General features: G+C 40.1%; 3 protein-coding genes across 3 annotated transcripts; all 3 read right to left on the bottom strand.

Annotated features, from left to right (window-relative positions):
- Nucleotides 1-18,359: 18,359 nt before the first annotated feature.
- On the bottom strand, nucleotides 18,360-34,388 carry LOC139743510 (uncharacterized). Its single transcript, XM_071653990.1, has 16 exons — nucleotides 34,191-34,388; nucleotides 33,422-33,649; nucleotides 32,799-32,942; nucleotides 31,749-32,013; nucleotides 31,082-31,281; nucleotides 30,138-30,515; nucleotides 28,336-28,828; nucleotides 27,419-27,633; nucleotides 26,410-26,635; nucleotides 25,909-26,114; nucleotides 25,172-25,322; nucleotides 24,567-24,746; nucleotides 23,699-23,967; nucleotides 22,004-22,130; nucleotides 19,668-19,978; nucleotides 18,360-19,213 (listed from the first exon to the last, which is right to left on the bottom strand). Exons 1-16 carry the CDS (start codon nucleotides 34,368-34,370, stop codon nucleotides 19,127-19,129), a joined length of 3,660 nt encoding a protein of 1,219 aa, XP_071510091.1. The 5' UTR covers nucleotides 34,371-34,388; the 3' UTR covers nucleotides 18,360-19,126.
- Nucleotides 34,389-34,821: 433 nt separating this feature from the next.
- LOC139743495 (uncharacterized) lies at nucleotides 34,822-44,009 on the bottom strand. Its single transcript, XM_071653977.1, has 10 exons — nucleotides 44,003-44,009; nucleotides 43,322-43,524; nucleotides 42,877-43,041; nucleotides 41,187-42,261; nucleotides 39,950-40,452; nucleotides 38,959-39,294; nucleotides 38,260-38,379; nucleotides 37,222-37,415; nucleotides 36,165-36,285; nucleotides 34,822-35,118 (listed from the first exon to the last, which is right to left on the bottom strand). The coding sequence occupies exons 1-10, from the start codon at nucleotides 44,007-44,009 to the stop codon at nucleotides 34,822-34,824; spliced, it is 3,021 nt and encodes a 1,006-aa protein (XP_071510078.1).
- Nucleotides 44,010-44,564: 555 nt separating this feature from the next.
- Nucleotides 44,565-70,012, bottom strand: LOC139743494 (apolipophorins-like). Its single transcript, XM_071653976.1, has 24 exons — nucleotides 69,730-70,012; nucleotides 67,787-67,831; nucleotides 65,015-65,175; nucleotides 63,678-63,932; nucleotides 62,956-63,093; nucleotides 62,247-62,436; nucleotides 60,468-60,720; nucleotides 59,708-59,882; nucleotides 58,807-58,995; nucleotides 58,046-58,192; nucleotides 57,205-57,349; nucleotides 55,954-56,118; nucleotides 55,221-55,345; nucleotides 53,743-53,916; nucleotides 53,235-53,375; nucleotides 52,218-52,435; nucleotides 51,159-51,338; nucleotides 49,943-50,087; nucleotides 49,109-49,210; nucleotides 48,004-48,169; nucleotides 47,114-47,368; nucleotides 46,177-46,464; nucleotides 45,398-45,637; nucleotides 44,565-44,845 (listed from the first exon to the last, which is right to left on the bottom strand). Exons 1-24 carry the CDS (start codon nucleotides 70,010-70,012, stop codon nucleotides 44,580-44,582), a joined length of 4,446 nt encoding a protein of 1,481 aa, XP_071510077.1. The 3' UTR covers nucleotides 44,565-44,579.
- Nucleotides 70,013-72,089: the final 2,077 nt, after the last annotated feature.

Genomic DNA, 72,089 nt, shown 5'->3' with positions numbered 1-72,089 from the left:
GATTGATTGATTAAATGAATGATTAATTGATTGAATGAATGAATGATTGATTACTTGCTTTCTTGCTTGCTTTATTAATGGATTGATTGATTGATTGATTGATTGATTGATTGATTGATTGATTGAATGATCTGAGGATGCATTAATTTTGTACTTTTCTTCTTGACTGAGTGACTGGCATGTGGGTTCGATATGTCTCTGCATGATTTTGTGATAACTGTACTTAAAAGATCTTGATGTTGTAAATCAACTTTCCGTAACACAATGGAATAATGTAAAACGAGACAGAAAATCGCCAGGAAAATACCTAAACTATCATAACAATCAAAACTGTGAGCAAAAGACCAATTTGTTTGAATGAGAACACTTACTTGGACTGCTGGCTGAATTTTCCATCTTCTTTCAATTTGGAGCAATTCATTTTTCACACTCCGGACAAAGAGCGTCAGTGTTCAGCCAAGCGTGAACAAAAATTTGTTTTGTTGATTGCACTTGATAGATGAGACTATTGAGCATCCATAGATATGAAAATATCTTCGATGTATTTTGAAATGTAATTTAGACAATTTTTTCAAAAGTGTAACGGTTTTTTTTATACGCCCTGTAGGTTCTTAACCATGTGCAGCCATACGCGTGTGTGCATGTGCGTGTTTATCTGAGTGTTATGGGAATGTTTGTTTGGCTTGTTTACATCTTCCCAGAATTACCCTATAGTGCAATTTAATTGATTCAAAGTCGTTCATTTAATTCTTTTTCTTTTCAATTCAATTTTAAGTCGATACAATTTGTAATCTCCATAACAATACACTCAAATTTTGTAGAAATTAAAACAAATCTTGTTAAATTCATTGCTTCCTTCAGTGAGAAACCTGTCATCTGCCTGTTGAGGCTATAAGGTTAGACGTTTACACTCACATCTTTCATCTCTGTACCTACAGGTATTTAGAAAGTAATGCCTTTTGATAGGTTCCACATGTCAATTAAATACAAAATTTATATGCTCCTCAAATTTTCAAGAAGAGAAAAGTTTAGCAGGTTTAACACCATAATTGGCTGCAAAATATATGCCTTCTGGGAACAGAAATTGGCCCCACGTTGCATTAGAATATGTGATGACATAAGAAATACTTTCTTTTTCCAAACTTCATTCAATTTCATTAAAAAAATGAATATAAGTTTACAAAATATATTACCAAAAAATGCACATTCCACAAGTACATGACCAAGACAAGTATAAGCAAGGAGGTATGAGAGAACACTCTCATACCTCCTTGGTATAAGTCACTCTTCAACATGCGATGTGGTGTATGTGTAGCACAAGGCAAACAGCGACCGATTTCATTCAAAATAACCCATCAAAGCAGGTTTGCTAGTTTATTGAGTATTTTTTCGACTACAGTTCGTTATTCCGAAGGTTCTTTAGTCCGAAGGTTCGTTATTCCGAGGGTTCGTTATTCCGAAGATTCGTTATTCCGAAGGTTGGTTAATCCGAAAATGTGATAAGGTTTGTTATTCCAAAGGTTCATTAATCCCACAATGAAAAAAAAAGTTACGAGCCTTCGGAATAGTGAACCTTATTTCATTTTCGGATTAACGAACCTCTAGGTCTAGGGAATTTGTGCCATTCGGATTAACGAACCTTCGGAATAACGAACCTCCGAAATAACGAACAGCACCCATGTTTTCACTCATTCTGTCAGACTAAAATCACCAATATGATATAAGAATATCCGATGACCCATTGTAGTAGCCAATAGGGACTTACGGTCAGCCTGCTGAAACGCTCTGCGGGACCAATTAGATTGCAGGCTTTTTATAGGACGAAATAGCTTGATTTCACCCCACGAATGGATCCTTCCTCGCTACTGCAAAAACGCAGTATCCCACAGTATATTTACAATGTGTTCACATAGCCGGCTGTGTGACAAGGACAGTACGTGTGAATATGATTTCACACTGTGGCGTGGTTTTCACAGAATGTTCACATAGTAATATTATGTTTTGTTTCACACTGTGAATTGATGATTCACAATGAGTTCACAATTTTGCTAAAACGCTCGAATTTAACAAAATGTAAAGAGATTTCTACTTGTGTTTCATGCTGTGGACACTGAGTGTATTTTCCAGCGGGGTTGGCTCTTTAATTCCGAGCTCTCGAGAACTTTTATCTAGAGTTCAAAAAAATAAATTGCGGCAATAACACATCAAATTTCGCAACGGCATTTCAAGATGTAAACAACCTTTATCACGAATCAACATCTTCTCGTGGACACCTCGTAAGTAATTCAAAGAAAAGGATACGAGGAGATTCAAGGAAGTAATGCCAAAGATACGGTTTCTCACTTGCCTAATATTCACTTGTCATCTGCATGAACGTGATGAGGAAAATGGAAACATATCAGCAGTGGTGTTGGGAAAAATATGTATATACTGATTTTATGGGAGTGAAAAAGAAGCAAAGGGCCTACTTATTGGAAATCCAGTTACATTACATGGTCCCGGTACACTGTATATCAAATTCATGCCATATGTCTATTTGTCGATTGTATATTACACCTTCTTTTTTATCACAGATGAAACAACAGAGTGACATAATTTCGGGTAAAAGCAATATTTGGTAGGGGTCTAAGTCATGAAGTCACGAGATGTGTTATTAACGACTCCCTGCATATTCTACTTGCTATATTAATTTTCTGTGTGCTTAAGAGCGTCACCCTATTTGTACACTCAGCCAAAAAAAAATAATAATAATGATAAAGTAAACACTCTTTTAACTATATATTTCTTACAGGTATTTGGCTAAAAGTTAATGTATAATATACCATATGAAATGTTGTAAATGGCTATCAACCTGATATGTCAATAAAAAGGGAAACTTTACGGATGAGTGAACGCCTCTAAATATTTCTCTTCCAAGGCGCATAAGTAAAAATTGCAAAAAAAAAAAATGAACAAGTTGTCATTAATGTGTAAGTGCTCTTCCATGTTACAATAAGAACAAACGACAAATAAAAAACAATAAGAAACATGAATTAAGTGGCAAACACAAACCTGTGATCTGAGTGATATTCACTGAAGCCCAAAAGATCAATAAAGGCTAACAATAAGGGAGAAAAATGAAGAATCTTCTGTCAAATCCAAATATAAATGAAATGAGAGAAGAAGCAATATTAACCAAAAAAAAGTTAGTAATTTGAATTGATTTGTCGAATTGGGACAATTGAAAATAATGATTAGTTTCTTATTTGTCTCATGAATTCTTAAATTACTAAATTGAAAAAAAAATGAAATAAAGATATTATGTTCATCTCTGTTCCCTTACTCCCTATTACATCTAAGGTTTGAGTTGACAGATAATTCGTTTTCCCCCTCTAGTTTCCACTTCTTGTCCTATACTATAATACTCGAAGTTGTTGTTGTTGTCGCGGCCTTATGTATTTCCTGTTTTATTTCGGCGTTGCTGGTTTCTCTATCTCCTCCCGAGCCGTCGGCTCCGGGCAGTTGCGACCGGTGCCGTCGGCCGCAGGAGAGTATCCTACATCGAATGGCGTGGGTTTCGTCCCCTCTCCGCCTCCGTGTCGACGTCGAGGACGAAAAAGAAAAATTAATTAGCTACATGCATAATGCATTTTTGTGCGTGACGAAAGAGCCGAGCGTTTCAATATTCACGGAACCTGCGCTGGCATCCTGCTTTCTCGATCTTCCATCTTTTAGCTTGCAGAGACACTGGGGGATACTAAAGATGATGGTGCAGCGAAATCTCTGACATCTTCCGGCGGACGCGCACGCACACACACAATGCGATACATCTCTATGACACAATGTACCTCGCAGAACTCTATACACACTCTATACTGTGTGTATATAGTTCTGTGATGTACCTTTGCTTCCGCCTGTTACGTGTACTGAATGTATTGACGATGGTTACACGAATCTGTGTGTGCGTGATATGGACTACAAGGGCATTTACGTACAGTTCGCCATTATTGGCGTCCCCAAATGAAAACAACGAACGTTGGTTATGTACAGTAATTGTATTTTGCACAACTGCAGAATACTATATGCAGCTCAGGTACGTCATTTAGTTTGCTCGCCGTTTGCTCTCAAGTCCGGTGTCATTGTACGCAGACTGTTTAGGACGCGGCTAAGTATTTGCCGATCGTACCCTTACATATCAGATTACACGCGCAGCTGTGTCCATGCGTTTACTGCAGAGCTGCTGTAATCATATATATTCATAAGATGAGCGGACGTAGAGGAAAACCTCGCTTTGCCGACCGCCTATTTTTAAAATTGCAAGTGGAAATAGAATGTGTGGTTCTATGGTCTATCAAACCAAGTTTTGGTGACAAAAAAAGAGGGAGCAAATGAAGACGAATGCAGTGATGTATATATTCTTCTTTCTTCCATAACATGGGAAAATATTAAAGAAAAAAAATACGAGGTCGTGAGAACCTACTCCCACGGGTGCCTATTAAACCTGATGACTATGATCTCCCCCTCCCCAAATAATAACAATGATGATGATGATAATAATAATAATAATAATGATAAGGATAATGATAATAATGATATAATAATAACAATAACAGGAGCAATAATTGTAGGCCTAATATTAATTATGATAATGTACAATCTGAAGCAGATGTAGTTCTATATTAATATGATATATCAAGCCAAGTTTTGGTGATTAAAAACAACAAGGAGGGAGCAAAATTATGAAGACGAAAATATCTTATTTTTCTCTCATAACGTGGGGAAAAGAAACATGAAAAAAAAAACACAAAACAAACCGAGGCCTTGAGACCAGCCGTGGATTCCCGCGGGTGCCCGCGTGGATGCAAGAGCAGGGGGTAATCAAAGTCATAGTGTTAATATCTTCCCGTTTCGACGGGAACAACCTGTGGGCAGAACTTTCGGGGAATCTCATTTGCGTTTTTGGTAATTTTTCCCTGAATGTTTTTGTTTTTTACCCTGCGGAGGTGGAAATGTGTGTGTGCGTGAGGGGGGGGGGGAGGGGTGAGGGGCAACAAGACAACTGTTGGACTTCAACGGGTGCAAATAACCCCTCAAAACTCAAGTTCAAGCAAGTAGTGGCGGGAATGATCCCTACCAATGGACCGGATCGCCTGGCATATACTACAAAAATGTATTATAAAATTTCTGGGAAGGGTGGTCATTTAGAAGACAGCACAATTAACGAAAGAATGAGAAGACTTTTCTTTTTATTTCTTCAATAAAAATGTGCAAAATCGTATTATGAGAAAAAAAAATTAAACCCCTCAGACCCGTGGATTTCCACGGGTGCTGCTAGTCCTATACTATAATACTCGAAGTTGTTGTTGTTGTCGCGGCCTTATGTATTTCCTGTTTTATTCCGGCGTTGCTGGTTTGTCTATCTCCTCCCGAGCCGTCGGCTCCGGGCAGCTGCGACCGGTGCCGTCGGCTGCAGGAGAGTATCCTACATCGAATGGCGCGGGTTTCGTCCCCGCTCCGCCTCCGTGTCGACGTCGAGGACGAAAAAGAAAAATTAATTAGCTAGATGCATAATGCATTTTTGTGCGTGACGAAAGAGCCGAGCGTTTCAATATTCACCGATTCTGCGCTGGCCTCCTGCTTTCTCGATCGTCCATCTTTTAGCTTGCAGAGACACTGGGGGGGGGGGGGGGGGATACTAAAGATGATGGTGCAGCGAAATCTCTGACATTTTCCGGCGGACGCGCACGCACACACACAATGTACCTCCCACAAAGACCTCCCATAACTCTACACACTCTACACTGTGTGTATTAGTTCTGTGATGTACCTTTGCCTCCGCCTGTTGTACGTACATGTACGTGTATATATGTAATGTATTGACGATGGTTACACGAAGTACTGTATCTGCGTGCGTGTGATGGACTACAAGGGCATTTACGTACAGTTCGCCATTGGCGTCCCCAAATGAAAACAACGAACGTTGTTATTTAATTGTATTTTGCACAACTGCAGAATACTATGCAGCTCAGGTACGTCATTTAGTTTGCTCGCCGTTTGCTCTCAAGTCCGATGTCATTGTACGCAGACTGTTTAGGACGGCTAAATATATTTGCCCATCGTACCCTTCCATATCAGATTACACGCGCAGAGCTGTGTCCATTCGTTTACTGCAAAGCTGCTGTAATCATACATATTCATAAGATGAGCGGACGTAAAGGAAAACCTCGCTTTGCCGACCGCCTATTTTTAAAATTACAAGTGGAAATAGAATGTGTGGTTCTATGGTCTATCAAACTAAGTCTTGGTGACAATAAAAAAAAAGAGGGAGCAAATGAAGACGAATATATATTCTTCTTTCTTCCATAACATGGGAAAAATATTAAAGAAAAAAAAAACGAGGTCGTGAGACCCTACTCCCACGGGTGCCTATTAAACCTGATGACTATGATCTCCCCCTCCCCAAATAACAATGACAATAATAATAATAATAATAATAATAATAACAATAATAGGAGCAATAACTGTAGGCCTAATATTAATTATGATAATGTATACAGTCTGAAGCAGATGATGGTTCTATGAGTTTTGGTGATTAAAAACAAAAAGGAGGGAGCAAATGAAGACGAAAATATTTTATTTTTCCGCTCTCATGATAACGTGGGGAAAAGAAATATGAAAAAAAAAAACAAACAAACAAACAAACCGAGGCCTTGAGACCAGCCGTGGATTCCCGCGGATGCCTGCGTGGATGCAAGAGCAGGGGGTAATTGTTGTGTTATATGAGCGCACTACATTTATCACAAGTGTACGCATATTCTATGTATTCTATATTTGAGTGATACGGTCAGAGCAGCAGTCATTACATGACGCTAGTTTGTGATAGTGGATTAAAGTTGTTCATTTTATCGTTAAACAACTATGTCCTCTGTTCATCATTGAATCTGGTCCACTATTACAACATGGTGGCAGCGGTGCCGACACGGATTTATGCCAAATCAGCACGGAACTAAAGTTTTCTTAGGGAAATTCATCATGAGTGACTTGTGCTGAAACCGCCCGAGAGGACACTGCGCACAACACGTCTACGTCTACTGCAGATACGTGCATGGACTAGCTTAACGACTCGTCTTGTGAGTAACACTGTGCGTGAGTAAACCGATTATTTTATCATCCATGCTGCTCATCAACAATTAACGATACGAATACATATCATCGGATTGATGAACGCTTTGCAGAGCATCCTATATTCGTTTCTACATCGTTAGACATAGCTGTGTAGCTCATACAAAATGTTGTCAGAACATTTTCATCGCACGAATCACTGACATTCGCCACATTGGACAGTTGCAGTTCTGTAAACAAGCATTGTCGACGCGCACCGTATCCAAGTACGCGCAATACCCGAGCGTTTCATCCAAGGACTTCCATTGTTGACGTAACAATAGACTAAGTTCGCATTACCTGAGCGCACCGTATCCATTGACATCCATTGTTGACATAACAATAGAAGACGCAGATAGACGCGTATTATCCTGGACTGGCCAGAAATGTGTTTATCTTATCGGCATAGCAACGTGTATTGCGACATCATTGCTTCTACCGAGACCATCACTCAGCGGAAGGATATTTCTGACAGAGCATACGCAGTTTCCCGTTAATCGCAGTTCATCTACCCTGCAAGCTACAACGTAGCGAGGACGGACAATCAAGACACGGCACCATCCAGACTGATATCAACATTGAATCCATGCAACCAGATAAAAGAAATGAGAATGAGTACAATTCATTATACTATCTCAGACATTTGAACACTTGCGTGTGGACAATTACATACATTCGTTATTTGTGTACATGAATGTTTTGACATATTCATATGCATCTGTGTATTACTGTGGTAATCTTGACATCTAGACATGTTTCGATGTATTTTGGAGAGTGTATATTATTGATACATGTATATCAGTAGTGACTTTGTGTCATATATTTCTATGTTTGCAAACTATTCTTGATTTGTTTACTTTGTAAACTATATCTGTAACCTTTCAGCCGGAAGTTTGCAAAGTGTGACATTAATATCAAGCATTGTATCATTTGTATCTCCAACTCAATCTAAATCAAAACGCACGATGGCAAAGTATCCAGAAATGAATTGGAATAGTGCTGATGTGCCGGAAGAATTCAAGTTATTCAAACAACGCATGGAGTTATGCTTCCAAGACAACGATGTCCAAGACCCAAAGAAGCAAGCAATCAAAATCAAAATTGCAGTAGGAAATGAAGGTTTGCGTAGAATTAACGCATCCGGTTTATCCAGTGAGGATCAAGAAAAACCTGCAATGTTGTGGTCTACTCTTGAAGGTCAGCTGAAAGTCAAGCTGAATTTTCGCATCCACAGACTGGAGCTGATGCGATATCGTCAACACGCAAATGAAACTATCGACGAATTTGTAAATAGATGCCGGAGTAAAGCCAAAGAATGTGACTTTACCGAAAATGAGCTCTCAGAACGCGTGACAGAGCTAGTCATTGCGTCTACACCTATTGAGGCGTTCCAGAAAGATCTTCTAGACCAACCCAAAGGCTACAAGATAGCAAACCTCCTTGATGAAGGCAGAAAATACGAAGCCATAGCCGTAGGCAAACAGTGTCTTCGTTCGATCGACTCCTCTGCAAGCAACGTAAATGCTCTATCACATAACCAAGATAGACGCAAGAAGTGTGGTAACTGTGATTTGAATCATCCACCACGAAAGTGTCCAGCCTACAGAGACATTTGCAAAGCATGTGGTTCCAAAGGACACTGGGCTAAATGCTGCAGAAAGACAAAACACAGAAAAGTGCTTCGAGGACGAAGTCCAAGCAGAGGACGCCAAGGTGGTAACTGCAGTTTTTCACCACGAAGACAGAAGACACCCACCAGGCAGCCAACCAAACAAAATGTAGCCGAATTCTCCAAAGAGCCAAAAGGAGAAACCCAGGAAGATTTTGAGGAATTTAACACTATCGTACTGGGAAACGACCTAGATGCATCTATCGATTCTGTGCATCAGAAAGAAGCATTCGTGAAGATTGGAATTATCTGTCCCAGCAAACGTGGACAACACATCTTACATGCAAAGGTCGATACCGGAGCGAGTGGAAATACACTCCCTCTACGGACAATCAAGGCCATGTATGGAAGCAGGTGGCAAGCAGTTGTACACCCGACTTCAGCACGTCTTACCGCATACAACGGTTCCCCGATACATTGTTTGGGCACCCTTCAGATCACGTGCAAGTACAAAGACTCCGAGTGGAGAGATCAACTTTTCTACGTGGTCGATGTCTCAGGACCAGTGATAATTGGACTACCTATGTGCAGTGAGTTACACGTGGTAACAATCCATGAGATGCACCCTCAGAGTCGTAGTCCAACTAACAGACCGTCTCCGTTGAAATCTGTCAAGGACCTGCAAGTGCTCTATCCGGACCAGTTTGATCGTATTGGTAACTTTCGTGGAGAAGCAACACTACATGTCAAAGAAGGAGCTGTCCCCACCATTGATGCTCCAAGAAAGTGCAGCGTCCACATCAAAGACAAACTGAAGTCTGAGCTTGACTCAATGGAGAAGCAAGGCATCATCAGACAAATCGACCATCACACCGACTGGTGTAGTTCGATTACTACAGTTCTCAAGAAAGATGGATCCTTGAGAGTATGCCTAGATCCCAGGAGATTAAACCAGAATCTCAAACGATGTCCCCACAAGATTCCAACTCTTGAAGAGGTCAACCCAGCTTTCTCCGGAGCAAAGTATTTCTCTAAGCTCGACGCGAAATCCGGATATTGGTCTGTTCACCTATCCAAAGAATCCCAGGAGCTGACAACTTTTCGTACTCCATTTGGCAGATACTGCTACACACGCCTACCTTTCGGACTTTCTGTCAGCCAAGACTTGTTCCAGCAACACATGGACCGTATCGTTGGTCAGTGTATGGATGGATGCATCTGTATCGCTCATGATATTACAGTTGTTGGACGTACCGAGGCAGAGCATGACAAAAACCTCCACAGACTGATGGAAGTTGCCCAAAGAGAAGGACTTGTCTTCAACAGTACGAAGTGTATCATCAAAACTGACAGCATCAACTTTTTCGGCTCTGCATATACCAGAGATGGCATCCGCCCTGATCCACAGAAGATTGAAGACATTCATGCCATGCCAACACCTCAAGACAAAGAAGATCTACAGAAGTGCCTTGGTCTTCTTAACTATCTCGCTCCACACATTGCCAACTTCTCTGAAAAGGCATCACCATTACGTGAACTACTGAAGCGAGATGTGCCATTCACATGGCAAGACGATCATCAACATGCCTTCAACGAACTCAAGAAAGCGATCTCTGCAGAATCTTGTTTGCAGTACTATGATCCAAGGAAGACAACGATCCTAGAAGTCGACGCATCATCAAAAGGCCTAGGAGCTTGCTTGATGCAAGAAGACAAACCTGTCGCATTTGCTTCAAAGTCTCTCTCATCGTCACAAGCTAACTACTCCAACATAGAGAGAGAAACGCTAGCCCTCGTGTTTGGAACACAACGTTTCCACACATACCTGTTCGGAAACCAGTTCACTGTCCAAACTGATCACAAACCCTTAGAGATGATCACCAGAAAGCCACTGAGATGTGCGCCACCACGTTTGCAGAGACTTCTCATCAAAATTCAAGGCTATGACTATGATGTCAAGTACAAGCCAGGCAAATCGATGATCATATCAGATGCTTTGAGCAGAATGCCTAATCCAAGCAAGAATCAAGACGTTCCCCTTGATGTCAATGTGGAAGAGATCTGTGAGGAAATCGACATATCACAGATTGACCTTATCTTCTTTGGACAAAAGAAGAGAAATGAGCTGCAACAAGAGACGTCGAGAGATCCTACCTTGCGAGCTCTGTGGCAAATCGTCACGAATGGTTGGCCAGACACAATCAAGGAAGTACCTAGAGAGGTCAGAACATTTTGGCCATACCGCGATGAAATCGGAGTATCAGATGGTGTACTTTTCAAAGGCAATCAAGTCATCATTCCCACAGACCTCAGACAAGACATCCTGAATCAACTTCATCAGGGTCATCAAGGTATTGAACGTACCCGCAGACTAGCAAGGGAAACCGTGTATTGGCCGAACATCAATAAAGACATTGAGCAAATCTCAAAGAATTGCTACGCCTGCCAAGAAAATCAAGTCAAGCAACAAAGAGAACCCTTGCAACCTCACGACATACCAACTTCGCCGTGGACGAAGCTTGGAACTGACTTGTTTACTTTCAACAAGGAAGAATACCTGTTGGTGACCGACTACCATTCAAAGTATCCAATCGTTCACAAGTTGAAGGATACATCCAGTGCGGCAGTCGCAAACATACTGAGTGGTATCTTCAGTCTTTTCGGACCACCAGCAACTCTGATATCAGACAATGGTCCACAATTCGTTGGAAGACCATTCCAAGAGATGTGTGAGAAATGGTCAATTGATCACATTACATCGTCTCCGCGATATCCAAGATCCAACGGACTCGCTGAACGCATGGTACAAACTGTGAAAGGAATCATGACCAAGTGTACCAGAACTGGACAAGACATCCAGACAGCACTACTACATTTTCGTGCCACACCAATCGACTCCAACCTACCATCACCTGCTGAATTACTCTTTGGAAGACCAATCAGGACAACACTTCCAAGTCACCACTTGACCAAAAATCGTCTACGCCTGATTTGTTGTTTCAGAGACAGGAGAACATGAAACACAATCACGACTTGCATGGAGGTAGGGATTTACCACCTCTGCACGTTGGACAGAAAGTGAGAGTTCTGAATCCCAAAGACAACACTTGGCTTCCTGCCGAAGTGAGCAAAGTACGTCAGGAACCAAGATCCTACGAAGTAGCAACTCCCAACGGTAGCATCTTGAGGAGAAATAGATCTCACCTGAGAGAGATGCCAACCGGAACGAAGCCAACAGTTCCAAAACGGGTTCACTTCGAAGACGACGACAGGAGTGAGGAAAGGAGACAACATCCAGACAGAAGACAAAGACAATCTGATAGGAAATCAGTCTCTACCCGGTACATAACGCGATATGGACGTGAAGTCAGACCCCCATCGCGGTACCAAGAGTAATGCAATGCTGGAAGATGAACTAGCAGCATTGTCAGTGTAAATAATATGTTCATTCATTATGTTTAGTGTTGATTTATTTACAGCACATTTGTGTAACCAAGTGAAACACATCATTTTATTTCACAAGACAATATTTGAAATTTAAGTCAGGAACCATAACAACTACGACATATGCTACATTTATCAAAATGTTTGTTGCATGCTATATCTGTGTATAACTGTTAATCACATTTGTGTATTGAAACTATGATGTAGCTGTTCACTAATTTCACATACAAAAGTTCATCTCAACTGAATGTTAAAAAAACAACAAACATACAAGCATATATAAATCATTTCCTGTGTTGATGATAATCTGAGTACACACTCAAATGCTAAATCATTATGTTTCTATTACATACATATGTACATTCCGCATGAATATAATTATTTCTGTTTCATATTATTAAAGATATCACGAAGATATACGTGAAATTATTTGTAAATATGCTGGTGTTAAACTGCATGCATTTTTGTGACAATAAGTTTGAATAACGTTATCGTTTTATTCGTTCTATCTTTCGATACCAGATATGTCGAGATTTGTTCAGTATGAAAAATGTAAAACTTATACTGATAAAAAAGAGTTTCTGATACTGAGTATATTGCATTTGTGAGACCGGCTGTTTCAAGAAGAATAGATTTTATTTGCCTGCCTGATTGTAATTCAACGTATCTATGCAAATCTCAAACAAGCTTCCTCCATTTTTCAGCATTTTGTGTCAGAGATTCACATTTATAATACTTGGAAGATCAATGTGAATGTTTCCATATGTACAAGTGCAGTTTAAAAATATTCGTCATTGTATCTTTTCAGAAGGAGGGGGATGTTGTGTTATATGAGCGCACTACATTTATCACAAGTGTACGCATATTCTATGTATTCTATATTTGAGTGATACGGTCAGAGCAGCAGTCATTACATGACGCTAGTTTGTGATAGTGGATTAAAGTTGTTCATTTTATCGTTAAACAACTATGTCCTCTGTTCATCATTGAATCTGGTCCACTATTACAACACTATTACAATTACTATTATCCCACCGCTGCCACCATGTTGTAATAGTGGACCAGATTCAATGATGAACAGAGGACATAGTTGTTTAACGATAAAATGAACAACTTTAATCCACTATCACAAACTAGCGTCATGTAATGACTGCTGCTCTGACCGTATCACTCAAATATAGAATACATAGAATATGCGTACACTTGTGATAAATGTAGTGCGCTCATATAACACAACAGTAATCAAAGTCATAGTGTTAATATCTTCCCGTTTCGACGGGAACAATCTGTGGGCAGAACTTACGGGGAATCTCATTAGCGTTTTTGGTAATTTTCCCTGAATGTTTTTGTTTTTTGCCCTGCGGAGGTGGAAATGTGTGTGTGCGTGACGGGGGGGGGGGGAGGAGGGGTGAGGGGCAACAAGACAATTGTTGGACTTCAACGGGTGCAAATAACCCCTCGAAACTCAAGTTCTATAATTAAAACAAGTAGTGGCAGGAATTATCCCTACCAATGGACCGGATCGCCGGGCACATACTACAAAAATGTATTACATGGATTAAATTTCTGGGAAGGGTGGTCATTTAGAAGACAGCACAATTAACGAAAGAATGAGAAAACTTTTCGTTTTATTTCTTCAATAAAAATGTGCAAAATCGTATTATGAGAAAAAAATAAAACCCCTCAGACCCGTGGATTTCCACGGGTGCTGCTAGTTTGAGGTTATAAAGAGCTAAAGAAAATGAAAACTTATTTATTTCTTCTTCTTTTTTGCTATTTCATTCATGTCTCTCTTTGTGTTAAACTGGTCTTTTTTATAATTGTTATCTTGATGGGCATTTGCAAATGAAAGACAACATGTAAATTTTCGCAATTGTTACTTTTGTGCCTTGGAGAATAAAAACGATTGTGTTCACTCATGCGTAAACTTTCCATTTGTATTGACCTACTAGAGCGATAGCCAATTAAATTACCTTTGATATGATACATTATACATTGATTTTCATCAAATTCTTCTATGAAAAATGTGAACACGAAAAACAAAATGTTTACTGTCTTTTTTTCTGAGTGATTATATATCTATCTGTCTATATACTTTGGATTACAAGTTGTATATCAAAAATAAAACTGAAACCATGAGTTCGTGCTGTAATCACCAACAGTTTACTTCGGCACACAAATTTTCGAGTGTTCTTGAAAACTTGATCTTAAACTTGGTTTCAGCTTAATTTTTGTTTTTGATGTTATTATCACACCAACTCGTGGACAACTTACTCGTGTAACATTGCGGTTTTTATTAAAACAAAAGGAAAGAAAGATTTCTGAGAATCACAATTAAAACAAAAAGTAATAAACAAATAAGTTTTCTGGAAAATGAGTCATCCCGCATCATTCAGGAAGTCCAGTCCTTCCGGAATCAAGTCATTTTTCTTAGAATTTGAAGTGACTGGGTAAACTACCCTGATTCCAGGGACGGATGAGTTGTTTTGGTGAGGGCAAGTATCCCTATTTCTGTCAATGCATATTATCCAAAACTTTCAAAAAAAGTTTTTGGGGTCTCTTTTCTAGGGGCCTTTAACACCTGTTATATACATTATATATATATATATATATATATATATATATATATATACATATATATATATATATATATATATATACATATATATATATATATATATATACATATATATATATATATATATATATATATATATATATATATATATATTAGAATGCAAGGTACTCAAAAGATACAGCTTTCACATTGGGCACGGGCCAGGAAAAAACAGTGTGTGTGTGTTTGTGTGTGTGTGTGTCTGTGAGTGTGTCTGTGTGTGCGCTCCTAATATGAAAGCGTTATCTTTTGTTGACATGGATGAACGAGCTTACACAGTTCACGGTATGGAACGCGTGTCGGAACCAAATTATTATCTCATAAGTCCCAAAAAATTGAAAATGACTGCATTTACAGAAATTGGCGTAGAATAAAAAGTACTGAACCAAATTTAATGATTTTGGTATCATGGTCTTCTGCGGAGGATGCTCTTTCTAATGATGTCAAAAATATATCACTTTTAGAATGCAAGGTACTGAAAATCCACCGTTCCACTTTTTTTGGGACACCCGATATATATATATATATATATATATATATATATATATATAGATTCACAACAGTAGGTCAATATAAACTCCGTTGGAGACGTAAATTTGACGTCTCCAACGGAGTTTATATTGACCTACTGTTGTGAATCTATACTTTCTTAGGACTCCGAGCAGAAACTATTTATTGCTGTTATTTACATATATATATATATATATATATATATATATATATATATATATATTTATTTATATACATGTATATACATATATATACCTTATATACATTATATACATATATACATTATATGCATATATATATATATATACATATATATATAATATATATAATGCACTTGGTCAGTCTATTTATCTCAAGAGCTGGCTTCTCCCTCATACTTTCACACTACATAAGGGGACTGAAACCTTGTAGAATTTTGTTCCTCAACAATCAATCCGTTCTTCCTACATGTATCTCTTGATTCTATTCAACAGGCAACCAGAATAGGTACATTGTATTAAGGTTTTGAATTAAAGTTATATATCAGAAGTGCATTCTCTGGCTGTATCAAGAGCAATATCCAGTGGTATCCCATGAAAATGAGATATCCCAGGTATGACTGTGACCAATAAGGTACATGTATTTGTCTATATCTCTTTGAAATAAAATCTATTTGGTCACTTAACATTACACAACCTTGGTTGTTAGAGGCCACTATATGATGGCACATTATAATCAAGAGTGTGTGCAAGCGTGTGGCTGCTGACGTCATGCAGAGACCCTTCACACTTGATATATAACAATCGCAGAATTTCTGACGTAATCATGCAGTTTTAGCATGTCATCCGAGTAGGGGCCACTTGATTACTTCTGCGCTTGCCAACCAGCACCAAGATGAAGTATAGTTCATCATTAGAAAACAATTTCATGATGAACCCTAGGTAATTCAACGGTAAAGTCATATTTGTGGCTTTAGATCGTTTCATCACACTTTTTGAATTATCCATTGCTGGTACATACACAAGACTGCATTAGATAAGGTGGAATAAACACTTCTCTTTCATATCACCTCTGTTATGGTGTTGCAACATTATTTCAGTTAAGAAGTCATCAAAAGCCCCTTAAATGCTTAATCTGTAACTACTCCTTTAAATGGAGACAAATAATAAGATTAAGTTTCTGAATAAAATACAGCTGTATTTGCAATTTTGTTCTGGTCTTGTGTAGATAAGATAAATTCAACCAGCCCCACATAATTTTTCTCAAGTATTGAAAATAAGCAAATTCTGTGTTGCCAAGTAAAGTGAGGCCAAGACGACAAAATTTGATGTTGATGGGTGATAGGAGATTAGAACCTCTACCAAAGTGAAAATGAACAAGGGAAGTGGGACACAGACAAGCCATGGGCATCAACGCATTTTGTTGTAGTACTGTACAGCACGAAGTGCCCGATATGAAAAAAACACGAGATGTAAAGAGTGACTGCAATATGAAAGTAAAACCCTCGTAACCACATCTATTCTACAAGAGAAAAGAAAAATGCTAGACTATACCATATACATGTAGTCTCAGTCTGGGCTGCTTTCAAACCAAATTTCCCGGAGCAAGAGCCTAATTTTAAAGGCAAACCATTGGTGTTTTTCTTTTCCATTTGTTTTCTGTGAACCTTGATCATCAATGTTTTACTCTTTCTATCCCAAACCGAATCCCAAGTTCTCAGATATGTGGAGAATGTGAAATAAAAAACAGTGTAGATGAAATGTCAGTGAGAGATCTTATTGCATTGAGAAATTATAGCAAAAAAAAAAAAAAAAATGTCGAGAGGAGTGGGGGAAGCTCTCTGATCTCTGGCTATTGAGGGTAATACATGTACCCCATTCTACAGAGACTTTTTTTTCTCATCAGTCACTCATCGGAAGCAAATTTTGTTGCTCCGGGTCACCCGGATCGCAGTCTGATGACTCCCACTTCGTTCGTTGACTATCAGGTGAGTGTCAGACATGTTGTGCGTGATCGTCATTTGACGATCTTGTCTCATTTGATCTTCACCCGTCATGTCTGACACTGACCTGATAGTCGACTAACATAAGTCGAATTCATCGAACTGCGATTCAATACACTTCTGTGGGTGGCCAGAAGCAATGAACTTTGCTTCCAATGAGTGACCAATGAGAGAAAATCTCTGCAGAATTGGGGTACAGATGTATTAGGTTTTGACACCATGTAAAGTTGGTTTGAACTGTTATTCATGTATGTACACAATGGGAGGAATCAAGGCATCGTTTCATGAAACTTGTCAGTTACAGATAAATGTTTTAAGCTTCTGAAATGCTTGCATTTGCTTGGACAATAGAGTAAATTTGTTAATGAAAATCTCTGACCAAAACGGGTGATGAAATGCCACCTAACCCTAATCTCTCTCAAAGTGTCTACACCAACAACATTTCTTGTTTATCTTTGTCCTTAATATTTTAGTTTCCACACACAGCAACAGAAAATATGCGCAAGAGATTTGGATGATCATGATGACGCAAATTAATCTCTGAATAAAGTCACTTTTAATGCTTTAAGAACAACTATACATTTTTCAAAATCGTCATTCACATAATTACACATACAAACACACAGCATATCATAAAAAGAAACATTCTGGTAAGAAAATATAATTCCTACACACTTGGTAGTTTTCCGAAGGATCAACAAATGATTTAGCAGTTGGGATTCTGAAAAATTACATGGACATTGAATCACAATTCTTATCAGCATTTATGTTTTGAAATGACGGTGTCTGTGGACAATGATGTTAAACTAACCCTTGACATCCACTGCTCAAGTTGTTAAGTAATGAAGTTTTGTTTTCACTCTCAGTAATAGAAATGTGTTACGTGGAAATCCAATGCAGCATAATCTTCATAGACTGTTTGTATCAACAAGCTTTACATAACTGTGCTATATTGCATAGTTTATCTTAAATCTATGTATGAGGTAAAGCTCTTCATAACATTACTGACATAACACAGAAATTGGTGGGTTTGTGGCGGAAAAAAAACAAGCCCATCATTCATGGTCCAGTTTTAACTATTAATCTCACAAAGAGCACGTAGAATCCTGCCTACATCATCGTGAAGTTACTGCGTAAAAACTGGGCCCCAACCATACGTCAAAAGCTGAGCTTGGCATATACAAGCATATGAACACACAAAGTCTTTGACATTGGCACTGTCTTTATCACTGTGCGCAAAGGGGTGCATGCATAGATCTGACACACATCAAAGCTAATATATAGTCTAGTACCCTCATCCTCTGTGCTATATCCCCTTGCCCTGTATTGTACAGACATTTACAACACAAACAATACATACAACAATTGCTCAGTTTCAAAGAAGATAGCCAAGAGCCTCTTCGTACTGGTCTTTCTTGCATTGAGCATCGCATTCTAGCATTTAACTTTCTACCCACCAACATGGCACAACTATGAAACTTAAAAGACATAATTGGCATGACAAATTCCAATTTGCTTGACTATTGCTTTCCTTCCCATGTACATTCAAAAGAACGAAAAAAGAAAAAGAAGAAGAAGAAGCAAAGAATAAATTTCTTTGCTGAATTACTGCAGAAAACTCAACAGCAGACTATCATATCTAGCTACAATGCCAAACATATCCTTGTACTTTGATTTGGTTGAGAACATTAGTACTTCATCCTGTGGTCATTCTATACAATATGTTTGGAAACTCCATCCTAGATGCTGCCAACAAAGAGATCAAGGGATTAGTTATCCTACCTACTATCTGTCACGGTCATTAAATACATGGTGGACTTTTTATCTACTCCTCATCTTCGATTTGGTCACTGAATCTCATGTGTGGAAGGTCGTACCTCAGTTCAAAGTCGCGGATGCTGCCCCGTATAGCCTGTCGACACAACAGAGAATGATAGGATGCATGGTTGAAAAGTCATTTGTGGTGTGGGCAAAATGAGCATCTATAGGACCACGAGATCATGGTAAATGCAGGAAAGCACTTGTTTGTTGTATTCCTTTTAGAAAGTCTATGGTGGATGCATAATGAGATGCATTAAACAAGAACAGTCGATCAAAAAGCATATCCTTCTATGTCCTATTGAAAAACAACAACAACAACAAACAAAAATAAACATAACACATATATGTGTACAACTTACCACATTACCAAGTGACTTTAGATTTATTATTTCTTAATTTTGATTTCTTGACTCCAGAAAGGCTAAGGGTTTAGATTTCTTAGTCAATGACAATTCTATGAAAGGCATTTGGACAATGTGTACAAAGCTATCATGGAGTTTTGGGGGCAAATCGGCACGGAAAACACATAAGCGGTTGAAACTCACGTGCTGAAAGGGGTTGGCGGGATCGGTGCACACTTCACACACAGACCGCCCCACTCCGACCATCTTGTCCTCGACGCAGCGGCAGACCTGGCAGGGCTTGGGCTCGCTCTCCTTGACGATGCGCTTGACGAAGATGTCGACGAAGCCCTTGTTGTCCATCATGCTGCTGTCGAAGATGGCGCCGTTGGTCTCCTGGGCCAGAAGAGAGCAGAGGTTGGTTGGCTCTCGGATGAACTCACGGAGGGTGCGGTCACCCTTCAAGACGTCTTGGCTGGTCATCTTGCTGGTGTAGACAGCAGTATCATCCATACCTGTAAGATCAAGACACAGGATTCTAGTACTGTTGTGTCTTTTACTGAAAAAAACACACACACACACACACACACACACACACAAACACACACACAAAGCAAAACAAAGCGCTCAATGTTTGTTCCTTTTCATATAAATTATTGACAGCATGTTTAAAAAAAACTAAATCAAGGTTTCATACAGTCATGGCCCCTATAAAGTTTAGTAGACGTTTGATTTACAAAATCTTGTCGTCACAGTCATACACTTGCAACATCGGTGACAGTTTCAACAAGATAAATGTATGTAAAATTGCATGAGGACTGAAATATTCTACAATGATAATAATAAAAGTATTTACTCTCATTCTCTCTCTCCCTCTCTCTCTCTCTCTCTCTCTCTCCCTCTCCTCTCCATCATAGCCATCTATCTATTTGTCCATCAATGTACATGTATTAACATCTTTTTTTTTTAATGAAAGTGCTTATGATTATATTTAGCTATAATCCCAGTTTCTCTAACAAAACAATACACAGCCCCAAATGCAGTCAGTCCGCAGCGTGAGCGAAAACGCACGTATTTATTCAAGTTGTATGCACGGCTGAGCGGTGCTTGCATACGTAATGAGCAGATACATGGTCATGAATAAATCCGTGTAGAACGAGTATTTCTCGTCAGTTTTCGACACTTTTAGTATCGACTGAAAGAGAAAACATAAGCAAATATGCTCATGATCAAAATAAACGGAAAAGAAGAATAAAGAATATCAAAATCCCTCTCGAAGTTCGGTATTGTATTCAAAAAATATTCCTTCACGTTTGACGCCAAAAAATTAACCTGAAATTTTTCATGCCCCTCTAAAATATGGTGAAGACTATGTCCACTAAGGTATATAGTATCACAATAAGGGCACGTTTTCCCATCTTCATTTCAATACGGGTCAGGAACTAGCAAAATTCAGAGACATGTCTAGCGTCGAGTTTAAAAAGATTATCCTCGCATTCGCACCGGAATTCCGGGTCTGTGATTGGTCGAAATCTGTCGCAAGACGCGGCGTGTCGCATTGCGTAGTATCCATTGGCTGCTGACTCAATGCTGTGAGTTTTAAATGTTAGGTTCCAAATTGTGATCGAATTTTCACTCTCTGTACAAAACTTGAACTTTACACAGGAACCAATGATGTGTATGTGAGTGTGCACTTACAATGACCCTGAACAATGGACCTGGCTGCCACCTGTCCCGAGCTCTGCTGCAAGGCACATGAATGCTTAATCAATTATTCATGTGGATTGCCCCGAGCACTGCTAGTCTGAATTCTTGACACAGGGTGAAATGCATGCACATGAAAGAAGTAAGCACATGTTTCCATGTGCTTGCACACACCACATTTCAGAATGAACAAAGACTAGCTGCGATAGTGGAATTCCTCATGAAACATTCCAATCCTGGCCATTGTCCACGACCATTGTCTGGGTATCAACAGCACATTCCACGCGTGTTCATTCACTACCCCACTTCCAGTAAGAAAACATAATTTGCCTTGTTTTCAACAGGAAAATTCACAACCTTAAAAATGGTGCCCCTCTTCGTTTTTTAATTGATCATACTCGCTCAAGTTTCACGATTGTGAAATTGAAGAAATTACGGAGATCTATTTTCAATACCAGTCAGGAACTAGCAAAACATCAAACTATGATCTAAAAGCTTCTTGAACATTGGCAAAATAATCGTTTACTTTGATGCTAAAATGGACTACTATATTGACATCAAAAATAGGGAAATTAGGTATCAAATTAATGAGCATAATCAGCTCTATAACTTACCCAATCATCCTGGGTCTAACAATGCACTGTGAAAGCTATGAAAGTTGTTATTGCGACCTCTGCAAAAACTCTCGCAAAGTATCGCGAAATCTCGTCAGTCTCAAGGACACAAACTGCGTAAACGTGATTCTGAATAAAATTGTCGTTCGTGCCTCATTATCGCACACGCTGCGGACTGACTGAATGGTCAAAGTCCAGGTGGCTGAATAAAAGGCAACATACCGTATACACGCTCGGACTTGGACTTGGACTTGAACAAATCCTTGCGGATGGTGAACTGATGGTCAGTGAGCATGAAGAAGGAGATGCCTTGCCTATTGAGGGCGACAGACAGGTCGCTGAACTCCATCTACATCAGGGGAAAGAAGGGAATAGTGATAATAAGGTCTTGTTTATCCAGGATAGCCTCTTCAGTATTGCCTCTGCTCTACCACAGGGCCCTGCCATTATCATTACACTAGTATTACCAGGTACCCATTTTTATATCTGGGTCAAGAGGGACATGGTGGGTCATAACGGGTCTAGGACATTTACCCCCGGACAGCTACCCCAGATCCTTCCCCTGGCCCTAACCCTAATTGTACTCCTGAACCTAATCCTAACCAAAACTCTGACCCTAAACCTAACCCTAACCTTAACATATAACCTTATCACTATTAAACTAGTATTTAGACAGGGGTAATTACCCCTACAGGGTAAAAACATCTTGTCCAAGGACGTAAGCATTGGGCGGGGATTGAACCTATGTCTTTCTATTTCGGAGTCAGGAGTCTTATCCACTGTGCCAGAGTGCTTCCACTTATCTCTGTCTCTACCCCTCCGAGGGGAGGGTTGGGATTGAGAACAAGTAAAGACTAGAGTAAGCCTGATGAAAGTCTTCGCTAAACACACCGCACGATGACCTCATCACTTCTTTATATCCAACTCAGATACATTGCAGCTGTTGCAAATGTGCAGCAAGTATGACGAATCATAACAATCACTTATGTTTTCCAGGTACACATACATGTGTTTAACCTAAAATGTATGTTCGGTATCAAACATTTTGTCTACAAGTGAGCTTTACTTATACCTATTCATTTAAAATTCTGACTGACATTACAATGGCAAGTGTTAAATGGATAGGTTAGTAAATAAAATAAGGAGAAACAGTGCTTCAGCTGTAGGCTAGGCTGTAACTGGTCATGCCATGCCATGTCATTGGTGCTTTGTAATCCCCCAATGCCATTGCATTTAATAGTGTTATATGTAAAGATACATTTATTTTGGGATCTTACAATCACAATGTCATAACATCCTAATAACATCCTAATGATGTTTAAGAGGATACCATAATCCCTCTCTTAACCAGGTGTTGAGAAGATTCTGGGCCAACTGTCAAGGATCTCACTGTAATCAAGGCTTGACACTAACGGTGGCCCGGGGCCACCAAAAATGCAAGTCGGGCCACCAAAATTTTTTGAAAAGTATGTCAATAAATTCGTAACTTTTTGCGCCGGAAATTAGCAGTTAAATTTGTTCAAAGGATGGATGAAAAGGACTGAATGAATGCCTGAGAGTGAGTGTTGCAAGTTTGTTGGAGTTTATTTATGAGTAGATATGTCCAACTTCCAATTCTTACTGTCATAAATCTTAAGTATTTGACTCATTTAAAAAAAAAGGACTTTTAATGTTTTTTATTGTTGTTTTTTTTCAGGACACCAAATTTTTCTCTCGGGCCACCAAAAATTTGAAATTTAGGATTTTGGTGGCCCCATCAGGCCACCAAACAAAAAAGTTAGTGTTGAGCCATGCTGTAACGATGACTTAAACATCCCAATGGTGATGAGGAGGATACCATAATCCCTTTTTTAGAGAGGTGTTGGGAAGATTCTATGCAAACTGTCAAACATCAAAGCATCCACTCTACAATTGTACCTCAGTGTCCTCCTTCCTGCACTCAGAGCAGCCCAGGAGGATGATGTTCTTGGAGGCTCCGGCACGGAATGGGTAGTTGGCGGCCAAGCTGATGGCAGCAAATGTGTCGTTGTTGTCGCTCTCCTCGCTGAACACGAGCGAGTCGCGTCCGAGCACAAATTCGTTGGCCATGGGGTTGAAGATTTGATGGTTGATGGTGTGCGGATGGGGGTACTCGTGGATACCGGCGCCACCAAATGCAGCAAGACCAAACCTGACATCCTCGAAACCTAGAGAGAGACGCCAAGGAAACACAACAGAACAAAACAGTGATGAAAAATGACAACATTTACAGCCTATGTCCCTCATAACACAGTGCAGTGGTGATGATGTAAGTAATTTTACTTTATACAAATACCAAAGTAACAAATACCAAAGTAACAAAGTCATATCATTCAAAAGTAAAAGAAAGATATGTCAGCGCCATACCTTGTCTTTGATGTCAGATTTCAAATCTATCCACAAACATGAAATCTCTGGATTTGCACTTGAAGCGATATAATTCTCATACATTCGCTAAACCTTTATTTGTGATACACAAAGCAATAATGTCTTGTTCACCCTTCAGGGAGGAGGCACAATAAAAACACATCAATGCATGTACTGAAATCAAGTATGAAGAGATTATCAAGATCTCCAGATCAGCCAGCAGTCTCATTACAGTGAAGTAAAAATTCAGGTTGCAACAAAATTATCATCAATACTTCTTTAAGGACTTTACTGTGCGGCTGCATTAAAACTCTGATTATAATGACAGAAAACCACCAGTCCTAAGGATTTCTTTACAATCGGATTCGCTTAAATCACAAAAATCTTGTGAGATCCTCACCATCTTCCTTCAGTTTTCCGGCAAGCCTCTCTACGATGTTGTCTAAGTTTTCGGCCAGGGACTGGACGCACTGCTTCTCCTCGACCACGATGACAAAGTCGGCCTTGCGGGGCACAGCCTCGCCCTCGATCTTCTGGGGTGAGCTGGCATCAAACGTCTGATCCCCAAGCTCGCACGTGACTAGAGAAGTAACAATGTCAGTATTCAGAGATTGATATATTCCCCATGCTTGCATTGTGATATAATTATTGCACACACATCCAGGAGAACATTAACATGATGTAATTATAGTGATCGACACACCAAACTAACAGAATAAATAATTGTATTTGGTTAAGATCCAAAAACAATTTATGTTCTTTAAAGAGAGAGATAGAGACATTACATGAATTCAAAATAAAAACATGAAGAGGAATTGTAAACGAGGTATGTCAGTATCATACATTGTACTTGGTAAATTATGTCTTCATAGATCTTGTCACACACATCAACAGAAAACAAATAAAAGAACAAAAACATGGCACGTCTCGAGTTCTCGCTGCCAGCTGGGGGGAAGGGGGGAGGGGTGGGGAGAAGGGGGGGGGGGGTTTCAATACAACGCTTACTGCATGTGTCCGGCATCTTGATTGGAGAGCCAGACATCCAGCACTGAGTCTTGTAGGCGGAGACAAGGCTACACAGCTTGGCATGGCGGTCCTCCTCTGCTGCGTTGACGGTGTCCGTCACGCACATCCTGTAGAACGCATCTGGATCCACCTGGAGCACATCAGTGATAAAACACAGGGATGGTTTTATGGTTGTTGTTGTTGTTTTTCATTCAGTCTCACATTATTCTTCACGATCACAGATTGCTAGTGTTTTTCTGACCTTCAGACATTTCTATGAGCAGTCTCTTCACCACAGTTGACTACTGAAAAAGTGGAAATTTTTGCGGTGTTGAAATTTTTCACGCATTTTGCGCAACCAGAAACTAGCACGAAAATAAAAGTAGTGAATATTTTTGCTTGAAAAATGTTCCAGTAGTTTCTGTCTTGATTCCGCAGAATAAAAAACACACAAAACTCTTTTTGCCTGGCCAAGCGCGAAAAATTAATCAGGCAAAAATATCCACTTATACAGTAATTCATTTAACCAAATGGAGGAATCTATTGATTTGTTATTGCACTAATGTCCTGAAAGGCTTACAGGCAAAGTTTTCTGACACTTGGATGAATAATTGACCTACTTTACAACTATCTCCTTCTCTATCTACATCTATTACTCGTAACTGTTTCATTACCTGAGAGCCAGTTTAAAACACTCTAAATAAAATGAGTAGATCTGGGACATTCTGAATACTTACAGTGCTGTGACAGCGGGCAACAGGAGAGCAGTTGTCCAAGAACATGTTGGCGCATTCCTGGTTGTCTGGGTTCAGGGGGTCAAAGTCCACGGCACTCTCCATCTGTGGGATGACCCTGTTGATGTCGGAGGACACCTCATCCAGACAGTTCTTGCCCACCTTCCATGAATCCGCAAAGGCTGTGATGTTGGTTTGCACCTCGTTGTCTGCATCAAAACACATATTTGATATCTCCCTTTAACATCAATTTCCAACAATTGAGATATTTGAAACCACAACTCAGCAACACATGCACTGAATTCTATGTGTACACATTATCTGAAACATCGAAATGCATATAATCATACATGTCAAACTATCTATATATTATCTGAACATTAAAATTCTATTGAACTCATATCTAATTTGCATTTATCTCACTGATATCATGACATTAGAGCAACATAAGTAAACTACATGAAGGAGTCATAGCTTGTCACAACTTCACATCTTGTCACGTACCTGGGGTCTTCAAATCATCGTACTGTTCGTAGTTGAAGTTGCCGAGGAGACCAGCGGTCCTGGCGAAGTACCTGCCCTTGAGGACCATGAAGCAGACGTCGTGTTGCAGCTTGCAGCCGATGGTGACGCCGTGGGCGTTCTTCAGGAAGACGGCATCTCCGAGGCGAAGCACCACGGTGTCGTCCACCTGGAACGGGAGCTCACGAGCCTGGCGATCGACGAGGACCTGCGGGGAAAGATTCAAAATCGTCTCCAGTCAGACAAGGACCCAGAAATCATGCAATGACACATCTTCAACTTTCGTTCATATGATGGATGTCAAACATCTTGGGAGCCAAAGGCAATCTTTTTTTTAATGTTTGTTTCTTTGTTTGTTTTTGTTTGTTGTCGGCTTGTTTGTCTGTTTTTTCTTACTGAAGGTTAAAGAGATAGCAACTGAGTAAGGGAAACTTCTGGACCATTAAAACTTAGTCTGATAAGACTGACTTGCCTTAACTCGTCGAGGACAGACTGATTTTGCTACAACACACATTTCCCATAGACACCTGCCTGAGTATACTCGGGACTCGTCCTCAATGGGTTAAAGTTCATACGCAAAATCTTGAAAATTTCTGTTTTCTTTGCTCAGAAGAAATTGTGCCTCAGGTTCAAATCCTAATATATCTGACTGTCATTATTTTAAAGTTATTCAGCCAGGAATAACATTACAATGTACATTTTTATTGCAGAAAAATTTAATTTTCGTCGGCTTTTTGTATATGATCAAAGGAAACTATGAGGTGATGACATCATCAGCTTTGGACTTACTTACATATTCCTCTCAGCTGTTTGAAAACTGCATTGAAAAAATCAGTAATACTTAACGATGTTATATTCATCCAATTTTGATCAAGTTTTCTCTCTTGTGTTTATAAGATTTTGACCACTTCTTTTCAGACTAACTTCAAACTGGTCCAGAATCACCCTTTAGCATATTGGCATCACACAAAATTATTTCCCCTTCACTCACGCTGCCATCTGACTTGATGCTAAAGGTCGTTGAGTTGATCATGAACATCATGTTCCTGATGGGGATCTCAGCCTCGCGGTCGTAGTCAACGATTGCAGAGAAGTCGTTCTCGTGCACGAAGTCCTTTGCCAGGAGGTAGCCGCACTTGCCAGAGAAGTCGTAGAACTGCTGGTCAAAGGTCATGTAGTGCTGTGCACCAATCACAAGGGCATTTGCTAAAAAAAAAACAACAACAACGACAACAGAAGATTAAACAAATGACAATTAAGTTGGTACACCAGGGCCCCATTTCATAAAAGATGTTAAGATGGCAACTCTTGCTGGAATGGCAACTTCCAATAGCAACAGCCAATCAGGAAGCTGGATTCTCGTCATTGTCATGACAATTGCCATTCCAGCAAGAGTTGCTATCATATTAACTCTTTTTGAAACGGGGCCAGATGCTAACAAGCATTATATCATAAACATCACGTTATATGATTTTGGCCCGCTCTCAGATTCTCGAATAACTACAAGTCATGACATCCACACGTCTCCAGCCCCCTTCACGGTGGAGGCATCAGGATACTTGTTTTTCAAAAGAATTAAACTAATCATTAAACCCTTTCTCCCCCTTCAATTGCATGCATTGTTACAAGAGCATTCAAAGATCTGTCCAATCCATACTTATTTCCTGAAGCAATAGAGCATCACTTTCTTTTGAAGTAAAGACAAGCGTGTTTGCTGAAAAACTCATCATGCAGTCCCGGGGCCCATTTCATAAAACTTGTTATCAGTGACAACTGCAACATTTCTGTGACAAATTCGCTCTTAACCAATCAGATGCAAGGATTTCAGTACCTTATAACAACTGTGACAACTTGTCATTGATAACACATTCTATGAAATGGGGCCCTGGGATGTGCTTCTCATTTTACCTTTGAATGGTGGAATGAGCTTCCTAGGGCATGTAGCCTTGGAAATGGTGCTGCTAATCTGGTTGTAGGCCCCACACACCGCCTGCTTCATTCTGCCGTACATCCTCTCGATGCTGCTCACGTCCATCTGCCTGCCGAGCTCCTCCATGAAGGAGCGCTGCTGCTCCGTGATTTCCTCGGTGCGGTAGCTGGGGAAGAATGGCCTGGAGCGCGGGAGGGCGCGGCCCTCGAACCGCTCCAGGAGCGGCCGGACGCGGGTCTCGATCGTCTCGCGGGCCCTCGTCTGAAGGCGCTCCATGATCTCGCGGAAGTACGTGCTGTTGCTGCTGAACTGCTCCTGGAAGCGTTGCTGATACTTGCTGAGGAGACTTCGCACGTTCAGCTCGGAGGCAAGCTTCTTGAGGGCAGAAACATTGAAGTTAGACAAGTTCCTTGGGAGAGCATCCAAGAAGGGTGCAGTCAGATTCCTCACTGCAGTCATGTTCTTCCAATCCTTTAGGCAAAAAAAAAAACAACACACACACATGGCCCAGTTACTCAACAATAATGATGACATGGAGAACAAAATCTTTTGACTCTAACACATTGATTAGCTTGATACAATATTGATATTGATTAATCTTATTACATCCTACGAACACCAAAATCATATCTCTAGCACCCTTTGGTGCAGAGGTATGAGAGAGAGAAAAAAAAAGAATGTATTCTTTTTCGTTATAGACCGTATTGACACACAGTCTTGTCTTTCCAGTTTCTGATTACACACTGAAAATGAGTGGACAAGGATGAGTAACAGTTTAAGTTTTTCATCACTTGCAATGCCCAGTTCTTGGGAAAACCAAACCAAACTGACAGACATCATCACAATTAAAGGTCCAGTTGACCTTTGGGAGCTGTGATTTTTAAAGATGTTCAAGATATCACATTTGATGCATATGTGAAGATCTGTTGTATCACGAAACATCCTGCGATATAAAATTTTTGCGATAAAGCCTAAAATGTAAGGAGAAAAAAGTATTTTCCTCAATAAACCATAACTGTAGACGGTTTAGTCTGGCAGCATTCTTATTATAAGTATTGTTAACATTTTGTGTTTTTAACAATACATAACATCGATTATATAGATTCAAATTTTTACAGTGGTTGTTTCTATCCTTAACTCACATTTTAAAACTACATTAAAGCACTAATGCTGGGTTTTTGTTTATCTGCAAATGGTAAATTATGACTTTAAAGTAAAGCAGACATCAAAATCACCAAACCACTTCCTCTGAGCCAAACCACACAAACAGAAAAGGTAATGGGCATGAGAAAGGGAGGAGGTGGTTTAATTACAGTAAATTTGTTTTTGTCTAGATGCTGCTTCTATACAAAACACTTAAAAGCACTTGGTGGTGCCACAGACAATTTATTTCACATAGTTGCAAGAATGACGATGTGATAGCTTCCAACAAACCTGAGTATCATACCACGATGAACATCAAAGAAGCTTCACATTGATACTTAAAATCATTTAAGTACAGAAACTATCGTCATTCATGCTACTGGACAAAAATTAAATCATAATATCAAACAAACTGTTGGCATTGTAGGTAAGTTGTCTCTCCATTTTATTATCAGACAATATATCTAAATTTACAGACATTCCATACTAAACCTAAATCATACTAAAAGAAATTCTTTGTGAGTCCCCTCCCCCCCCCCCATATGCATGTGCAAAATTAAGACTTTGGAAGGTTTTCTTAAGGAAACCTCAGTCAATCACTATTCACCCTAGTGCTGCGTGTCCCAGAGAATCTCACCTGCAAGAAAAACCTGAACATGATTTCTCCGTTCTCGAGATCAAACTTGGTCAACTCAAAGGTGCCATTGAAGACCTTCTTCAGGAAGTCCAAGGTCTTGTTCAACCCTCTGGCGAACCTGTCATCAGTGAAGATGGCATTTTCAACAGTGCTGCTCACGGACTGGGAAGTGATTTCTTCTTGGGCAGGCACGATAGCCATGGAGGAGTACTTCTTGTTGAAGTTTGCCAGGGCTGCTTGGATTCTTGCAAGGTCCATGCTGCTGGACACATCGGGGGTAGCACGGCGGAATCGGAGGGGCATTTCCACAACAGCTATGTAAGGAGCTATCAGTATCTCCACAAAGGTTGTCATCTCTACCAGAAATTCTCCAACCCCCTGGGGAAATAGAGGGACCAACAACGTGTATCAGTTGGCTATGCTTCAGTGGTTGACTTGGTTGTGCATGCAAGAAACATTGCTTATTTCTATCTGTCCAAATGAATACAAATTCTTCATGACCTAACTTAAAGGGATAGTATAATATTGGTGGAGATAAAGATTGGGTTTTTAACCCATGGAGGACAAGTCCTGAGTATACTCTGGCGGGGTCTACGGAAAATGTCTGTTGTAGCAAAATCTGTCCATCCTCAACAGCTTAACTTTTTGCGAGATAGAAAGAAACCCCTTAAAAAATAGTACAGAGCATATAATTCTAAAGAGGAATTCAAATTTTATTTGATAAAAAATCGGTTTTAGAATGGCTGAGACATCCATAAACAAATAAAAACAAAGCGATCGTAATAAAAGGTGGCTCCCACCTTTTATTAGGATTACTCTGTTTTTTGGATATCTCAGCCATTTTAAAACCAATTTTGATAAAATAAATGGTTAATTCATCTGGGAATTACATGTTCTTTCATATTTCACCCCATCCCATCCCTAACCCATGAGCCACTGCTTACTCGGTTCAGAGATGCCTTGAGCTCAACTGCCATAGAGCTGAAAGGGGAGACGTCGGGTCGCTGGAAGGCCTCCAGTTCTCTCAGGATGTTCTGTTTCCACGACGACACAGTTTCATTCAAGTTTCTCCTTGACGATGCCACGTCTTCCCGGATGTGTTCAATGACTGCACGTGCCATGTCTTGCTCCTCTGACAAAACCCCTGAAAGGTATACGTATGTTATATGATCACGGTCAATAGGGCGCATGCAATCATTGTGGACTGCTATCGGCCTATCAGCGATGTGCATAATATGCTGTTGCAGTAGTGACTGCAATAATTTCAACAGACAAAAATTGCAAACATCTCTGTAAAAGAAGGAGTTAATGATAAAAATTTAGTGTACCAGCTCTTCTGAAGACCCATTGTAACTTTTAAATACACTGTACTTTTGTTTACCCTGCCCATATGGCTGATTCCAAGCAAATCTGATGAAAATGCATGACATAATTACAACAGTCATTTTTCAACCCCAAGACCAACTCCTAAAAACTGCCATGAAAGCTACTACCATACCAAGGTATCTATAGATATAATAACAGTACCACAAGAATATTCTACTTAAGAGGACATATTAACTTCAATCACTGCTTTTTCCTTTGGGCATTGCAATTATATTTTTTACTCACCGATTCTCCTTGTGAATTCTGCCTCGATGCGTTCAGCAGTCGCAATTCTGGCTTGGCGAACTGCTGCAAAGCGCTCCGCAAAGAGCTCCCTCATGGGTCGCATGCGTTTCAGGCTGTCGACCATTTGTTGGTAGAACGTTGTGTAGAATTCCATCTCGGCGCGGTCGCTCTCTTCGGTGTCAGACAGGATCAGGGCGGAAGCAAACTCAGATGCCCCGACTGTTCTCCAGTTGTTCACAAACTCGCTCCAGTCCTCCTTCACAGTCTGAATGCAGCGGAGAGAGATGATTGCCATGGAAACAGATTGATGCAGTCAAAATCTCATCCTGACCACATTCTGGCAACTTTTTTGTCCTCCACTTTCAGCAGGCAGGAGATGCTTCCACTTAAAAGTTTTTCTAACTCCCCCTTCAGGGTCCCATGGCATAAATCTATGGTGGCTTTACTTTCAATGGTAACCAGTGGTAACCATCAGTGATTTCTTGGCTTTGATTGGTCAAAGACTATCATTGCTTCTAGTTACGACTGCTTACAGAGTTATCATGAATTTAGTAAATTGCAAAATTACCATTGTTTTATGCAACGGGGCCTTAGTGTTATGAGCAGCAATTTGACTTTTCGCACTTCAGGTGGCAGTTTCAGGTGACTGTTGTGATATCATTCTTCTTTTTTTTTTTCTTAATTTCCATAAAGGCTGCACACATGTATACAGCACTTCCACAGAAGTTGTAATGGACAGGATTGATTGCACTGGATTTATCACATACTATTACACACTTGATCAATGAATGATATGTTTGAGCTGACACTGCACTCCAGTTATAACGAATACAGGTGTTACAAAATTCTTGTTACAACAAAGTAAAAATTCTGGTTCCAAAATTTACCATCTATACATCTTTATACACTTTTCTTTTGGGCTTTAACAAAATGTTGATAAAAGAGAAGAAAACTATCAGTTCCAAGAGCATCATTAAAACGGGAGCCACCTTAACACATTTCATGATATGGCAATATCGTACAATCTTTGCAGGGTGATGGTGAACTCACCTCGGCAGAAGTGGGGCACTGACGCTTGAAGTATTCTGCGATGTCGGCAAACTGGGCCTTGAGTGAGTTGAAGGTGTGGATTCTGTCGTTCCTGGCTCTGACAAGGACTTCGTTGAGAGTCATGTTGAACATGATGAATTTCATCTAACAGAAAGAACAGAGACACGTACACAGCCTGCTTTCAGCATTTTCGAAAACTTTCACAACGACCACCTAACAATGCCACAGACAATTTGAATGAAGGAATGAATGAGTTGCCAATGGAAATTAGGGAGTTTACTGAAATTCTGTTAGTACATGGAAATAGTAAATAACAAAACTATTTTCTCCCAAAAATAACTTCCACATTGAAACACTAATGTCGGCCCTATCTAACAAAAAGCAAACACAGAAACTAAACCCCTTCCTAACCCAAACCCAAACTGCACTGGTCACACAAATCTGTATGCCACAAGCATATACACAGATGTCATGGGAAATAATGTATATCTGGAAAGACAACACTTTTCATAATGGTCTATTAAGTGGCTCTAAGATCAATACAGCACTGGCAAGACACATTCATAGTAATATTGTGACAATTTGTATAAAAACAAGGCCTGATGAAGTTATATTGGGCGTACCGGGAAGCGTGCTACTTGAGCCAATAACAGTGGCTTGTTCAGGGTCCACTGAGTCTCCAGTTGTGTCTTCAGCAGCATCGCACTGCCAACAATGTCGGCGTTGGCGGCGACAAATCGGTTTCTATTGGCGATGATCCTCGCAGCGAGCGGCTCCCACTCGTCCATCACAAACTGCCTGGATTCGTCCATGTTGCTGCGCATCTGTGCCACCATATCCCGCACAGCAGCCTGTGTGATCACAAATCACAGAAAATCAACATCACTTGATTGACGTAAAGCTTTCACATTCTGGACCCTTTTCCACATAAAGCACGAATAGCACTTCAGGGTTACTTTGTTGTCTACAATGATTACACAAGCACACTGATTCTTGGCCTTTACAAGGTATAAATGCTAAACAGCCAGGGCAAAGAAGTACTGCAGACCACTGTTTCACACATTTCACAAGACACTTATTTCTTTATACCTTGCCTCATGTAATAAATGTCTGTTCAACAAACAGTCCAAAGATGTAGCATAAGAATGAATAAATAAAAAACTATTACAATAACTACTTCGTACAAATACTGCTTCAAACTGAAAAAAAAACAAACAAACATTAGAATATTAGTGTGAGAAGACGTCCAGTCCATCCTGCTACATGTAAATGGCATGATAACGATAGTATAAACAGTACCATAAGTCTTTCAAATGGTGTGTTTCTACCATGTATCGAGAGCATAAGGAACTTAACAAACATAATATTATTACGCCATAAGGCCATGTGTACCTTGAGATCCTCAGGCCAAGATGGCTCCCACATTATGTGTGTAGTCAGGATGGTAGTGTTGGACAGTGCCACGACAATGGATCCGTTGTGAATGAGTTGGCCGTTGTGAACCGTGTCCAGCTTGGCAAACACTGCTGTGTTATTTTCGTAGCCAGTGCTGAAGGTCCAGACATCTTGCATATTGTCTACAAAATTAGATTCATTTGATCAACAATGCTAAAACAATTACCACAATACATAATTATTTGCATGAAGATGAGAGATTCGTTCTTTGCCTATGCACAGTTAGCATTAATGCACAAAACATCTAGCTTTGTGAACAAAGTTTGAATAATGCATTTACAGAATGTGTTCGCTGAAACACACACTGCATACCAACAGGTGTCCAGTGTCTCTGAAGCATCCTCATAAAGAAAACACAACATTTGCATCTTTTGTACCTAATGGGTCAATGGTCTTGTGTTGTAAGGACACAAGCATTTCAGGAGGACATAGTGTAGGATAATTTATGGAATACATTGATTCAAGTTTTCATACAACATTCATAACAATTTCAGTACACTTACATTTGAATCAAGTGTTATGAAACTGGCACACAATTTTTTTTTTTTCTGGAACACTCGTATTGAAATCAAATGGAATTCAGAAGTAAATTAATTGTTCCATATATTAAAAAAAAAAAAAAAACTGAGCCAACTTCAGTAAGAGTTTGCTGTTGAGAGGGTGGATGGACAGGGTGATTGCAACTCTCACCTGGATTGTACTGGACAGCCACGGTCAGAATCCTCTGGGGCTGGTCAAGGAGGAGTTTGTGGAATGTTTCGCGATTTTTGTATACACTGCGCAGCGAGAGGTTGTACACGTGACCCGCATCAGTGGTGCCATTGACAAAGTTGAAGCCGAGCGCATAGGAGTTGGCGTCCGTGTACTGTCAAAACAAACGACAACAGCTTCCCCATTACATAACATGGGCCAACTCTGGCTCTGCCTTGTGGTAATGGTGACATGATAACAACTGACAGCGAGAACTAGCCACATGGCACCTAATCGTCCCACGCATTGCCTTATTAATATCCAGTGGCTGTTATGCCTCTGGCTTTCAGAGAGAAACAAAAAATGAAGAATTGTCACATGATGTTAAGTCAACAAAATCTGATTTGGCTTTGTATTTGTTGACCGCCTCATTACGTATTAAAGAGATATGTCATCTGAAACAGGTTTTGAGTAAAAATTGTGCACAAAGCACGCATGACCACATCCTCAGACTAGAATTCACTACAATTTCTAATCGTTGTGACTTTTCGTCTCCGAAATACGAAGGGTACAGCCATTGATGTAGTATGATCACACTTGTGGCCCTGCATCGAAAAGGCTCAATGTGATACAAGCCTGAGAATGAATTAATGAATAATGACTAGATAATGTGGTCAGGTCAAATGACATTTTTCTATCTTTTCTACAGACATGGGAGACACAGTTTTTGCCATCTTTCGTGACACTCTTAATACTCTGATTTGACAAGCCTAAATATATTCACATGCTCGGGTATATGTCACTTCCGGTACAGCCAGAGCGAAGACAAACAGCTTGTCTGTTCAGTACATGTGCTGAGCTGGAGTGTGAATTGAAGGGAGTCAGTACATGCATGCAGTGTATGAATCTACGTGGTGATAAAAAAGACATGGTGTCGGCGTACAGAAACCTCACTCTACCATTCTTTTCTGCAGTTTATTATCAACAACATTTCTTGTGGTTATCAGAAATGTTAAGATGTACCATATCTGATGGTTTCGTGGAATTTCAAAGCCAATTCTGGAAGAGAAGTAGATAATTTCATCTCTAAAAATGTGCCAATCATGAGCTAGTTTTCACTCCACCCAACCATGGGTTTGTTTTCACTCAAGCTACCATTAGATACCCAGATGTCCCACCATGAGAATTACGGAATTGCCACGACTTTGTCTTCTGACTCACCGATAAATCAAAGCCTGTCTTGTTCAGTGAAAGGGTGATCTCTGGTTGGTACCTGTTAATTCCAAGCAGTATGTTGTTCTCAAGAACCACCCGAAGAAGGTTTTCCTCCTTAGTGTATGTCCTGGGGATCAGAGAGTCACAAACCCAAGTCAAAATGAAACACAAGGTTAATTGCCTGATCCATCAATTGTGTGGTGAAAAAGAAATCTTATGATTTCCATTCAATGGCCTGGCAGCCATTGTCACCATATTTTGAGAGCATATGCCTCTTCTTACTTTGGTGGCATAATGTGCTAAGTTTCAAACACATCTTTTTTTTTCTAGTATTTTTGCATCTGCAAAGTCATTAACTTTTGGTGACCTAAAGATGACTTACACAGAGTTTTATTCTTTACCTAACATAAACACAACCTTTGGTCAATATGTGAAGTGATATGACATGCGTCACTGAATGAGGCAGAATATATTGGCATTTAAATGTTCATGTTCACAAAGGGAATCATTTCTATCAACAACTTGTGGTATGCAATGCCAAACACACAGTGTCAAGCATTTGAAATGGTTACTCCTCAGAGGGTACAAGGGGGCAAAAGGATCTACAAGGGGATACGAATGGGTACAAGGGGGTACAAGGATGTGCAAGGGGGTACAAGCTAGGGTGTTGACTTAAGTCCTGTTTAATTTTGAGAGCAGTGATTAAAAAAATTTCCAAGATATCAAACTTGATGCATACATGTATGTGTACGTAAGTTGTATCACAAAACATCCTACCATATAAGAATTTTGCAATAGAACCTAAGGAGATATCACTATTTTTCTCCATAAACCATAACTGTAGATGGTTTAGTCTGGAAACAATTTAATCGTAATCATTGTTCACATTTTGTGTATTTAACAATACTTAACATTGATTATACATATTCAAATTTTTACCTTGGTTGTTTCTATCCCTAACTCATATTTTAGACCTATTTCGAAGCATTAATGATGGGTTTTTAATTCATCTGCAAATGTTAAGTTATGTCTTTAATAGGGAAATGCATGAACAGTGACTGACCCTTGAATACGGATGTCAATGGCATTGATCTCGTGCTTGAAGGTCAGAGTCAACCCATGACCACCAGAGTTCTCCGTAACCTCGATGCCTGCAGAGATTTTCTCGTCTTCATCGCGAGAGTAAGTGATGGCCAGGTCAGCATCCAAGAGGGCTTCCTCACCATTGTAAACCAGGCTGGTCTGTACACTGATGGGCTGCAGAGTTCAGAGTTCAAAGGTCAAAGTTTCAATCAGTACATAAACTTTGCAGCTACAAATTTTGAGACAAAACGGGAAAAGGATTTCACAATGAAAGGATTTTCACCAGACACTGGTGACAGAACTAATAGGCCACCTGGTAAGCTGGAAAAAAAATGTACATGTACCTAGTCAAAGACAAAATAAACAAATACAAATGTTACAACACACACTTATCAAACATAAACAGGATATGATGTGCATATCAATTGTCTTAGTTTACACATAGAAATTTGTACACAAAAACCAATCATGATAAAATTTTCTAAGGATCTTTGGAAGCAAGTTATATTTGCTAATGTTGAGCAGTTACTTTGAATGGATGAGAGAACAGCATTTAGAGTTTCCCATGGGATACCACCTTGTCATGATTTCAGATTTTCATATCTGTTGCATGCTTTCATTGTGATTATACATCTTTATGCAATGCTCCATTTGAAATCCAGTGATTGCTACTTATAATTCCATACTTGTTTTATTTTTCTTTTTTACTTCACAGACAGGTACCAGTACTCCTTCTCTCGGGCATTATTAGGTATCAACTTGTAATGCAGAATGAAATGTGAATGCTCAGTTGCTTTTTTTTCTCAGCATCAAATATCATTTCTCTATTAGGTGATCTAAAACAATATGACAGCTGTCTGCATAATCTGTAAAGTACTAGTTATACAGAACAAAGTTTTGTAAATTGCTTCTAGTGACAGTGCATCAAGTCAGGTGATCAGTGATGAATCTTCATACATTCTCTCATCGAAGATGATCACTCCCCCAGAAAAGGATTGAAACATTCCAGCTTCTTTACCTCTTTGTTGGCTCTTGTTACAGTGACACCAAGTTGGTGGTTCTTCATAGAACCCATGCTGGCATTTTTGTAGTCACTTTCGATGGTCAACAATCTGCCCATCTCTCCATACACAGTCATCTGACACAAGAGATTGGTGAATATGTATAAATCATATACAATGTATGATTGTATGTATGATATAATATACAATGTATACAAGCATTATACTTGTGGCAATTCACATGACAGTTGTGTGTGAACATCTTACTACTAAGTACGGGAAATGTGTACATATGGACTAAGAGAGAATTACACGTTTTAACTGGGCACTGCTAAAAACAGGTGTATTCATTGTGTGAACTTTCTACTTTTAATTACAGGTTAAATGCTTGCACTAGCTGTATGAGAATTCACAATCCAACCAAGAACTCATAGAAATATTCTTCATGAACAAATCCATTCAAAAAAGTTGAAAGTTAACGTGTAGTGGAAGCAGTCATTAAGGAATTTTTCAACAACACCAGAACAAAAGATGTGGATATTTAAGCATTTCTGAGGCATTTTGCGTTACTTGGAAACTGGGGATATCCCTAGTTTAGCAAAGATCCCTGATTGGGAGGTGTATTCCATGCAATTGTCCCCGATTAACACCAATTACAAGGACACACAAAGAAAGACCAATGGGCAAGAGCACACTGCGCATCAAACTGAACTCACATTACGGGAGCGATCGTAGCCATTGATGGCATCAGTCATGACGAGGCCATAGAGGTTGCCGAATCCAAAGACCCTGCCTGGGTTGATGATTTTCACCGACTCCTCTCTCTTGCTATCAGAGCCGATGGCTACGAGCTTCATGCTGATCATCTGGGTGGGTAGGAAGTCGCCCCACATCACCGTGGTGTTGTGCTGGTAGGAGCTGCCCGTCTTGTGGCAAGAATCGTGGAGGGCAAACTGACGCAGGCGAAGATCGGGGTTTGTGGGCTGCTTCACGATCACGTGGGTGATGCTGGTATCCTCCATCGATCGATCGTTGCTGAACGCAAAAGAAAACTGGAAAGAGACAAGAGAACCAGTCAAATACAAGTACAGAAAAAATGAAGATAAAAGAACATTCAAATAATCTAACATTTTTTAAAGTCTTATGCACATTTTCTTGTAACACTTTTTAATATTGAAGACTGTTTTTCAACTATCACATAAACAATGAAAAAAATTGAAAACTGACTAATCGGTAAACATAAAAATAAAACATCTAAAATCAAGCTGATCTGGTGATAGAATTATTCAAAGCAAGACAAAACTGCATCAAAAAAAAGGCAACGCAGATGAGTAAACACTAAACAAGATTGCTTAAAACATTTTCTGCTGTCTTGTGACTTGTAGTTTAAGGATGGTTTCATTTTAGTTTAACACCTATGTAACCATATTGTCATAAGAGGCATTGCATAAAAATATATTGTTTGATATATATTGTACAACGTAAATTGCTAGTGAGGAGATCTGCGACAGGCTTAGTTAATGTCCACAGATCCTTGGGAAACCAAGCATTACAGGACATCTTACACTCTGTTCAAAAGATTATTTCCACACAATGTTAGATAGGTGCACGTCCATTGGGTTGATAAATAATTTGAAAGCAAGTTATCACTGCCAGTAGAAAATGCTACCAGGAGACCAAAAAAAAACAAAACAAACTGCAGATTACCTCCTGCTGATAGTTGACACTCAGCGAAGAGTTCAGCGACGTGACTGTCTCAGTATTCAGGAAAATAAGATTTGCTACAGTGGCGTAGCCGGGCACATACTCGGAACGCACATCCAGGACAACGTTCCTTGAACGTGGGGAGCGAGAGGTAGAGATACTGATGTCGAGAACATCTGTGGTGTTCTGCCTAAGGCGACCAGAGAAGGAAATGCCATCGCTGAGGTTGGACACCACGAAGTCCGCCTCAAGAACATGGCCCATCACGTTGGTCCTCTGCATGTGGCTCACTGACACAAGTTTGTTGTGGGCTGATCTCACCACACTGGTAGTAGTGTTCTGCATGAGGATGGGCTCGGAGTCCTTCAGAATAGTGACGTTGCGGTGGCGATTGGCACTGCTGTCATAAACGAGCTCGTACGTGTGATCTGGCAACGTCAGGTAAACCTTTGACTCGACATTGTCCTCTACTACATCCCGACTTATGCCAGTGGTGACTTCAATGCCTGCAGGAATTCAAAGTACCAGAAATATTCAATTATATTAAACCTTTCGGAACAGTGATATAAAAAAATGTTCAAGATATCACTTTTAATGCATATGTGGAGGTCAGTTGCATCACAAAACATCCTACCATGTACAAGTTTTGCAATAAAGCCTAAAACATACCGAGATTTTTTTTTTTCATTAAACACCAGTATAAAGCGCCAGTATAAATGCAATTATAAAGAGAGGATACTCGGACAGTAACTGTGGACAGTTTAGACTGGAAAAATTTTTATCATAACTATCGTTCACATTTTCTATATGTAACAATACTTAACATTGATCATACTGGTTCAAATTCTTACATCGGTTGTTTCTATCCCCAACTGACTATTTAGAACTATTTTAAAGCACTAATGCTGGTATTTTTGATGCATCTGTAAATGGTAAATTATGCCTTTAAAATTACGTCCCCTACAGACTGACTCAAATCAAAACCTATCCAGAAATTCGTTGACTTGTACATGAAAATGAGTAAGCATATCATGCTATTCTAACTTGTCATATAAAGAATATTGGCAATAAACATGTGGTACTCTAAATCAACACAAAAAATGAACATCTGTTCTTCATGTCTTGGATAATTCTTGAAAGGACTAAAAACCACTAAAGGAAAACAGAGCAAACTGTATATTAAATATAAGGTTGAATTGACTTAATTTTTAAAGAATGTATGAAACAGAAATGCTCTCACCATTGAATGATCCTGAGATTTCACTGGCAATATCCATCATGGAGGGTCGGCCAACTGTGAGATAGTGCCTAATACTGGACTGGTGACGAGGCGCTGCAAGGACAAGGGAGGTCTGGTAGCTGAGCTGGTCTTCGCTGGTGGCGTTTCGCATAGCTAGGTCTACACTATATGTGATATCGCTCCTCCTGCCATTCAAGATGGTGAGACTGAGGGTTCCGGATGGGACGCCACCTTCCAGCTTGCCCTGAGCCAGGGTAGTGACGTTCATGCTTTGCAAGGCGACAGTGGTCCTCAGGAGCCCCTCTCGCTTGGACTTGGAGGAGGTGTTCCTGAACTCAACCGTGAGGGCGTATGGTCTCAGACTGGGTGAGAGGCCAAGCAGGAGCTCCAGGTTGGCGTCGTTGTTGTTGGTGTGATCCCTAGAGAAAGAGATGTTGTAGCTGAATTCCTGAGGGGTGTTAAACATGGTCTTCCAGACGTCACTGACAAGGAGCAGTGTACTCTCCTCAGACTGTTGGAGTGAGAACTCCTCTCTTCGCAGCATTTTCACCTCATTGTTCTTCTTCACGGTCTGTAGTCTGAACATGCGACCCTCTTGTTGCGAAGAGGAGTAGTGGTAGGCATAGGTGTTATCAGCACTATCCATGCACTGTAAGAGCAGGTCATAGTAAACTTCTTCGATCAACCCAAGCACTGTCAAATTTGAAATAAGCAATGCACCCATCTTGTCCTCCCCAGACCTAAGTTGTGACGAGACCATGAGGTAGCCTCCTCTTATGTGCCAGGTGGTATTGGTGCCATAGGAACAGAGGCCCGGCATCTCCAAGTCGGCTGCCACCAATCCGTTTCTTGACTTTGTCTGAGGTACGTAGCCGAGCGAGACGTTGAACAGCACCGCAGAGTCATCTCTGATGAGCAGGGAGGAGGACGATGGGACGTCCCTGCCACAGTCAGATGTCAATCTCAGGCTGTAGCTCTTCCCAGCAGCAGGATGGCTGTACTGCACTTCCAGGTCATTGTTGAACAGATGCAATTCTTGGTTGCGGCTGAAGGTCAAGTCGTGCCCAAGAGTTACCTGGAGTGAAACCAGCAAACAATTCTGATATCACCACAGTCAGAGAGGGAAAATCAAAGTTCAATAAATCCTGCCTATGCACAGCTACTTTCAACCGAAAACATTCCATCAGATGGTTTGTCAATGTGGCAGTATTCTCAACAACAATGTTTGAATGCATACCTGCAAACCAAATCATTTAAGAAATAGATCGGAATGGGAGAAAATATTAACCCGTTGAGGACGGACTGATTTTGCTACAACACGCATTTCCCATAGACACTTGCCCGAGTATACTCAGAACTCATCCCCAACAGGTTAAAAAAGGAATTTTCACCCGTCTTCAATGCATCACTACCTGGAAGTGTTGACAAAAATAGAAACACACGATTGAATAAAGCTTTCTCTTTCATAAGAAACAGAAATATTCCCATCTACTGGGAACAACTGGCAGGTGTGCTTTATATGAGAAATTAAACTCATTGCATCACTGCAGCAGCATTACTCACTCTTTGAGCTCATAATAATTCTAATAGCTCTCTGAACCACACTTCCCTCACCATCTATATGAGAAAAGATTGACTATCCAGACTCTATCCAAAAGAGTACTACTTCCCTTTCCCCTCCTATACTTACTCTCTTATTTTCATCCGTGCAGTCGATGCCATCATAGCACAGTCTGAAGACGTCCCCATGCGAGCGGCCCGGAGTGAGGGTGAATGCTGAATCTGCGCGGAAGCTGAGTTCAGGATGATGGGGGAGGTTTAGCTCCAGTTTGCTGTTCCATGACAGAATCTGGCCCTACACGGAGATGAAATCAACCGGTAACATCATTCTCCTAACTTACTCCCGTCATCACCATAAGCAACAGCAACCCCTTGGCATGAGATATCACAGTATTTCATTGTAGCAGTGCAATGATTAATTCACACAAGCTCTTGTTAGAATTGTCAGAAATAGCTTACTGGCAAATACGAAATTGGTAGGCAGGATGCTTCGTCTTTTTTTTTTTCAAGTGGGAAAAAAGGCCAAGGTGTTTCTGTTTTACTTTAGTTCTTATCCTCATTTTGTTTCCACTCACCTCGCTGGTGGAATTTTGCAAGTCAAACACCACAGTGTAGGAGCGGACCGCATCTGTGCCATCGCCAACAGCCAGCATGTTGTTAAAGGTCACTGTCTGCTCAAAGCAGGATGCGGCGCCCTCTGCTGTCATGTTTGTGTAAGGGTTCAGCACACTGATGGTCCAGTAGGCACGGTTGATGTTCCTCTCGATTCCAGCTTCTCCTGCAATGATGACATAAATAAATATATGAATCAATCAATCAATCAATCAATCAATCAATCAATCAATCAATCAATAAATAAATAAATCAATAAATCAATCAATCAATCAACTGATCAATCAATCAATCAATCAATCGATCAATCAATCAATAATGAATATATGAATAAATAAAAATAAATGAATAAATGGATAAATAAACAAATAAGTAAATAAATAAACAAATAAATAGAACAAAATAAATGTTCAGTAAATAACATACAAGGAAATGAATACATATGTATATAAATATACAAAAAAGTTGTGTTTATCATAACTAGAAAGATGAGCACTTGACCAAAACATGCAGTCAACTGTGCAGTCTCCACTTTCTTATGCAATCACCATATTCTGCCATTAGTATGTGGACCTTCATCACCTTATTCTTCACATTTTTTTTTTGAGGGTCAAACATCTTCACCACCCATCTCAAGGACTGACCTTCCATAAAAGGAAGCACTTCTCTTATCTCCTTCAATCCATTGCACCTTACTTTAATTACAGGACTCTTCCAACCGGTGCTATGTCAGGAAAAATGATACCGTGCATGCTAATTTGCAGTGACCATCACCCCTGTTAATTAAGGGAACTAATCAGTCATTCAAATCTATTCTTCCTTACAAATAACATTACCACTGAAAATTCCTAGATTAAGTTTTTGTCCGTCTTCAGATAGCAGTGACCTTTAAATGCCAGTACAGGACACAGACAACAGCTTAAAAGTACCTAAAATCAGCCGTCAGAGTGAGATGGTGACGTCATTTCCTGTTCACACCACATATATCGTGAGGTTGATATTTTAACGAATTTCTTAAGTTCCATGCTATTCACGAATTCAAAAACATGCACAAATATTATCTCTGATCCCGACATAAATGGCACGATTGCATTCCTCCGTTCAGCCATGTACTCCACAATTGCAAATTTGACCATCAACTTGCGTAATTGTCGGGGAAGTCCCGATTTGCGAAAAATTAGACTCACTAAATACATGGCGGGCGTATATGGAACATTGATTCTACTTACCAGTGAGCGCCAATGACTTCTTGGCTCCTTTGATTGTGAGGTCCTTGAAGGTGACACTGTCCTGGGCTACATCCACTGACCCGGCCAGCGAGATGCTGCCCAGCGTCCTAGTCCTCATACGGAAGAGAGGCGTAAACCTCTTGCCCTGAGAAATCTCCTCCTGCTGCAAGCCGAGAACCAGTCGGTAGAGCTGCCTCGTCTTATATGTGATATCTGTGTCCAGAGAATGCTTGGCTCCGGCCTGATTGGTCAATGTTGCTGAATATGGAAGTATGACAGGAAAAGAAAAATAAATATCAACAACCTACACTCACTTTAACAGTAAGGGATACAAGGGCAGTAAACATTATTTGGAAATCCTCATATGTGACCCGCTACAACAAAAGGATCCTAAAGTCGCTGACGGGTGAGCCGAAAAAATCGAGTTTGATGTCAGATCACCAAAATCTGTCAAAACATTCGGATTTCTGTTTTTAACATAATTTTGTAGTCTAATGTATCTTCCACCATCTGCCAAAATTACGAAGCTAAATGATCAAAGGAAAGGCCTGAAAAAAAGCATTTTTCTGGGCCATGCTCGGCTCGCCCGTCAGCGACTTTAGGATCCTTTTGTTGTAGCGGGTCACATATGAGGATCCTATCAAGAGTTGATTGTGATTTCTCCTTTTGGATATCACAATCTTTTGAGACTTCTTATGCTAAATTTCCAGAGGCAGATCGTCAGATAATTTGATATACGACATTCCAAATGCAATTAGTACTCCAACCTGGCACAGTGATAACAAACCACTCTCTGCCTTTCCAACTCACTTGTGAGAGAGATGAACTCAGTTTCATTGATGTTAGTCACAACGTTGAGCACTTTGACTGGGTCATCGGGATGGCTGTCCAGCGAGGCTCCGATGTGGTATTCGCCCATGATGGAGGAGGCAGTCAGGTCGACAGTGTGGTGCCTCTCTTGCGATGAGGTCTGGAACTCTACACCAACTGGGATGGTCTCGTCTATCATCGCTTGGAAGCCGAAGCTGGCAGCGCCCTCGTAGTGCAAATCTGCAGGACGAGCAGAATTCTCTTGTTACTTCAATGCATCTTGGCTTAACCAGAACACCTCAATGTCATAGTTGAATTCCAGGAGTCTGTCCAGAAATCTTTTATCAAGGAATTTGCTGCATAAAGCCACTTGATGAGAACCGGAATTTCAACAACAACAACAAAAGTCCCTTTCCTTTATGCTGCCTGTTCTTTATTTCTCAATTAATCTCACTAGCAATTTGTAATTTCAAACTTATGAAAGAATGAAACTTCAACTATGCTGATTCACAAGAGATGACTCACATCACATCACCTGCTTGGAATGTCTGATAAGATTTCTTCTAAGAAACTGGTTGAGATTACATAGCCTACATTAAACTTTATAAGTTTTGTTCACTTGTCATCACCTAATTTCCCCACCACAAACCCTACCGGCAACTTTCCCCACCTCCAATGTGTCATTACCCTTCCCATCTCCCCAAGCTTTCCAGAATTATTTAGTTATTGTATGCAAATGTTCATTGTAACCCCATGGTTCTTGTGTTCTCTTCACTCACCGTTAACTTCAAAGAGCCTTGAGGTGGGCGTGGCCAGGTACATGTTTTCAATGGTAACCATGGAGACCTTCCCGGTGGTTGGATTCCTGCTGATGCTGACAGGTCTGCCCCCGATACTGAGTGAAGGCAGGGCGCGCAGAGAGGTGGAGAAGTCAAAGATGGGTGTTATGGACACAGAGTTGCTTGAGGTTTCCTCCCTCTCGAAGCCGGCCTGGAGGGCGGCATTGAAGGGGTTTATGGAGGCGGAGGCAGACACACGTTTCATGGTCTGGGTGTTCACAAGATCACCTGGAGAGCAGAAATTCACAAGTACGTTACTGCTTGAGAGCTGTAAGGTTTTAAATTCAATCAAAGAGTTACTGGGTTCAAAAACAAAACAAAATGAAATGAACCACAGGAAAACCCTAGAAACATCGCAATACCTTAGACTTTGTTGCACTGACATGCTTCTGATTTCATTTACTTTTCATTGTGTCTGACATAAATAAACCCTTTTGCCTTTCAGCTGGGTTAGGATTCCATCAGTGCATGCTATAAGGTGAACTGCATACCTGAATTATGCTCCTCATGAGAAGGTGATGTATCATGACATCTACACATTTATTATCTATTTACAGATTTATACATTTTCTCAATTCAAATTCCATGATCCATAAGGCCAATGTTGCCACAAATTCCTTTGAACCATTCTGTCATAGCCCAGTTACATGCATAATCATGAGCACACAACATACACGAACAGCACACCACAGTTTGTATTTATTTCCATGTCAGATAAATTGGCTTTCCACTTGGACAAAGCCATTAGCCCTAAATGGGAACCTGGCAATGCTAGGGTAAAATTATTAGCACGGCCCTCTGGTAGAGCAGTGGCAACACAGAAGAAGCTACCCTGGATGAATAATTAAAACTGTATTATTATGATGTAATCACCTACCGCTGATTGCCAAGAGCTTCATCCTCTCCCGGTTGATAAGGCTGATGTTGAGCGCGTTGTTTCCCTCTGAGTTTATCACACTGCCTTCCAGTGCATAACTCTCCAAGCTGCCGAGGGTCACGTTGAAGATTGGAACGTAGCGGACCCCAGTGGGCAGGGGAATGGTGTCAAGGCCAGCCTGGAAGCCGTACACGGAGCCACCCACTAGTGCGGTCAGTTGGGCGCTCTTGCGATCCGGGTCATTAAGTAGTGAGGCTGAACAGAGAAACACATACAGGGGACCACAATGTCAATGACACAGTGACAGATCATCTAGCATTCAACATCTGGCAATGTCTGTTTCCACAAGTTTGTTTGTTTGTTTGCTTTTCAGATGGCACAACAGGAAAACATCAATTGCAAGTATACACACAAACACACACAGAAAAGCATTCATACCAGAGAAAGAGAGTGAGAGAGAGATAGAAAGAGGTGTAGAAATTTTCGTGTATTTAGCACAACCAAATACTAGCTCAAAATATATGCAAACAAGCATTTCTTTCTTCCAATATGTAGCACAAATCAATGTCTTGATTCTGCAGAATAAAATTATCAGAAATCCCTCTTACCCTGCCGAGCACAAAAAATTACTACCATGCAAATACCCCTCAGTGGGGGAGGTGTTATAGAAGGACTACAAATAATAGGAACGTAACCTGAAGGAAATTGAACAAATACAGAAAAATGAAAGACCTTCTGCGAAACTTAGTAACTACACTCTGCATTCATTTTTTAATCTCCAAAAAGAAAATTAGCTAAACACTGAAGTGCTGCAGAGAGCTAATGAAATATGTGTGTTTTTAAATAGATTTTTCGGCTTACTGCATCCAGAAAAATGCACGTGTACACACCTGTGATGTAATTATCGGTTGTTGGGGACATGCTGTGCACAAGTAATGTCTTGTTGCTACGGTGATAGGTCAGGTCTAGTGAATAGGTTCCGATGGATTCACTGCCTGGCGCTCCAACAAGAATATGGACCTGGTCCATCTTTTCGATCTCTCCATTCCTGAAGGCCTGAGTTGTGATGGAGAGTAACGGACATATAATTTCAATCATCCTCTATTCCATAATTTCAAAAACAACCTGCTGAGTACGGGGCAAGGACAATTGGAAAAGGGGGCATACATTGTATCTCATCAAATCACAAGTAAGCATTTCATATAGGTTAGGATTATTTAACTGTCAGGATAGCAAACCAAGTGTCTGCATGGCTGTGTTTTGACAGCAGGGCTACAGAGCTCTGCAGAAAAATGCAAACAGTATACAAAGCAAAATTTGATGATTCACAGCAAATAAGCAAAATCCAGAATGATAAAAGCATTGAGATAAGAAACTGAAGAAATTGCTTATATCAAGCATGCTTGCATACACTTCAGAAGAAATCACTGGGACACAGACAAACGAAGCAGTCCTTCCCCATAATTCACATTTTATTTCACTACCACAAATAGATGCATTTTTCCTTGTGCTAAGAATTACTATCAAAGAAATTGAGGTAAGTTAGGAGTCATAAGCCCCCCCCCCCCCCCCCCCCAAAAAAAAAAAAAAGTTAACAAAATTTTCACTCATACAATTTGTGCAAAGTAGTAAACAAAGACAGTGTCAAACTTTTGTCTGCAAAAGTTGGAGTTCTTCTGGCTAAAACAGGTATAACACTATGCTTTATCAGCATTTTTTCTTCCTTGTATGATGTATACCGATTAATATATCATAGCTTATAATCTAGTCAACATCCATACTTATCTGTTACTATTTATACAGCAATTGGATGTAAGCACCCCATTTTCAGTGATGGTGACTGTGATGAATTAGGAGATTCCTGTAGAGTAATATGCCACTGGCCTTTCGTTTGCCATTACACGAGTGTACTCCATCACTATTTCTCAGGCTATTTGAAGCAGTCCTGGAAATGATGGCAAGATCAAATCCTCTGTGTCGCTGATAGACACTCACCTTTTCTGTGTGGTATCCGACCTCAAGGTCGTAGGACATCAAACTCTGATCTAGCTTGTCCAGTGTGATGTTCAGTTTCCACTGATGGAAGAGAGCCTCCAGCTATAATGTATAGGAAGATGACAAAAAAAAAATCATAAATAAATGCTCTCTCATCCCCTGTGAAAATTTTGTCACAGCGGATAAGCAAATACAAAGACATCTTACATTTAACTGCTGTTCATTAGCCCTTCCAGTGCCCAGGACTTTGGACGGTGTGTACAATGCTATGGGGCTTTCTGTGTTTATATTATTATCAGCACTCAAAACACTTATCAAAATTAAGAGCACTGTTTGACTACTTGTGTATTTCTGTGTTTAGTGCTTGAATGCTCATAATTCAACTAGTATTATACGAATGCCTAGGTGTTTAATGTTCATCCGAGCTTCAATACAATTTTGATCTTAATGTAACTTCTAATGTGCTCCTTAATGGTATGCCATTAACAAATAGTAACCACTTCTGTAAGGACCTCATAAACAGTTGCAAGATACTATTCTTATCCTACAGTGTACATAAGTGTACCTTCACAAAATATGAGTTATCTGTTCTACTGGTTTAAAAGTGATATGATTGAAAAAAAAATCACAATTTGTTGCCAGGAAACCGTTTTCTTTGGAGGAGTTGAGAGAGTTCTGGATGGAAAAACAGAACGTGACAATTTTTTTTCACCGTCCAACGCAATATCTCTGAAGGAGAGAAAAACAAAACAAAACAAAAGCAAGAACAACATCTCAATACTCTACACCTACCACAAAAAACAGTGCAGAGTCTTGGAAGTTCTTGATACTTACAGAATAACATTCAAAGCCAGGTCTCCTTCCATCAACATGGACGCGGTATTGTGGGCTCTCGAATGTCTCGTCGATGGTGTTCACCCCCTCCTCAGTGTCAGCCACAGGAACGAGGGCATTGTCCTCCATGAAATAGAGGGAAGAGCTGCAGAATTGTCAGAAAGTTAAGAGAGGCAGATTTTCTAAGATGTTAGCACAACTCTGAAAATATCAACCATATTTGGCAACTAGCTTTCAAAGTGCTGACAACACAACTGAGTGCCAGGGCTGCCCATAAAAGTTTCAGTCACATAGACATGCACATACACACAAAAACATGTGCAAACAAATAAACATATATGTGTTTCATCAAAAGCGGCGCCACCCACACCAGCTCCTCATCTTCACCAGTATATGTGACCGTGCATCACATAACGAACAAAAAGTTGCACCCCTTGATTTTACTTGAGGACTCAAAAAGGATGAAATGGGTCAACTGCCTCAATCTTGAGGTTTTTCATATTTTCTGAAAGAGCTATCCTTCTTCTACATTATTCTTCAGTTTGGGATTATATCATGAATGGAAAAGTGTGTTTTCAGCAGTTTTTCTACAGCTCATTTTTGGGGAAGAATAGAATGATTAGGTATGTCTTAGAGTCCCCTTTCCATTGTTTGAAATCCCTTACACACTGACTCTTCACTTTCAAGTCTAATAACTTTTGAAAGGATTACTCTAATGCTTTGAAAGTTGGCATTAATCATGGACAGAATGTGTTAATAGAACATGCTCAATTTCACCTTAATCTGATAATCCCTTCATTGTTGTTGCTCCACTGGTTTACATCCTGTGCTTTGTCCCATTCATTGCACAGCTGGCATGGCTTGGTAAAGATTAACAATTGATTAACCCGTTAGGACGGTTTGATTTTGCTACAACATGCATTTCCCATAGACACCTGCCCGAGTATACTCAGGACTCGCTTGAATAGACCCTGCACTTGAAAACCTTTTTTCTCAGTTCACACTTTTCCAGAGCACTCCTGAGTGTGTGCTTTCTTTCTAGTATTGAGATGGGTCAGGGGAATCCATTTGAATGGAGTTATACATCATTTTAAAGCTAAGAGTCTGCTCTTTCAGAATCTGCCCTCAACTGAAAATCCGTATCTGGCAACTTTTTGTTGGTTTTGTGATGCAGGGTCACATATTGTATCTCGCAGCTTTGAACACTACTACTTACGAGGCATCGATGAGAGTCTGGCGTTTCGTCGGGGCGTCCACCTTCAGCTTCAGCATGCCGTTCTCAAAGCCCAGGCTGCCGCCCACGCTCACGGAGGCGGCCAGGTTGGTCTTGTGGGTCAGGCCACTTCGGATGCAGGAGGTGTTCACCATCATGCTCGCCTGGATCTCAACTGCAGCGCTGCAGGCATGAAACACACAGAAACAAAGTGCAATATCCCATCATTGGAAAGTAAACATTCATGGAGGGCAAATCTTCTTCAATGACTTTAATACATGTATGACTTTGAATACTATACAGAAGTGCTGCAGGAGAGACTTCCATCTTTGTTTGTCTCTTTAATACTACATGCGCAGTCAATGCAGGGATGCCAAGTTCAAGAAATTTGTATGAGTGAGATTTTCATGACTCGATATCTCGGCGAGCGAATGTGCGCGCGAGCAAGGGTGTGGGAGGGGTTTTCCCCCTGTTGCCAGGTACGGTAGGGCGCTTTTTCAATTTTTAGCTCTTAATGGTGCTATCAGGTGCATATTTAAGTGACTAGTTTTTACTTATTTTGAAAGAAAAAGGGAAAATATACCTTCAATTGCAACTATTACTTTAATCTTTTGAGCTATGCTCCTTATTTATAGGCCCAAATTGCAGACTTTGCCCGATGCGTGAGAAAAATGGGTGCCATGCGTGAGATCGTGAGACAGACCCTAAATGCTTGAGTCTCACTCAGAATGCGTGAGACTTGGTAGCTCTGTCAATGATACACTCAAGTTGTAGGGATCGTTGGGCAATGCAATTAGTGAATGAAAGTTGCAAACTATGTGAGTATCACTAAAACCCAGTGCTGCACGGAGACAGACCATCCTGGTTAAGATACAACGTACGTGTACAGTGTCACATTGACACATGTATCGTTAAACTCTTGACATCCAACAGTGTGAGGGCGATACATACCAATTCAATTCAATTCAATTCAATACAATTCAGGTTTATTTCACACTTTAAAAAAAAGAAATACAGCATAAACAAAAAAGTACAACATGAGTATCGTGATGTTGTACATACCTCGGCTCCAGCGATCCAAAGATGGCCATCCTGCGTGGCTTGGTTGCCATGCCAACAACATCCAGGCTGCCTGAAGCTTTGATGACAGAGGTCAGAGCACCTTTGATGCTGACCTCCAGGGGCAGACCAGCAATGGTGGGGACGGAAGCTGATGAGGGTTTGAAGTTCTTGTTCACAGTGTACTCACGGGACCTCTCTTGCATCAGCGAGGCAATTATCTGGAGGATCGTGCGAACAAAATTCAGCCTGGTAAGTCAAAATCCATGTACTTGCGCAAAATTTGAAGACAAAATTACATTTAGCATGAATAAGATATCTTAGTGATGCAGAGTTCACATTATAGGCACACACAACACGTAGACACAAATGTGCCATTGCTTCATTTATAGAGCCTTGAGTGACAACAGCTTCAGGGCACATCACTGCAGAGTCAAAAGCCTCAAGTAATCAATGTGGTAGATGAGACGGCACACCGCAAATTCATGCCTGAACTTTAATTCTTCATTTCTTGCATTGTCACTCTGAACTTCACAGCACCCCATAAAGAATGAGATAAATTTCCAAAGCACATTCTTGTATCTACAGCAATTCTTTGTTTTCCACCCATGAAATAATGGCTGACATCTACAAATGCCGCATGTCTGCCCATAAAAAGATGCATGCTCTCTCCTACCGATTCATATGTTCAATCGCACACACATACAAACATGCAAATAAAGCACACATGCACACTAATTTTGAACATAATAAGTGAGATTTTTATGTTGTGCCATCGCTCTTGCTGCAAACTGCAGACAAAAAAAAAAAAAAATGATAAAATATTTTCATCCCTCCAACTCATATGAATGTTACAGAAAATTGGCAATGATGCTGACCCCTAGCATCTCATCCCAGAAGACTAGCAACAGTCATTTTACAGTGTCCACCGGGTGTCTTGCCATAAGAGAGTTTATATACATAGCTTTTATATTGAGAGAAGCAGCCAATTTAATGAGGTGCAAAGCCTTCCTAACTTACCATCATCATGTTCTCCCTGCTGAACTTGGCGGCCATCCTGGCGAAGTCATCCTGATCCTTGTACGCCACCTCAGTATCCATCAACTTCAGAGACAATGAGGCCTCCTCGCTATCCTCTGTCCACAAGTGGTTCTGGTCATACTATCGTTAAAAAGCAAAACAACACAAAACATTGCATTCATGTCAATTATCCCACCAGTCAGCACACTTGCAAAATTTTAAAAGAATTTCTTTTTGGAATTGGCAGTGGCCATATGATAAGAAAATATTTGCCGTTAATGTGAATTTCAGGTTTACAAAAATGCATTTATATGTTGAACTTTTTTTCATTGAGTTCGCAAAGCAATTTCCATTCATCTCATAGGTAATAATATTTATATTTATCTCAAAGAAAATACACCTGTTGATAAAATACTTTGAACTGATTTTCATATCCCTCTCAAGCTGCTAAATGACATTATATTAGATAGATTCTAGAGACCACAAGGTCAATTACGTCCAACCCTACCTTAGTCTTGATCTTGTTGATGGACGCAGTCTTGACTCCTGCCCTCCTGTGGCGGGATGCCTGCTTCTTGAAAATCCGCTGGACGTGCTCCACCATGTTCGCCGTGCGTTCCTCGCTGTCCCTCTCAAGGAGAGACTCAAAGCGCTCCTGCATACCCTCAGTCCTGGCCTCCACCTGATGGGTGGACATTGAATGCATGATTCAGGGAAAAATCTAAAAACTTCTACCCTCGAGCTTCAGTTATTCATATTTCCATCAGAAAGATGCTTAGCATCTATCACTGAGAAACTCCAGGGCCCCGCTTTATCAAACGATATAATCTTCCTATAAATTTCCCTACCACACAGGCTGCTATAGACTTACGATCGAAATCAAACATAAAATCAATCATAACTCTTCATAAAACAGGGCCCTGATATTTAGAAGTGAGTAACTAAGACATTATTCAAAACTTTGGACAGGAGAATGTCACTGAAAAATAATCTCTTCACATAAAACAAGATGTGCAGTGTCATTTTTCTTGCAGTTGCCCATATGATATTGTTGTAGCTTAGAGGCAGCATTTTTGTCTCTTCTCCACAGTCCTTTTGATTGGTCTTTCTATTTAAATAGTGCTCATGCCATAAAATGTCCATAACATTTATGATCTGCTCATTATCAGCTGATAATACAGTTAAAGCAATTTGACTGCAGTACACAGCTGACTGGAATGATTCTATTTTCTCACCAAACCATTACATCTGACAAGAGCGTGTGACCTTCCATTTACATTTTTCATGAAGTTCATTGATCTTGAGCTCTAATCATCAAAAACTGACCTTACCATATTCCACTGGACATTTGCAGCTGATGTATTGGCTGGAAACTCACACTTTATATCTAAAGTACAGTGGTATTGACCTTTGACCTTTGACTTTAACGATACATCAGTCACCAATATCATGTTCATGCAAGTAATTGTTCATTCCATTCCCACCAATATTGAAACACATCTGGTCATTTCCAGCTAAAGTAACAGTTTGATATATTTTGAAGAGCAAAAGGGGTGACCTTTGACCTTTGATCTTTTGCTCCAATGATTTCTTTTTAAATATCTGTGTACTTATTTCCATCCTTCCTCCAAAATTATATTAGCATCACACATTGCAAGACAAAGGTCACAGCTGGAGAATGCCATATTTCGTCAAAAGTTCAATGACCTTTGGCATTGAGGGATTTTTGCCTGAACTCTTTATCAGTTCACTCGTTTACACCTCATGCAGCACACCTGGACCAGGTTCTAAAAGTATCCATCACACGCTTTGTCTTAAATCATGACAGCAAGATCTGGGACAGACGGACAGAAGGACCAACCAACAACCCTAAACATAATGCCATCGGAACCCACTCTGTGGCACAGCATAAAATATTGCTGTAACCACCATCAAAACATATTCCATCCCTGGACACCCTTTTGACTGAACTGCGAGGCAGCTTACCTCAAAGAGATCCAAGCCGTAACCAAAGAGATCGATGTTGAAGCCAAGACGTGCAATCCTTGGGAGGTAGGACCGGGGAGAGAAGATGAGGTCGCCATCAACGTGGATACCATTGCCAGACTCCTCTGCGGAAGAAAGCAGCCAAATCATGTTGATTTTGACATTAACATAGGGTGAATTAATTACATCCTGCAGAAGGGGGACCTGTGCTTTCCTCTCTCTTCAATTTTCCCCATCTTTGTAACCACGGGCATTGCTGCATCCATGACATATCCCGAAACAAAGAGGTCCTAATAACATGTGGGACCAACCTTTTATTAGGACCTCTTTGTTTTACATGGCTTTGGATATCTCCGCCATTTTAAAAAACATATTTTCATTCAATAAATATTGAATGCTTCTTAGAATTGTATGCCTTTTAATATTTCATAGGTGGTTTCTAGTTTATCTCACAAAAAGTTAAAATATGAATGCCCCATCTCAACCAAAACTATATTAACCCTTTAACGTTTCAGTTGAGTCAAAGAAAAGTTTGTTATCACTGAAATATACACTGTAGCCATCCATGGATGGAAATGTAATACACTTGTTTAGGAGGAAAAGTATATTACAAGGATAAAGATTATATTAAATGTTAGCCTGAATATATTCATAGCTCTCATATAATGCCCTGAATTATCATTGAATGTGTTCCAAATGAACACTTGGTTCTGAACCACACAGGCATACTCACCGTTGTACTGTGAGAAGGCGTAGTTGCGAGAGAACTTCCTGATGTCCATGTCACACTGGGTAACATTGACGAGGGGGCTCTCTTGGATGGAGAGCTTCAGGTCCTGCTGCAAGGGATCCTGGGAGTTGAGCAGGTTGTGCAGATGACTGGAGACATAGCAGCTCACTGAAAGAAAGTCATAGTACAGGTTACAGTGAGATTAGCATGATAACAACCAATTTCACCATAACCACCTTGAACCATGCACTTCCATACAGAGTAATATGGAATTTACAACTCCCTTTGCAACATCTTCAGTTACAGGCACAGTTCAACCATTTTTTTTTTTCAGTTTGAAAATCTCAGCTGCATGATCCTACATGCTATCAGAGTGTAAATATGAAGCCATGGTAAAATTACAAATCAGAATGAACACAAAATGCTTCAAACTAAACTAAAAATCTGTTAGTGACTGAATATGCCATTTCATTATTTCTTATAGAAAGTCATGCTAGAATATTAGTAATCTATTCAGTTGTATCAGCATGGTGATATTTTGTTTATAGATCTCCAAAGTGACAAAAATGATTTTCAAAACTATTGTATTATGAAAAGTGTTTTCCATGAATAGGATAAACTAGTCAGTAAACAGTGTATCAGCTCGGTGATATTTTGCTTATAGATATCCATAGTAACATTATTTCAAAGCTCTATTATATAATATACATGTATTTCTTGACTGTTTTTCATGATTTTTGAACATCATGCCGCTCAATCAGCAAAGTATAACAATTTCTGACATTACGCCACAAAAGTGCTGAACTGTGTTTGAAAGGTACCAATACAGCAACCTTCTCGTGCAATATGTTTTCCTACATTCTAGAGACTCTAAAGCAACTATTCAATAAAGATATCAACATGACAGTCTGCACAAAGATGCCAATATTTGCATAAATGATATGCATGTGATTTCTAGGAGTGATAAATAACATGAATTGCTTGCATTCAGTTTTCATGATAAATGGTGACAAATATACAGGATATTCAAAGATTTCACGGTTGTCCAAAGTTTGGAATTTAAACTAAACAGACACATACAACTGTGCTTCTTTCCTTACGCTGAAAGCAGAACACAACTTTCATCAAACAAAACACATCAAACAAGTTCCATTCCCTCTTGATACAATGTGAACACCTACCACAACAAAAGGACTCTCAAGACTACAAGAGAGCAGGATTTGTGTTGAACATCAACCACAATAACATGTTTACCTTGGTTCGTTGGCTCTACCGCCATCACTCGCGCGATGGCGTCAAGGAGAGTTTCCGAGGGGCATCTGATGAGCGCTCTGTAGGCAGCAATGCGCAGCTCGCTGTCGTTGTCAACAGTGCTGAAGATTTCCATGAAACGGTCAATCTAGAGGAACCAAGAGACAAGCATATTCTTCCGTGAGATTGCGCAACATCCATGCGGACTCCAATCCACAGGATGGAAGTTTGCTTTACTAGAAAAGAGAACAGACTCTGTATGACTTACACCCAACATCAATTACCATATTGTCATCACTTGTTCTCCAAAACTTATTTTTTTGTACAGATATGGTTAGCACTATTTACTACCTCCACAACGGAGTTTATTATGGTTTTGGGGTTGGCATTAGTTTGTCTGTCTGCTTGCTGGTTTGAATGTTTGCAAGATAAATATTTTTAAAAATGAACCAATTTAGACGAAATTTCAGGAAAAGCGAGCAATGACACAAGGAACAGATCATTAAATTTCGATAGCGATCCGAATCACTGTCTGGATCCACGAAACTCTTCTAAAGTTGTGTAAAGATTCTTTATCATTGGGAAGTGGGGCCAATTGACAAATGAGGAAGACAAGATGCGCGTATTTAAGGAACAAATCTGCACACTTAGTGCATGCTGGAGTTACAGCAAGAAGATAAGGTAGAGACAGTAGGAAGGGTTGTATATCACTGGGAAATAGGACCATTTTCAGCATAAACGTGTATACTGGTGGAAATTAGCTGCTTCACGGAGGTCTGCACTCTCGGGTGTTTTTCTACTAGTAGTGTGTAACAGTGAAATTTGCAAAATGTTGATGACTCACAGGCACTCGATCACACGGCAGTCTTCGGTGGGCTTCGATGGAGGCCAGGCGAACTTTGAAAGGGTTGCGGTTCCTGTTGCATCTGTTCATGAGTGCCTTACTTTGGACGAGACCCATGTTACCAATAGCCTTCAGTGACATCAGCATCTGTGACAATATCCAGAGCAAATAACACATTAATGATAAGAAGTTTTCTTTGGACAAACCACTCATCTCTTAAAGATTGTCTGGACATACATAAGAACATAATCGTTCCTTCAGTTTCCTAGCCCTGTTTAACCAGTAAGTTCACAGACTGCAATAATGTAACTTCTATGATAGAAAACAGAAAAACAATAAGTGGATCACATCTGATTAACAAATTGCCTTACATCAATGTAACTTTCATGAACTTGAATAAAATAAGTAAAACCAAATGATATGACATTAACACAACACTGCTTGACATATCACATAATTCAGCCCTTTTACGAACAAACAGAGCACAAGGTAAAATTGATGACTGTCACCTTCTGTGCTAAATCTCTTTGCAAAGAAAGAACAGAATTTTATTTTCATTAAGTTATTTCTCATTACAGAGCATATAAAAAATTGCCTTCTGTTATCTATCCCAGACACATACAGTCAGGTAATCTTATTCAGCCTGTCTTTGCAAAATTTAAATATGATAAGCTATAGGACCTACCTACACTAACACCACAATGAACATATTCTACCATGAAAAGCGCAAGGTATCGGAAATCTTTTCAAGTTCAATTGACCTTCTTTGTCTCTTGTTCTGTCTCTGGGGCACAAGAGTTGTCGAGGTTATTTTCAAAGAAGGCAGCAATCTCTAGGATCTCGCCGTCGCGTGAGCAGTCATCGGTGGCGATGATGCAGTATTCGTGAATCATGGAGGAGAGGGCATAGTACGCCGCATTGTCCACATCCGCCATGTTGGAGACAAAGCGCTGGGAAAAAATATAACATTCCAAATGCATCGTCAACGACCATATCACAGCAGTTCAATTTCAAAACAAGCATCAGCAGACAGGACACTATTTTGTGTAAAATTCCGAAAGCTCCATCTGATGACCAACTAATATTGTTTCATAGCAAATATGGAAACAGACACAAAACACACTAGAGCATTACCTGCTTACAACCACAGCATCATTATCATTGGATGTACATATCCTGAAGGCTAGACAAATAAAAATGTGAATTTCATGATAAATGTCCTCTGCATTGAAACAGTATCAGCCCCCCCCCCCCCCCCCCCACCTACTGAGATATCATTATTTCACCAATGTCACCCCTTTTCTGCTTTAGTTGTACATACATTGCATTTGTTAACCTTAACCCCTTTGTATTTGTTTTGTTTTGTTTTTCACAAGGCAGCTGTAAAGAATCTATAAAGCTGTGACTGTTTGAACTGATAAGAAATATATGCATTGTTTATTTGGACTTGCACGCTTCTCTTTCCTTCTTACAGCCATGTAGTTTAATCTAGGCTTTGTCTAAAAGTACTTCAAAATATTGACAATTCATAATCAATTCATTGAAATGACCAATCGTGCTCTCTCAGCATTCCAGATACAAGTCTATGTCAAAAATGTCTGATTCTTCACAGTTGCACATGACACCCTAAACAGTCAACTGAATTTCAGTACAGATGCTTACATGCACTTGGTGAAGCATGTCCTTGGTGGGATTCTTGATGAGGACGAGCTTCATGAACCACTTCTTGAGGTAGACGTCATTTTCTACATTAGTGTTCTCCGTTCTCATGATAGCGAGAAAACCCTGGACGCACTCCTCAGAATTGCAATCAATTAAGGCATCCTTCACCATGTTTCTATAGCATAAGAAAAAAAGAATAATTGTTGCTCTTACAACACACTGAAAATAATCAACTGAGATAATACAGGCTGTAACATCATAACCAGACAACTATCTTTGGAAAACAACACTTTGAAAATAAAGGGGAGAATTAACTTTCTGGAAACTGCTTGCCACCAAATTTCAGCACTGTGAAAAAGATAACATAAAATTATGGCAGGCGATGTTGTTGCACAAAAATTGCCCTCAGACCCAAATCTGGTGGTAGAAATAATGAATGTGTAAGAAATACAAAATGATTGATACTCTTAATCAGAAGATTTCATGCAAATCACACAAATCATCAGCTTACAATTAAATTTTATAAAATTAAGCTCCTATGCCTTTAATTAAGGTACCCTATATTTTTCACCTATATGATATTCCATGTCCAATCAAAAATATTTGGACAATATTGCCATCATCTCAATTTAATTCTTTTGATTATTTGCTCCTCTCTTTTCTGTGCTCAAACAGAAGAGTGCATCGCTCGTACAAATCAGTTTGTTTTTTTCTAATCCCTAGCTAATAACCCAACATATTGACCTGTGCACTTGCTTACATTACATCAGTCCGTGCGGACGACTCTGGGCAGATTCGGAAGAGCTGGCTGATGACACTGCTCATGTCACCGGAGTCCAGACGTCCGAGCTGATTGGTCAGGAGACCAAAGAGGGCGGGTGTCTCTGAGGTGACACCGCCGTCCAGATTGGAGCAGAGGGTCACGAGAGTTTCCCTGACGGTCTCATCACTCGCCGGGATTCGAGAGTTGGCGTCTTCAAAGAGCAGATTGGTCTGACGAGCAAACACGCTTCCTGCAGTCAAATGGTAGGGTTATGATATTACTAACACCCCCTGCAGTCAAATGGTACGGTAAAAAATCACTGACACCCCCTCCAGTTAATGCACTTGAAGTTGTCTTTGTTTCACTGATGTTGAATGATGGTATTTAAAATTTTGCTGTAACCATGTTCTATGTTGTAATATTCTTCTCCCTTATCTTACAAAATCCAAGATCTAGACAACTGGTAAATTGCACGACTGAGGTATTTGAAGGCAATTTTAATTTACAGATTTCAGATAAGCATAAAAATAATGAATGTTTACGCGTGTTATAGATAGCATATGTCATGAGGTGAAAAGATAAATGATCCATTCCACAAGGCACAGCCAAGTTGAATGGATCAATAATTTAATCTTTCTTTCACCAAGTGAAACATTCTGTCCATTGCATGAATGAAAAACATTCATTATTTGTTTTATATAGCACCCCAAAATAGAGCCCTGTCAGTTGATATTTGATGAGAAAATAAGCGAGATCTGAGACTGAGCGAGCGTTGAGCGCTATATGCTGGCACTCTGTCTGTTAATAAGCCTGCTCATATGCACATTGCACACGCAAATGTTTTGGATGATGACATAATAGTACAATGGGCCAAATGATTGATGTCAAACAACCAATCAAATGACAAGGATCTAATTTCTAGGTGTTATTATTATAATATCAAATATTCTAGTTTTCAGCTGAAATTTTAGTCTTGCTGAACACATTCTAGATGTTCTATCAGCCATTTTGTTGTGATGCTGAGCTGACCAGCACACTGACCAGATCACTGAGAGAGGCTGTGACTTTACGTTTGAATAAACTGACTTTCATCTTAGTATCAGATATTTATAACCCTGCACATGATGATGTAGTCCTAAAAAAAAATCTAATGCAATGCCTGTTCTGTTGTTGAGTGCTAACTTAACCTGTTGAGGACATACTAATTTTGCTACAATATGCATTTCCCAAAGACCCCTGCCAGAGTATACTCAGGACTCGTCCCCAATGGGTTTAAAGAGACCAGCTCCAGATGATTTTCAGACTTTTACATTTGAACAAAAATAAATTAATTATATTGAGTACAGAATTTCAGAATTCATAATGATTGGGATGAAGAATAAGACTGTTTTCAATATTTATAACAAATTGTAGTGAACAAGGATGAAGACATGGCAGCCTCAACATCAGAATGCATGAGTTGGGGCTCAAGGAAGCAGAACAAAAGAAGAAGGCATAAATAGATTATACACAGGTGAACTTGCAAACAAGTGGCATTGTAATGGAATTGCACTGCAGCAATTCTGAAATATGTGAGGCTCCTACGTCATCAACACTTTTCAGTGTAATTTGTTTACGGTTTTTCAAAATACTGATTTGTCGGCTCAAGGACCACAATAAATTCCATCAAATCTATCCATTGAGCTGTCAATTTGTGTACTGCATGATCAATGTGAAATTATGAAAATCATCTGGAGTTCCCCTTTAGGTAGGCAGTAGGTGGTGCGCAATGCTCACCCAACGTTGTCTCGATGCGGTGAGTGACACTTCTCCTGGTAACGGTGGTTTGCACCGTCGTCAGAGGCTGTCTGCTGTCCTCGGGGAAAGCCTTTAGCCTGTGCTCCTCAAAACAGGTGACACTGCGGAGGCCCGTATCATCCATCAGGTAACGGCACTGGAGCTGGCTGGAGAGCGGACTGACAGTGGGCTGTAACCAGGCACGGACATATAGTATCACTGATGGTTTTGTTTGAATATAACATGTGATGGTCAAGCTTATAACCCACCAAAAGTAGGACAAAATGAATTTCCATTAATCTACAAAGTCAGAGTAAGCTCTAAGATTTTAAAATCATATACTTATACGGGAAAAAAAATGATAGAAGGATAATTCTCCCAGGTAAGACAAATTTGAAATATTTGAGTCAGTCACCCAATTGACATGGTTTGGTAAATTACAGAGAACCCAAATCTGCAACTTTTTGTGAGTTTTGAGCTGGGTGGTCACATACATTCACTGTACAGTAAACAGGAAAATGGTGTAAGGACACAAAATGCATCTAGACACATGACAATTAAAGACCAGAAAGTCTCTCTTAATTACTGCTAGAACTCCAACAAACAATGCCGCTGGGATCCTTTGGGGCAGCGACATAAAATCAAATCAATTTCACACATATCACTCAGATCTGAATATTAAACACAGAATACAGTATACTTGACTTACTGCAAATGCATTGACCATGACGGCATCAGCAAACATGCTGAGGCGCGTCCTGTCCTTGCACACGAGGTAGTCCTGGGTTTTGATGACCTCCCGCCCCTCGCTGTGATACGATGGCATGCAGGTACCAGTCACATCAGTCTGGACATTGAAACAAACACAGAAATAAACATCATGAATGCATCATCAGTGGCGGAACCAGAGGGGGGCACACCGGGCGCGCACCCCTCTTTATTTGCTGTTAAAACAAAAGAAATCAAAAGGAAAAAAATGAGATAAAACAACGGAAGTAGCATCAAAAATATTGTCTATGCTGAGGATTTTCTTTTCACTCTTGAATTTTCTCACCGTTTTATCTAAATTTACTTTATATATCTAGGTAGAGTACAATGGTTATTGTATCATTAAAAGATTGACTTCACCTATTTCTTATATCATGTCTCAAAAGCCTTCTACAAACGAGGCAAGTGAGCTCCGGTCAGCAATTTACCCTTCCATCACAATGCTTGCCAACATCAGGTGGCAAAACCTAGGTCGATTTTACTGGTCTATTTGCAATCCCCAGAGTGGGAAATGCAGGACAAATAGATTACCCACAGGTATTTACTTATAGATAGTAGAAAAATTTTTTTTCTGTGATGGAGTGGAAATTGATGCGATTATTTTAGATGATGGGCAGGATTTCGATGAATGTGAAAAAGACGATGCTGATTTTAGGGACATACCTCCCACAGTCCAGCCTGTCCCATGGCTTCTCCCTGTCGCACCATCCTGGTTTGGATGGTGGAGAGGAAGCCACGCTTGATGTTAAGGGCGTCGAGGTCCTCCCCTTCCTCCGGGCACACCGACGTGATGGTCCCGTTGCTCTCCATGGAGAAGCGCAGTGGATGGGCCTCGAGCAGAATGGCAAGATCGGAGGCATCCTCTGGTGTGGCGGCACTGCCATCTTCACGCGTCCGCTCGATAGCGACCCTGTCAAGCTGTACACAAAAGACCCCCCCAAAAAAGAGGCAGGTGGTTAATTCAGAGTCAGCTAATATCAACGAACAATTCGTAAACCGTTCACATGAATTACTAGTCACTGTCTAGTCAATATGTCATCTTCTGAAATATTTCTGCCATTGCAGATTTTTTTTTTTTTCAGATGACAATTGTCAGTCCTACTTTGGTGTAAAATTTGTGCATGTGCTGTGTTTTGGATTTTGAAGGACAACAACATAACAGCTAAAATTATATTAGAGATTATTCATAGTCTATCTTGCATGGTTGGTTACCATGCCATTTCAAACCACTTAAAATACACAGGTCTCAGTCCTGTCTTACTAACTTTTTCCTGTTAAAATGTTGGGTAAACATTTTTTTATTGAAAAAAAGACTACTGTTTTTAGGTATCATCATCTTGAACATTGCAATCAGACAAAAAGAAAATCTCTCACTATCAGGGCCCCATTTCATAAAAGATGTTATGATGGCAACTCTTGCTGGAATGGCATCTTCCAATAGCAGCCAATCAGGAAGCTGGATTCTTGTTACCATGACAAGTGACATTCCAGCAAGAGTTGTCATCATATCAACTTTTTATGAAATGGGTCACAGGTCACGAAGAAGGGAGGGGCAGGAGGAGGAAGAGGAAAAGGCAGCGGAGGAGTGCATGGAGAACAAAGAGGAGGATAAAGAGGGGGGAAGAATCAGAGGGAGGAGAAGGAGGGAAGGAGGAGGAGGGGGACGGAGAAGGAGGGGGAGGAGGGGGAGGAGGAGGGGGAGGAGGAGGGGGAGGAGGAGGGGGAGGAGGAGGGGGAGGAGGAGGGGGAGGAGGAGGGGGAGGAGGAGGGGGAGGAGGAGGAGGAGGAGGAGGAGGAGGAGGAGGAGGAGGAGGAGGAGGGGAAGGAGGAGGGGGAGGAAGAGGAAAAGGCAGCGGAGGAGTGCATGGAGAACAAAGAGGAGGATAAAGAGGAGGGAAAGAATCAGAGGGAGGAGGAGGAGGGAAGGAGGAGGAGGAGTTAGGGAAGAGGAGGTTACTGCATGGTAGAGGATGGGATGAATTCCAGTCATTTCACTTTACCTTGAGCACTTTCTCACATGTGGACAGGCCCTCAATGATGGCAGTAGCTACTAGCCTGACCTGTGAGGTCTGCCCCGAGGGATGATCGTCGTCAATCAAGCTGTTGAATGTCACATCATAATCATAGTAGTAGCTTTTGAAAGCCCTGAAAATGCCATCATCTGTGTTGGGTTAAAAAAAAAAAAAAATCAACAAAGTGCATTACACATTTAAATTTAACGCTCTTGTGTCTTAAATACGACAACATTAAAAATTAACATGGATTTGGCTGGACACTATAAGCAGATATTCTCATATCTAAATCTTGAATTTACAACTTTAATCAATACTGTACCCCCCCCCCCTTCACCTAACAAGTTTGAATTCCTTTAGAATCCATGTACTACTATACTAGAACATCTAGAGCGTCTAACGTTACACCTTGCACACATTTTACCTTTTTTAAAGGCACACCAAAAATGAAAGCAGGAGAGAGTTGAAATATTTTACAATTTGTAGCTTCATTTCGTATCTAGTCACTACATTTCGTTTCTACACCAGTCCCTTTATTGGCTTTAACATCTATTCTCTTACCGTTTCGAAACAGCTTCACAGTAGAGTAAAATGTGGCGCTCTCACTCCTATTTCTATAGTACAGTAGTACTAGTAGTAGGCCCTATACAAATATGTACGTAAGAATATCCAGCCCCAAAATGACTGCAATTCAGACATAACAGACACAACTGAATTCACCTCAAATCTCTATGCAAGGATAACCCGCGCGGTACCCACTCATGCGTATTGTACTTCTCCCAAGCCCTCCGACTGACTGTATGCTGTACAGCACTGAATAATTTGCAACGTACAACGTGTAGGCTATTGCCGCGAACTACGGAGTACTGGTGGAGTACTCCTACTCCGTAGTCTCCGTATTACGCAAGATTAGGTCAAGCGTGACGATGTAAACAAAGTTTACTCGTGGTGAGTCGTCCTGTACGTCGTGTATGCAATGCAATGACGGTGAGATTCGTGGAAGCGCTAAACCACCGACTATTTTTTTTTTTCGGTTTTCTTTGCGATGTTGTAACCGTTCGATCATGCTGAGGACGTAGGGACGAGGAGTAATATTTTCATGGCGGTAAAAACTAACTTATGTTTCAAACTTCTCTTGCGTTAGATCCGTTTCATCAGGGAGATGAGATTGGTATGCTATGTTGAACAATTCGATAGGCAAGATTATGGTGTTTAGGGGTTTACATGACAATTGTAGGCCCTATAAGTCACAATCCACCTGTAGAGCAACCGTGATGATCAATAATGAATTTTAAAGTGACAAGTTCTGAATGAAATAATCTTTATTATTATGATATGCAAATTCTGGTTAACTAATGCCTAATTTAATGTTTCTCTTTTATCACGACCAATATCTCTTATCAAAAACAGAATTTTAGACATTTTAAAAAACAAAGGGAATTCTTATGTACAAAACAAATAATTTCGCTAGCTAAAACATGTGAATGAAGAAGAAAAATAAAGGGAATTGTGACGGGGATGAAAAGTAGAAGTGGTGGTTCATAGTAGCGGAGTGGTGTAATGATAGAACCGCATGTCAAAGTAGCAGGTGAATCGGTCATTATGGTAGCAGCTGTTACTGCCCGCTTTTGATGCACTACGCTGTTCCCGATTAATAGACGATCATGACCGCAAGATAATGACATGTAGGCCTGACAGATAACCTATTATGTCGGCGATGAAGATAAACGTCGTCACCTGTTCGGCGGAGTGACCGTAAACAATATACTTCATTACTACATCCACCGAGCGTAGAAGTCTTTGTACTATTATTTAGCAAGACGTGGGAACGGGGCACCGCTGACAAGGTAGGCCTATTATATGCAAATTTAAAGAGCCTCCTGTAAAATGCTTTGTTGTCAATCAGCTGAGAGGGAACCTTTCTGGGGATTAAATTAACGATTCACTGCCTTCTCGATTCCTGCAGATTTCCTAGAACCCGCCAGCTGATATACACAGTTAATCTTCCCGACTGTTGACAACTTCCTACACAGGATTTAATCGTCTTTCCCCTGTCAGCCTCGAGACTTTGTTGTTCTTGTTCAGTGAACATAACACCTCCCTCTGCTAGTGATTCATCTGACCATAAACAATTTTGACAATAGGCCTATAGGCCTACGGAAGGGGGGAGGTCAAAACAGAACACGATGGTTACAGGTTTTCAGTCCAGACAATAGATCTGGTTCCCACCATCACTGTCACATTTTCACGTATTGTAGATACTTAACACACATGCTTTTGATTCAGGATAAAGTGACAAAAGTATTATTTTCCAGAGACAGTTGAACTACAACGGAATCTCCGTATATAATATTAATTGGTGAGGTAAATGCAGACTCGATATAATATTCAATACGTACTACACAGAATTGTGGCGCCCTTTATATATCTCTAAAAACAAAGTTAATATTATCATAATTGTATCCATGCTTTGTAGAAACTTATGTGATTTTAAGTTCCTTAAGGTATGGTAGGTCTAGATGTACTCAAAAAAGTGTTATTGTATATTACTTTGTATTGCTTTACGTGGAAAGAAAATCACTTGAATGGAATTGAATAACAATTTTAAAATTGATGTTTGTTCTGACATGGTACTATATTGTTAGATGAGAAGTTCGTCGTCTCCATGATACGCTGTTATTTTCTCTCCAAACTCTATAGTGTTTAAAGTAAAATGTTCTCTATAGTATACGAGAAATTACGATTTGTGTTGGTACTTACCATTACTTTCGCATTGACTCGCGCAGAAGTTGTCTCTCACTGGTCCTGTGAAAACATAGACGAGAAAAGAAGAAATTAAATAATATCTTTTGCATCAAGACGGGCTACCATATGTACCTGCAACGACTCCATTTGATATTGTACTATATGGCCGTATGATTGTCTTTGAACTATGTCTTATTAAAATGCAAAATACAACTCTTGATACAGTTTGGATAATCCAAAAATTAGATGTTCCCTTATCCAATCCCTCCTGTTCTTCACTATTCTTTCAATCTCTCTGTCTTTCTGTGTTGCTCTGTTTTCTCTTCTGAAAATTTCATTCAATAACCCCCACCATCACTCCCCGCCATCACTATCTCTCACTTTCGTCATCAATCGATCTTTTCCAGTTTCATACAAGTCGTCTTCTTTTATTTTTCAATGACCTTCTGTTATAGTTATTTCGCATTTCCTTGTTGATATCTTCTATCCAACTCGCTTCTTTTAGAAAGAGTAAACTAACTGCAAGAGGGCCTTCGACAGAGACTAACTTCCTCGTCACCTCTCCTGCCCTCCTCCTTTAGTTCAGGAAAATTGGTACCTGGTGGTTAACGATCACACTTGTTCCTGTTTTTGTAAACGAACGGGATTGGATGGAGGCCAAGCCCCTGTGACACTTTTCCTCGAACCCAGATTGGAGGATAAAAACGACAACTTCTTTGACAGCATCCCAGCGCACCGGGGAACAAACAATACTTGGAAATAATTTATGAGCTCCCGTCCTTTTACGGGCTTCCCTCGATCTCAATCGTGCAGGTCGAAAAGGGCTTGCAATGTTTACACCACGCACAATAACACGGTCCTCGCATAGAAAGGTATATGGTGGTTCTCCTCCTCCCCTTCTTCCTTCGCTTTCATCTTGAAATATTTTCCGTTCTGTGTATCTTTCATCTCGTAGCGAATGTTCATGCGTCTGCCATGCGTATATCATCCACACTACGAACTATACTTGAGTATCATGAGAATACAGGACGAAATTCAAGGCTCAACAGGTAATAAACACAAGTCTTTCCTTTTTCCTCACACGAGGTAGCTCGGACTCCTTCTTCATATCCACTTCTTCAGTTCTTGTCATTTCTTGCGATACCAACATCTTTCATCTCTTTCCACCTCCCTGGTTAGCCTTAGAAATTTAATGTCAAAAACAACACAGCAATCACGCAAACCACGCAGTAGAAAATCGCTCATCTGCTGCATGTATAAAGAACTGCAGGGAAACGTTTATCCATCGCATATTTTCCAGTAGTTACATTTTTGTCCAAAAATAATATCTCCCAGATCATGCTACTAAAACTGTGATCTACTGACACTGCAAGGCCTACAACTCAACACTGGTATTGTATCTTCATTGCGAAGACAGTGATTACTTCACATTCAGAGCGGAGGAATAGATAAATGTCTTGCATGTAGGACTATCGCACACACTGAAACATGTAGATTATAATATAATCTATACTATACTATAATCTATATTTATATCTATGATAATAATTTCTTTTATCTTAAGAAATACATTGTATGTATCGATGCTCCATTACCCGCGGGGAGATATATAAAGAGATCTATAAACAGATAGATATAAGTAGAGAAGATCGGCATAGTGAGAGAGAGATAAAGATAGGGAGAAGATGGACATAATAGAAAGAGAGAGAGAGAGAGAGATGAGAGGACATCGATGAAGATGACATGAAATATTAAAGGCAATGGGGGAAAATAGACGGATAAAGCAATTGATTCTGTATATTTCCAAACACACACAACCTGACATAGGATTTAAACCAAGGTGGTACTCCAAGCGACAGGTGCAGGCAAAGAAAACAGGAGAAACATGGATTATATTGGGAAATATAATGTCACGACAACATTATTAATGTGTATACCATAGGACAACGCTAACTCACCAGCTAGTGATCCAGCCGCTACACAAGCGAGGACTAAGAGCACTTTGAAATCCATAATTGGGTTCCAGTATAGGACGTACATCCAAATGGAACACAAATTGTACGGAGCTCTTCTCCTGGTCTTGCGTCCAACTATTGAATTGATAATGTTCGGGCTTGCGAATTTATAGCGAAACTTTGTGCTCCAATCACAAGCGAGTTTGCCCCCCGTGCGCGGGTTGGCTGGAAGAATCGCTCCTGCGCAGAACTGGTGGCTGTTCCAATCACTGGCATGTTCCCCCATTGCTCTAGGCCGTGGTATGGGAGAAGGAACCTTGACTTCTTTTTCTTTTTCATTGTGCCTGTTGCAAAGCAACACCGGTCTTAATTCCAGACGTTTTTTTTTTCTGATTTATTTTGTGGTATAGGGCCACGTCTTGAATTTCGCTCATGCTTGTTTCTTCTCGTTGTTTGGAGAAACAGTGAACTAATCTGGAATGAACTGACTATCTATACTGGCAAGCAGCATCCTTTGACACACCGTGTCAAAACTACACCGATAAAATACAGAATACCAATACCTGTTTTGTTTCAAGCCTCAGTAACTTTCATTTTAAGACCTGGATCTCAGACTATCTTCATTAGCTCTAGACTGTTTGTTGCTCTTGTGGTTTATAACGTGAGCACACATGGCAGAAGTTCGAGACTTCAGAATTGAAACACATGATAGAAATTAGAATGGTTACTGGAGGTATATTGTTTTCATCATCAGCTTTTACTACTTGCATTCAAAAGCACATGCGAACACAGATGAAAAGAGTACGGTTGAAAAGAAATCAACTGTCCACCTCCCTGATGATACAGAACACATAATGTATATACAATTTGCTACAGAGAGGGGGAGGAAGGAGTATAGAAAGGGAGAGATCAATTTTGTTTCACCTGATAAGTGGTGGTTCATCTCAGGCCAACTGATTGTGACGCATTAGCATCTATCAAAGAAGGAGAAATTAGCCCCTATATACCTGGGGCCATCAAGCTCTGCTGCTTATGAAGATGGTCCCCTGTATTTCCAATTTCATATGGTATTGTAAATCGTATATTCTTTACACCCAATTTGAACTCTTCCTTTTCTTACAATTTACATTCAATTTTACATTGTTGTATATTTTTCTCCCTATATATTTATGTTTTCGTTATACAATCGTTCTCCACAATGTGTATTAATGCGTTGGAACAATTCTTATGATTTATGATATATCGTGGAATTTTGATATATGTACATTGTACTGAAAACGGAATGCAGAAATAAAACTGAACTGAACTGAACTGAGCTTCCGATACTGCGCATGTTGTATTTTTTTTTTTCGACCATGACCATAGATGATCTTGATCAATACAGTTGCGTTTATTTGGTCTTCCCGACCTACCGAACCGTCACCGAAGGGAAATCTGAAGCGTGCGTATAGGGTTGTATAAGTAAAATGGACTGAAAGTTGTGAGAGAAGGTATATACGGAGGGAGAGATGGGAGCTAATTATAAAGGTGGAGAGATATACACAGATATTATGTGCATAGAGAGAGAAGGGAGACAGAGAAAGAATAATTACTGAGATAAAGGGAAAGAGGGAAGGATAAATGGATAACAAGATGTAAGCCAAAACAAAGAGACAGAGAGAAATAAAGACGTTGAGAAAAAGTAAGATATGTGTACACAACAATTGGCTAGAACGATAACGTCCCAGAGGGATTTTCATTTTACGTTATAACTTGGCTTTCCCAACATGATTTTAGTACAGTTGTACGTTGACTTTACAGAGATCGAATACCGAAAGGTATAGGTGACGTATGCTCAGTGAAAGTTATAGGAAAATCGGACCATCTATCCAAAATTAATGAATTTCTCTAGATGAGAATTGGTCGAGAGAATGTGTGATGTAAAAATAGTATAAGCTATACCAAGAATAGAAAATGTACAGGGAACTTCATAACTCGTCATTTTTATGAAGAGGCTTTACGCACTCCCTTCACTTAGCTGTTTCATATCAATTAGAAAATAATGTGAGAATTGTGATTTAAATTGAATAGAATTGAATTGAATTGAATTGAATTGACGATTATCGTTTCTATGTCTTCTGGAGGAACAAGGTCAAGTGTTCTTTGGGTGCCTTAGATAATATTAGCGTGTGTTGTTGTTGTTGTTGTTGTTGTTGTTTTATTTTTTACTACCATTCTACCCCTGTAACATCACGAATTGATGTGTAGAGCTCCCATCTATTACAGGGCGGCGCATGCATGATTATCAACTAAAATTTTAACAGTCGCGACTTTTGAGAGATAGATATCTCTGCATGCGTTGATTCCACGATGCAGTATTTTTT

This window comes from Diadema antillarum, unplaced genomic scaffold (genome assembly GCF_040938485.1).
Source record: "Diadema antillarum isolate AM-2024a unplaced genomic scaffold, OU_Dant_1.0 seq00001089_RagTag, whole genome shotgun sequence".
Classification (NCBI taxonomy): domain Eukaryota; kingdom Metazoa; phylum Echinodermata; class Echinoidea; order Diadematoida; family Diadematidae; genus Diadema; species Diadema antillarum.
This window is presented reverse-complemented; position numbering and strand designations above follow the sequence as displayed.

Coding starts and splice junctions, on each gene's coding strand:
- LOC139743510 (XM_071653990.1), bottom strand. CDS start 34,370: ATGCAAGATGTCTGGACCTTCAGCACTGGCTACGAAAATAACACAGCA. Junction 26,636..27,418: donor GCATCAAGTCAGATGGCAGC/GTGAGTGAAGGG, acceptor CTTTCCCCGCAG/GTCCTCGTCGATCGCCAGGC. Junction 26,115..26,409: donor CGATGATTTGAAGACCCCAG/GTACGTGACAAG, acceptor GTTTTGATGCAG/ACAACGAGGTGCAAACCAAC.
- LOC139743495 (XM_071653977.1), bottom strand. Junction 43,042..43,321: donor TGCAAAATTCCACCAGCGAG/GTGAGTGGAAAC, acceptor ATCTCCGTGTAG/GGCCAGATTCTGTCATGGAA. Junction 36,286..37,221: donor ATTGACATCCGTATTCAAGG/GTCAGTCACTGT, acceptor TCTGATCCCCAG/GACATACACTAAGGAGGAAA.
- LOC139743494 (XM_071653976.1), bottom strand. CDS start 70,012: ATGGGGGAACATGCCAGTGATTGGAACAGCCACCAGTTCTGCGCAGGA. Junction 67,832..69,729: donor AGCGGCTGGATCACTAGCTG/GTGAGTTAGCGT, acceptor ATGTTTTCACAG/GACCAGTGAGAGACAACTTC. Junction 53,917..55,220: donor ACGGCTTGGATCTCTTTGAG/GTAAGCTGCCTC, acceptor TCCACCCATCAG/GTGGAGGCCAGGACTGAGGG.